Consider the following 71,552-nt stretch of genomic DNA (forward strand, 5'->3'; position numbering starts at 1 on the left):
TTCTGTGACTTCCCACCTCTGCTGAGCCTGGCCTGCAAGGACACATCCACTAATGTCCTTGTGGACTTTGCTATCAATGCCGTCATCATCCTTATCACCTTCCTCTTTATTATGGTTTCTTATGGAAGAATCATCAGTGCTGTACTGAAGATAAAAACAGCAGAAGGAAGAAAGAAGGCCTTCTCTACCTGTGCATCACATCTCACTGTGGTGCTTGTCTTTTTTGGGAGTATCATTTTCATGTATGTGCGCCTGAAGAAGAGCTATTCCCTGACCCTTGACCGGACACTTGCTGTAGTCTACTCTGTACTAACACCACTCGTCAACCCAATTATCTACAGTCTTCGTAACAAGGAACTCATTAAGGCCATCAAGAGGACCATCTGCCAGAAGTCAGGAAGGGCTCACCATTGACTCTCTACCAAGGTCCTTCTTCCATTTTAGGGTTGGCCTCAGAAACGTTCTATGTACCTTGGTCCTGGCCTTGAATAATCTTCCCATTATCACACATGCTATGGATCCCATCTCCTCTTGCCTTCTCAAAGTACGTTTTTCTTTTATTTCCTACGTCTTTATGTTTTCCATTTTTCACTTGATCAGTGCTTTCAGCATTTAAGAATACTTTAGAATCTTCCTTCTTAGAAACAAGCACACATATTTCCCTGGGCATACATTCCCAGCCAGCTACAGGTCTATTTCTTAAGCTCTCATTTCTAATTAAACTTCTCAACGTGATTAATGACACAGTCTACCTCCTCGTCTTCACTCCCTACACATTTTGCAACCCACTGCCATCTGGCTTTGGCTCAGAGCTTTCAAAAAATATTGTGTCAAGCTCATTAATGACTTCCATGCTGCCTTATCTGTTAGACTCGTCTTGTCTTTCCTCTTATATATTTTTATTTATTTATTTTAAATTTCAATCCAAATTAGTTAGCATATAGTGTGATAATGATTTCAGGAATAGAATTTAGTGACTCATCACTTACATATAACACCCAGTGCTCATCCCAACAAGGGCCGGCCCATTTAACCCATCCCACCACCCAACGCCCCTCCAGCAACCCTTGGTTTGTTCTCTGTATTTAGGAGCCTCTTGTGGTTTGTCTCCCTCTCTGTTATCTTATTTTTGCTTCCCTTCCCCTATGTTCATCTGTTTTGTCTCATAAATTCCATATATAAGTGAAATCGTATGATATTCATCTTTCTTGAACTCTTGATATACATGACCAATTCTTTTTTAAAAAGTGGTCTCTTCGCTTTGATTGCATCATTATCTCTTGATTTTCTCCTTCTTCATTGACTCCATCTTTCTGTCTTTTTTGTCCTATCTTACTTGATGCTTGAGGTGTCCTTATGGCTTTTAATTTCGTACCTATGACAGAACTCTTTGAATTCTTCAAATGCATTAAGACTTGAATGGATCCGAGAATTCGCACCGATTTCCCACCAGACCTTCATTTGGTTCAATCCTTCTCATTGTGTGAGTTTCTGTTCAAATGTCACTTTCAAGTGACATTAACTTCTAGAGGACTTCTTGAACGCCCACCTAATGTATGTTACTCATTTTTTTTCTCTTTTGAATTATGTTTGCTTTCTTCAAAATGTGTTCTACAACTTATATATGTATACGTAGGTAGATAGGTATAGATATTGGTATTATATAGATATTATATGTCATTCTTTCCTACAAGTCCATAAACTGCATTTGGTCTGAAATCATGTCAGTTTTGTTATTCACTGTATGTCCAGAATTTAACGAGTGTTTAAACGTGCTGAGTATCAATAAAAATGCCAAGAATGAAAAATGTAATCAATCTTACCTACTCCTATCACTCACACATTTTGATCCCTACTTTGATCACTACTGGAACCCACTCTTTCCTAGAATGCTTTGATCCACACCAGTTGAACTCACCCGTGTTTCCTACACAACCAGCCTCAACTTGTCCGTAACCATGTAACACTTTGCCATTTAACACTTTTTGGCTAATAACTGACAACTAACCCTTATTAACCACTAACTGTGTGCTGCTCTCAGTGATTTTTCTGGATCTCTATTTCTTTATTCACAAACGGTGGTGGACGAGTAAGCGAGCGTTAGGTGACGTTCCCTGCTAACATGATACAGTTCTAAGACCCCATTTAACCCTTTACTTTCTTAGATGTTCTTTGGGGGGCCTGGAATTCCAAGGCTAGTAATTTATCACAAACATAAGAGTTTTTTTCTGAGTCACAAATTTCCCAGAATCTTTTAAGATTCCTCATACATTTATTACATTTTCTAGGTGTTCAAACAATTACCTCAAATATAAGACCTTTCTTAGCCATGCAGATTAATTGAACATTGAAACTATTTTTCTTATGTATAGCATATGGATATGAAGTTATAAAAACTGTGTGTGTGTGTGTGTGTGTGTGTGTGTGTGTATATATATATATATAGTATGCAAACATATAAACACACATATATGTAACTTTCAAAACTCCTTGGAACAAAGAGGGAAGAAATCATGATCCTCATTTATAGATGAGACTGCTTTAGTATTTCTTTGCCTATATTTTAATGCCTCACCTTTCTTATTTCTGTATCCATTTTTCTCTCTATATTATTGTGTATTGCAACTATTACTTCTCTATATGGTCCTTAGACATGTATGGGGAGCAGGAAGCTTTCACACTATCCCTTCCTACTTCCTACTTCTGAGAAAGCCATCATCTTCCTTTCTCATCCAGCCCCCCCATGCTTACGTTAAATATAGCAGAACCAAAATTTCCATGGAAAACAGAAAGCAAAGCATTCAGAAGTGATAGAAGAGAACACTCTCCTTTCTTCTGGCCTGTTTCCTAGTTTGTTTTACACCCACTCTGATTTTGTTTTTGTTCTGCTACACTCGAGTAAATTATGACCCACGTGCAGCCACTGTTTGTGGAACCACAACCCTTGCATTACACGGAATCTACAACTTGGCAAAGAAATGAAAACGTGCAAGCTGGATGGGGGACCACCGATATTCAAAGGCATTGAAATTTACATACAGAGAACCGTGCAGGACATAAGTGTGCTACTCCGTGAACTTCCACAGGTTAATAAACTTTTATGTAAGGGACATTCAGAACAGAACTTCGGAGACATCTCCAAAATTTCCCCCACGCTCCTTCACATCCGACACAACTCCTCTCCTGCCCCAGGACATCTAACCCGGCGTCTAACCCTGAAGGTGGATTTTACATGTTCTGGTATTTTATAGAAATCGGTTCCGATAATTTACAGGCTTCTGTTTCTGCTTTCTTTCACTCAGCATCATGTTTACGAGATTCACCTCTACTGTCTTATTTTGCTGTAGATCTTTTACTTTCTCGGCTGCTATGGAATACACCGCAATTTGATGCTAGGTATTTGCCTTACGCTTTTTGTTGTGGTCTTACATTTCCTTGTGTGGTTTGAAATTTCTATCTAGTATTGTTTTCCTTCTGCTTGAAGAGTTTTCTTTACTATTTCGTGCAATGCATGTCTACGGACAGTAATCTCTTTCACTCTTTTCCTGAAAATGTCTTTATTTCACCTCTTTAAAAATGTTTATTTTCTTTATTGTGCTACAGCTTGCATGCCATACAGTTCACCTATTACACTGTGCAACTCAGTGATGTTTAGTGTATTTTCAGACTTGTGCAACAATCATAGCAATCTAATTGTAGAATATTTGCCTCACCCTATCCTCCCCCGGCCCCCTACCCCAGGCATTTGCCTCTTCTGGCCATTGCATAGCAATGGAATCATAGGATATGTGTTCTTATTTCAACCAGCTTCTGTCACTTAGCGTAATGTTTTCAGAGTTCATCCATGCTGTAACATAGATTTTAATCCAGCCACATCAATACTTAAGTTAAATGCTAACATACATTTAATGCTAAATAATCTTCCATTGTGTGGATATACCATATTCTATCTGTCCATCCATCATTTGATGGACATTTAGATCATTCCCACTTTTTGACTGTTGTGGACAGTGCCTCTGTGTACGAGTTCTACTTCCGTTCTCTTGGGTAGACATACCTAGAAGTGGAATGACCGGGTCATATGGTGGCGGCAGGTTTAAATTTTTTGGAAACGGTTCAACTGCTTTCCAAGGTGACAGCGCCATTTTACATTCTCACAGCGGTACCGAGGGTCCTAATTTTTATATCCTCACCCCCACTTGTTACTGTCTGTCTTTTGCTCATGGTCATCTCAGTGAGTGTCATATGAGGCAAGTTGTGGCCTCTCCCTATGAAATACAGGAAATCAAACCCTCCTTTGGGCAGCCAATGTCACATAAATAGCCGGAAGAACAACTGAGATTTAAATCCAAAATTCCGAAGCAAGGCTCTTTTCCGGGCAAGATAACAGGAGAGTAGAGGGGTGGCTCCCATGTGCAAGCGAAGATAAGACCACTGTAGGTAGGAACAAAGGGCAGAATCAAGGGTCTGCTTCGAGTGTTGTGTCCTCAGCCCATCCCTGCCCTCACTCAGGGTCCAAGAAGCCAGTCACATTTTAGAAAGACCCTGTTATGATTGGAAGGTATGTGCTTTCTCGCAGGTCCCACAAGAGAAAGAGGTTCTCGCAGGACCCTGTTTGCCGCCCAAACCCCCACCCCAATGACTGTATTGTGTCGAAGAAAATCATCTCCCTGAGAGATGTTCTATCTCAAGCCGGGCGGGTAGTTCCTATTACTGAGGTGAACTCACAGGTGATGAAGGACCACTGGTTAGTGAACTTCCTGTGTCTCAGTTCCCTCTCTGAGAGAGCACTTTGAAAACCCCAGGAGGGCTGCTCCGAAGGCCCAGGGGCTTCTGTCTCTATGAGGACCTATCAAGGACACAGTCACGAGAGAGGAGTCCCTCATGCTGGGACGGACTCCCACGGGCCCCATCAAAGTGCTTCAATCCCTTCCAGCTCCGGGGGTGCCCCATGTGACCATAAATGAGAGGGGAAGAAGTGAGCAGAGAGCTTTCTCCCAGCTCCAGACTCTGAGCCATGACTGGACTGCCCGTGGCAAGACGTGCAGAGTGCTCCCCACCATTGGGCTCTGGGTAAGGATGCTGTCGCTCAGGCACATTTGCCCCCAGGTCCTTCTCTGGTTGGGGCACTGGGAAGAAACTGAGGGAATTCAGAACTAAGGAGAAGTATCAGATAATTAGGGTCCACAGACATATCATTCAGAACATGAAACCTATTTAAAATAAAACATACACAGATATTCTGCCTTCCTAATGCTATCATACAGTCTGCGTGCAGAATGAGCAAATAGGGCTCTTTTAAAACTAGTATGATCCTGCGCAAGCCATGTCCCTTGTCTGGGTCCCAGTTTCCTCTCTTGCGCCATGAAGACACAGAATGAGATCATCTAAAATGGAATCCCCTCCTGACCCAGCGCTTTGGCCCTATGCCTAAATAATTAGATACTATGGAGAATGCAATGGTGAGAACTAGAGCATAGAATGAAAAAGATTTGTTCTAAAAGCATTTTGGAGTAAGAGGAACACAGTACGTTTGAAAAGGACCCGCGTAAGATAACTGCTAATTCATACATGAGATGCACGTGTTAGGTTTCATGAGAGATCTAATTCCAATATCAGGAGACCGAAGGGAGGAGACGAGTAGTTGTGAGATAAGGGTCTGGACAAATCATCCTGGCTGCCATCGATTCTTTCATTTCCTACCACAACTGGGACATCGGTCGCTGTGCCAAATCCTCCGGGAGGCGGGACGTAAAGTGAGACATCTTTAATTTCAAAATCCTCACAGAAAGTTGCTTTGGAATAAAATAATGAATGGAAAACACTGCAGCACTTGACAGGGTATAGTTGGAGGCAAATTGAGGAAGGACTACTGGGAATTCAGCAGGGGAGATTGGTGGGGGAGACTGGTGTTCACTGTAGACGCTCAAGGAAAGACAGTGGTGGACTTGAACCCCCAAATGGTTAGATGTCTACAGACTGACTCGGGAAGAAGTGTCTTGGGGGATGCATTGCAAACAAAAAGATTAAAACGAAGTACAGGGACCCATTTGGCAAACGGTGAAATTTCTATGATGATGGTGAAAACCGTGTCTAAAGCACGAATCTGGACCAGAATGACAGGGATTTTCTGTAAGCAGAAGTAGGGATAATGGGTGGATCTCAGTGACCCAGTTTACAGACTGAAGTTCTTTGACAACAGACAGAATTGTCTTATGGGGCAAGAAACTTCAGCCTCCTTATTATTCTTTTTTTGTGGTAGTGTTAAAAGATCTTTTATTTTTATGAATTCATGGGAATGTCTGATACAGTTAAGATATTTTTCATGATCCACAATTTCTGACAACTGATGAATGGATAAAGAAATTGGGGTTGATATATACAATGGAATACTACTTGGCAATGAGAAAGAATGAAATCTGGCCTTTTGTAGCAACATGGATGGAACTGGAGAGTGTGATGCTAAGTGAAATAAGTCAGACAGAGAAAGACAGATACCATATGTTTTCACTCTTATGTGGCTCCTGAGAAACTTAACAGAAGACCATGGGGGAGGGGAAGGAAAAAAAAAGTTAGAGAGGCAGAGAGCCAAACCATAAGAGACTCTTAAAAATGGAGAATAAACTGAGGGTTGATGGCGGGTGGGAGGGAAGGGAAAGTGGGTGATGGGCACTGAGGAGGGCACCCGTTGGGATGACCACTGGGTGTTGTATGGAAACCAATTGGACAACAAATTTCATATTAAAAAAAGATATTTTTCATGATCCAATGAAACCCAAGATTATGGGAGCTCCAAAGAGAATTGGTATTTCCTCAAGTTTCTTCCAACACTGACTCAACATCTCTCAGTTTTGGAAACTGAATTAAAACAGTAATTAGAAATATCAAAAGAAAATTAAATAATAATTTTAAAAAGACAACGTAAGGGGAAACCATCAGGTTTTTTTTTTGTTTGTTTGTTTTTTGTTTTTTTGCTATATTGGGTGGGGTGTGAGGGAGAGAGATGAGTAGCCAGAATCTCTGTGAATCGTGACCTGGGGATTGAAGCAGGTATGGGGAACTAGTTTCAGGGAGAAATAATGCTTGACCTGGTTATGCTGACTTCGATTTCCCAGGTGGAGTATCCAGGGAGTGAATGTCAGCAGGACATCAGCGAGCAGAGAAACAAGGTCCTTTATCTCTAGGGGATACGTTCCAAGACCCCGAGTGATGCCTGAAACCACAAATAGTCCTAAATCCTATATATGCTATGTTTTTTTCCAATACATACATACCTATGATAAAGTTTAATTTATAAATAGAATTAAATTTGTAATTAACAAACAATAAGAGTTACCAACAGTAATAAAACAATTATGACAATATACGGTAATAACAGTGATGTGCATGTGGCTTTTCTCTCTCTCAAAATATCTTACCGTACTGTACTCACCCTTCTTGTGATGATGTGAGATGACAAAATGCCTAGGTGATGAGATGGAGGAGGTGAATGACGTAAGCGTTGTGACACAGCATTAGTCTACTAGTGGCCTTCTGATGATAGGTCAGAAGGAGGACCGTCTGCTTTCAGACGGCAGTTGACCACAGGTAACTGAAACTGTGGAAAGACAAACCGTGGATAAGGGGGACTATTCTGTAGCTTGAGACTAAGTCTTTGGAGTCATGTGGAAACCTTACCCTCTGAGGAAGGAAAGGGCAAGACGTTGCCTTCCATTATTCAACCTTGAGGCCAGCCCCCATATATCTGGAAGTTTAGCTAAGGTCACTAAACAATTCATCTTGAGTGTGGTTGGGAGGCCAGAGATGGAGCAGAAACTTTATATTTGTACTTGAAGGGGAAGGAATGTAAAAAGCCTAGAATAAATATGATCTGAGTTGGATAGAAATGTTGGGATGATGTTTTATAGGAGGCACATCTGCACCTAAGATTTGAAGGAGGTAAAGGCAGAATTGGACAATGGGCAGGTATGGATTTGAAGCAAAGAAAACTAAGGCAAAGGGGAAATCTCTAATATTAAGATGGTTATTAAGGCTTTGCTGAAGCAAGATCACTCAGAAGGATCCTGCCCGGAAATGGTCTTCTGACATCTTAGTAGAGAAACATCCTATCTTTGGAATGAGAAAGTTTCGGCACAAGAAGATGGCATGTTGCCTGGGTTTAGAAGACGGTGCAGCCAGGAGCAAGCAGGGTAAATAACGTAGGTTTGGATGGGATGAGAGGGAGAAGTGAAAAGCAGCTTGGAGAACAGAGGAGGAGACTGGATGCGTTTGTAACACTTTGCCTTTGAGCAAGTGTTCCTTTCTGCCTAGAATACCTTTCTTGTGTTTTTTTCCACCTGGCAGTTCTGACCCTTTACTTCAAATAAAAATGATGTCTTCTGATGTGCCTTGGTGGCTCTGTTGCTTGGGCATCCAACTCTTAATTTTGGCTCAGGTCGTGATCTCATGGTGGATGAGATTGAGCCCTGCATCAGCATGGAGCCTGTTTAAGTTTCTCTCTCCCCTCCCCACCTCAATAAATAAATAAACTTAAAAAAAATGATGTCTTCTGTGAGGTGGTCCTGATCTCCACTTCCAGCCCAGGGCTCATTCATGGCTCCTCTTGCATATGCAAATAAGCAGTTAGCTACCTTACCCAATTTGCTTTTTCATGTGACAAATATTTCTTGATTCATTCATTATCGTGGTCCAGACCCAACTGTAGGCACCTGAGATTCATCAGGGAGCAAAACAGAAAATCTCCCTGCCTTGGTGGAGCTTGCGTTGTCATAGGGGAGAGAAACCACAAATAGTTGAGATGACAAGTAAGCTCATTTGTATCGTTAGGACATGTAAGTACCGTGGAAAGGATTAAATGGGGAGTACAGAAAGGTGGTGCTAGGACAGGAACTGGGCGTGGGGAAGGAGGCAGACTCCAGTTCTATTTAGGGCAGCTCAGGCAGGGCTGCTGGGGAGGGCAGATCTGTACCAAGGCTTGGAACAAATGAAAAAGCTACCCAAGGGGAGATTTGGCAGAAGACGGCTCGAGGAAGAGAAAGCTACAACAAAGACTATAAGCTGTCAGGTCACTGAAGAGGTTTGAGCAGGGAAGGCAGGGCCTGACTTGAAATGGAAAGGACAGATGTGGCTGCAGTGTCGAGGACAGGCTACAGACGGACCAACACAAGTAGGATCTGTTAGGAGTCCATTACAGTGATGGAGGTGAGCGAGGTCATGGCTCGAACCCAGTGAAAACCAGCTCCCGGATTTGGCAGAAATACAGAAGCAATGACAACTGTGAGAATTTGGGTCCATGAGCCGCAAGACTGTGACGGTCCATGTGGGAGAGGCGAGGCCTAGTCGGGGAGACCGTGTTGGCTGGGGAGTCTATTTAGAAAGCTGTCTAAACATCTGTGGTGCTTTCAGTCATGACATTGGATGGCATCGACCAAGGAGTGAGTTTACAGAGAAAGGAAAAAAGGAGAACTGACACTGACTGCTGTGAATTAGGAAGGTAGGTCAGGGAGAAAGAACTAGCAAAGGAGGTAAGGGGGGACCAGTCAAGTAGGAAGAAGCTGAATGATGGCACTCTGATAGGAAGATGTAGCCCTGAGAACCAATGAGACGAGTGTGTCAAAGGGCAGGACAGGGACCTCTGTCAGGGCTGGAGGATAGCCTGGGCAAGCTAAGGAACAGGAACTGGATGTGGTAAATGTGAGATAACTTGTGTGTGTGAAGAGGGGTGGTCTGATGGAGTGGTAGGTGGTGAAGGTCTGAATGGAAAGGTTTAAGAGAAAACCAACCATTAGGAATGAGAGTGGAGGCAGCTCTTTGGGGAGGGGGGGGTGTTGTTGCAGGAACAGGGGAGGAAACGGACCAGCGGCTCTGGGATAAGTGAGTCAAGAGAAGGAATTTGGGGGGCTTGTCTTTTACTTGTTTAACAAGTGACAACAGGAGCACGTTTCTGTGATGATGCTGTGTTCCAAAACAGAGCTGGTTGGCAATGAGTGGCCTTCTCTATTTTCTCTAGTAGAATATTAGTTGCCTAGCTTCACTTACTGTTTTAGCTCCCGTTCTAGGAACAATACCTCCAATACAGAAAATGTTCAATAAATTTTTGTCACATGGACCTCTCAGTACAAGTTAAATATTTGCCATCTAAAAAGCAGTAAACCAGAAGAACACACTCCAGGTTGGTGGAGGAGGAAAGCGGAAGGAAGGACCAACAAAGTGGCCACAGCTGGGAATAGAAATGCAAAGACATAGATTTGCCCCCTTGTTTTCTGTGGCTCTTATATTAACTCAAACCCCCTTGCCTTGACTGAGATTCACCCCTGAGTCCGAGACCGGTGAAACCCTGACCTACCAGCTCCTGGAGGATGCTGCCAGACCCGAGTCTCCATGAGGAAATGAGAGGGAGCCGAGGGTGAAAGGGCTGATGCTTTGGTATCCAGAAAGTTGAGGAAGAAAATAAACTGAAATTACAAATCAAAATATATAACTGAAATGATGTAATCTTGGTCCAGTATACTACGATATTTTATCAGTATAAATGACAAGGAATATAGGTAAATAATAAGATAAACCTTGGATGAGGAATACTGAAGTTTCCAAAACCTGTATAGTTTCCATTAAGCAAGATAACCGGGTTACACAATGGATTATGGAGGCCAAAGAATGGGCTGTGACACCAGAGACGGACTTAGAGTCTGATTACAAGAGCAGATACTCTGAAGGAAGCTGCTGACAATGGTAAGGGCTAGAAAGGGATCCAAACTCTGGCCTCTTAACGTATCTGCTGGGAGCCCTTTACTCTGGAGGTGGCAGAGGGGAGGTAAAGTCCTTTGAGGGATCTTGTCCTTAGGATTTCTGTGGTTCAACTTTCTTCTTCATCCCTCCATGCCCCACAGTCTAGGAATATGAATGGTGAGCCATGGATGCTGGGAATTGGAGCCAGGTAACAGAGTTCGTCATCTTGGGCTTTCCCCACCTCCAGGGTGTCCAGGTTTACCTCTTCGTCTTGTTACTTCTAATTTATGTCACCACCGTACTGGGAAACCTGCTGGTCTTCCTAGTGGTCCGCCTGGACTCCCAGCTCCACACACCCATGTACCACTTTGTCAGCATCCTCTCCCTGCTGGAGCTTGGCTACACGGCTGCCACGGTCCCCAAGATGCTGTCGAACCTGCTCAGGGAGGAGAAGACCATTTCTTTCTCCGGATGCCTCCTGCAAATCTACGTCTTTCACTCTCTCGGGGCCACTGAGTGCTATCTCCTCACAGCTATGGCTTATGACAGGTATTTAGCCATCTGCCGGCCCCTCCACTACTCCACCCTCATGACCCCAGCACGCTGCGCCAAGATCGCCGTTGGCTGTTGGTTGGGAGGTCTGGCTGGGCCGGTGGCTGAGATTTCCCTGGTGTCGCGTCTCCCTTTCTGTGGCCCCAATCGCATTCAGCACATCTTTTGTGATTTCCCGCCCGTGCTGAGCTTGGCTTGTACTGACACATCTATCAACGTCCTAGTGGACTTTGCTATCAACTCCTGCAAGATCCTGGCCACCTTCCTGTTGATCCTCAGCTCCTACGTCCAGATCGTCCGCACGGTGCTCAGGATTCCTTCAGTTGCAGGCAAGACCAAGGCCTTCTCCACCTGTGCCTCCCACCTGACCGTGGTTCTCATCTTCTACGGGAGCATCCTCTTTATGTACGTGCGGCTGAAGAGTAGCTACTCACTGGACTGTGACCGCACCCTGGCTGTGATCTACTCGGTGCTCACACCTTTCCTCAACCCCTTCGTCTATAGCTTGCGCAACAAGGATATTAAGGAGGCCGTGAGGAGGCAGTTGAAGAGGTCAGGGATACTTATTGAAGTGAAGGTGGGGAAGGCAGGCCAAGGGAGAAGATGAGGTACGGTGACCCAGGGGGTCGCCAGTCACCGCAGATGAGAAGTCAAGCGTTGAGTGCTTTTCTACGTGGGATACAGAACTGGGGCAAGTGCTGCCTGGCTCTCAGCGTCCACATAACCGCCACACTGGAGCCACACGCGGCCAGAGACCAGAGATTGGAATGTGGTTTTCAAATCTCAGATGTTTGTATACCATACATAGGAATTTCGTCACATCTGGGCCTTACCTACTATATGTCAATATACAGTAAATTTGATGAATATTTAATGTAAATACATTTACTCGTATTCTAAATAATAATATTGAGATACATTTTAGAACAAAAAATAACTGTTTTTTTTTCGTGTACCATTTACACTTAAATGGTATTGCATGTATACCATTTGTTTGTGTATTGAAATGGAAAACACCGGTATAGTAGAGGACAGCGTGTTTTTGACTGTATACATGCGGGTTTAAATCCTAATTCATTCAGTTACTTTGATGACACGATCTTTAGTGAGTAACTCAAACTCTCTGAGTCTTAATTTCACCATTTGTTAAAAACATTTTTTGAAGGTTATTTTGCGAGTTAGTGATAAGGTCTGTATACCACAGGTAAAGTGTCTGGGATACAACTGATAACTATATATATATATATATATATATATATATATATATATATATGGACACCTGAGTGGCTCAGTTGGTTGAGAGTCCAACTTCGGCTCAGGTCATGATCTCACAGTTTGTGAGTTCAAGCCCCACATCAGGTTTGCTGCTGTCAGGGCAGAGCCTGCTTTGGATCCTCTCTCCCCCTCTCTCTGCCCCTTCCCCACTCATGCTCTCTCTCTTTCAAAAAGAATATATATATATATATATATATATATATATATATATATATACATGTATGTGTATGTATATATGTGTGTATACATAAAAATGTGTGTGTGTGTGTGCGTGTGCGTGTGTGTATCTGCCCCAAACCTCTCATTACTCTGAGCCTTAGAACAATACCCAGGAAGATGTCATTAAGCAAAAGTACTTCCCGGATACTTTTCCCCAAAGGACAGGAATCAGGGAGCCAGAGGACTTACTTGAGAAGTCAGCTAGCTGACTGCACTTGGGTTCTGCCTGGTTGTGCATGTCAGTCTTGGTGGCCTTGACATCCATTCACAGGGAGAGTGTAGGAGTCTAACCACTAGCAAGAAATACGATTACTTTTTACATTGGACATCTTCTTTATTCTGTTTCAAGCTACTTATTTCCTTAAACATATGAGAATATGTGAAAAATAATCCTATAGCTTAATGTATGATGTATATGGTGATTGAATTATTAGCTGGTGTTAGAGGTTATCATGCATCTGAATGTCTACTGTGAATAGAAAGTCAAGTATTGACTATTAGAAAACTTGCAGTTTTATAGAACTTTCTATGAAAATCCCAAAGTTGATATTTGTACTATCTTAAAGGTACCCATCCAACCACCCATCTTTTCCATTCAGCTCTTTATTTAGCTCTGACTACATACATCACGTGTCTGTTAAGGCCACAGAAGGATGAACAAAACGGGTACTGTCCAGTTCCTGCACTTAGGCTGGTTGGAAAGAGTTGAGAATATAAATATTAAAATTACAACTGATTTATACTTAGTTACTGTTAGTTAATTAAAATTGTGGTAATTAGTGATAAATACCCCTACACCCTCTTCTCGAGGAGGTTACAATGAAGATGCAAACTGAGAGATAGACCCGAATCAGCCATTTCATCAAAGCAATGATTGTATCTGTATTGAGACCCAGGTGGAGGGAACACCTTGCCGACCCTACAGAGAAAATCAGTCAGGGATTCTGATTAAGAAAACAAATCCTCAGCCTCCCGGCTTGGTGCCTCTAGTGTTTAAAAGGCCCAGGATAGGACAGGACAAGGAGAAAAGATGAAAGTGACAGTTGAATGAGTTGATAACTGGGTTCTGGGTCTGGAAACAAGCAGACGGTGGCAGCCCCAGGACATTGGCACCCGAGGACTTGTAGGGGCAGTTGTGAAAGGGGGTCTCACCTTCAAGAAAGCGAAGGACAACTCATAGAATAGGAAAAATTATTTGCAAACCATGTGTCTGATAAGGGACTTGTTTTTAGCATGTATGAAGCACTCTTGCAGCTCAATAACAGAAAGGCAAATAACACAATTGAAAAATGAACAAAGGGTCTGAGTAGCAGTACCCTCACACACGGCTTGTGGGAACAGAAAGTGACATAAGCACTTTGGAAAACAGCCTGGGATTTCCTCCAAAGATGAAACAGAGAGTTGTCACAGGACCCAGCAATTCCAATCCTGGGTGTTTATCCAAAAGAAACGACAATATACGTCCACACAGAAATTTGTACATGAATATTTACGGCAGTATTATTTCTAGTGGCCAAAACAAAAAGACCATCCAGATGTCTATCGATGGAGAAGTGAATGAACTAAACGTGTACATATCTAAGCAACGGAATATCTTCATACATAACAAACAATGAAGTCTCCATACACACCGCGGCCTGGAGGAATCTTGCGAGTTTTATTCTACGTGAAAGAATCCAGACACAACAAAGGCCGCATACTCTGTGATATCATTCATGTAAAATACCCAGAATAGAGAAATCTAGAAAACCCCAACTAGATTAGTGGCAGAAATGTGTGCTGGGGGGCAACTGGCCAGGGAGCGGTGATAGTTAGAAAATACAGAGTTTCTTTTTGAGGTGTTGAAACCTTCCTGAAGTTTATTGTAGTGATGGTTTTGCAACATCTGTGAATATGTTAAAAGCCATTCAGTTTTACACCAAAATGAGTGAATTGTCTGGTTTGTAAATTGTATCTCAGTAAACCTGTTTTAAAAAATGGGGCTGAAGTTAAGCTCACCTGATGAATATTTGCTTTAAAACCGACTGTGGTACACTGTTTGGAGTTTTCTGGGATGCTCTGGGCTTAACAGGTGAATGAACACAGTCTCACCAGAACACAGCCAACCTGTCCAGCAGCTTGTTGACAGGATGGGCTTCATTCTAGATGTCTCCACAGGGCAGAAGCCTTTAAACATGATCTTTAGACTTAGGGAGACAGACAGAGAGAGAGAGAGATGACGTGTGGAAAGGGGAAGGGGTAGAGGGTGAGTGAACATGAGAGAACTATTCTAAATTGAAAGAGACAACAACCAAAGTAACGTGAATCTTGGTTCAAATAAACCAAACGTGAAAGGATGTTTATGGGGCAGGTGAAGACACTTGACTATGGACTAGATATCAGGTGATACTGAGAAATTGTTGAATTTTTAGAATGAGGCAATGGTACGGTGATTAGTGACGAAAATGTGTTTAGGGGGAAATGTAAACATCTTTGGAATTTATTTTATTTTTTAAATTTTATTTTTTATTTTTTATTTTTCAAAATTTACATCCAAATTAGTTAGCATATAGTGAAACAATGATTTCAGGAGTAGATTCCTTAATGCCCTTGACCCATTTAGCCCACCCCCCCTCCCACAACCTCTCCAGCAACACTGTTTGTTCTCCATATTCAAGAGTCTCTTCTGTTTTGTCCCCCTCCCTGTTTTTATATTATTTTTGTTTCCCTTCCCTTATGTCCATCTATTTCGTCTCTTAAAGTCCTCATATGAGTGAAGTCATATGATTTTTTTCTTTCTCTGACTGACTAATTTCAATTAGCATAATACCCTCCAGTTCCATCCACATAGTTGCAAATGGCAAGATTTCATTCTTTTTGATTGCCGAGTAATACTCCATTGTGTGTGTGTGTGTGTGTGTGTGTGTGTGTGTGTGTGTGTGTATCACATATTCTTTATCCATTCATCCATCCATGGACATTTGGGCTCTTTCCGTCCTTTGGCTATTGTCGATAGGGATGCTATAAACATGGGGGTGCATGTGTCCCTTCGAAACAGCACACCTGTATCCCATGGATAAATGCCTAGCAGTACAATTGCTGGGTCCTAGGAAAGTTCTACTTTTAGTTTTCTGAGGAACCTCCATACTGTTTTCCAGAGTGGCTGCACCAGCTTGCATTTCCACCAGCAGTGCAAAGGAGATCTTTCTCCGCATCCTCACCAACATCTGTTGTTGCCTGAGTTGTTAATGTTAGCCATTCTGACAGGTGTAAGGTGGTATCTGTTTGTGGTTTTGATTTGTATTTTCCTGATGATGAGTGATGTTGAGCATTTTTTCATGTGTCAGTTGGCTATCTGGATGTCTTCCTTGGAGAAGTGTCTATTCATGTCTTTCGCCCATTTCTTCACTGGATTATTTGTTTTTTTGGGTGTTGAGTTTGATAAGTTCTTGATAGATTTTGGCTACTAACCCTTTATCTGATGTGTCATTTGCAAGTATCTTCTCCCATTCTGTCGGTTGCCTTTTAGTTTTGCTGATTGTTTCCTTCACTGTGGAGAAGCTTTTTATCTTGATGAGGTCCCAGTAGTTCATTTTTGCTTTTGTTTCCCTTGCCTCCAGAGACGTGTTGAATAAGAAATTGCTGTGGCCGAAGTCAGAGAGGTTTTTGCCTGCTTCCTCCTCTAGTATTTTGATGGCTTCCTGTCTTACATTGAGGTCTTTCATCCATTTTGAGTTTTTGTGACTGGTGTAAGAAAGTGGTCCAGGTTCATTCTTCTGCATGTTGCTGTCCAGTTTTCCCAGCACCACTTGCTGAAGAGACTGTCTTTCTTCCATTGGATATTCTTTCCTGCTTTGTCAAAGATTAGTTGGCCATACGTTTGTGGGTGTATTTCTGGGTTCTCTATTCTGTTCCATTGATCTGAGTGTCTGTTCTTGTGCCAGTACCATATGGTCTTGATGATTACAGCTTTGTAGTATAGCTTGAAGTCGGGGATTGTGATGTCTCCTGCTTTGCTTTTCTTTTTCAAGATTGCTTTGGCTATTCAGGGTCTTTTCTGGTTCCATACAAATTTTAGGATTATTTGTTCTAGCTCTGTGAAGAATGCTGGTGTTACTTTGGTAGGGATTGCTTTGAATATGTAGATTGCTTTGGGTAGTATTGACATTTTAACAATATTTGTTCTTCCTATCCAGGAGCATGGAATCTTTTTCCATTTTTTTGTGTCTTCTTCAATTTCTTTCATAAGCTGTCTATAGATTTCAGTGTATAGATTTGTCACCTCTTCGGTTAGATTTATTCCTAGATATTTTATGGTTTTTTGTGCAACTGTACATGGGATCGATTCTTTGATTTCTCTTTCTGTTGCTTCATTGTTGGTGCATAGGAATGCAACCGATTTCTGTGCATTGATTTTATATCCTGCAACTTTGCTGAATTCATGAGTCAATTCTAGCAGTTTTTTGGTGGAATCTTTTGGGTTTTCCATATAGAGTATCATGTCATCTGCGAAGAGTGAAAGTTTGACTTCCTCCTGGCTGATTTGGATGCCTTTTATTTCTTTGTGCTGTCTGATTGCAGAGGCTAAGACTTCCAATACTATGTTGAATAACAGTGGCAAGAGTTCTTCATCCCTGTCTTGTTCCTGACCTTGGGGGGAAAGCTCTCAGTTTTTCTCCGTTGTAGATGATATTAGCATTGGGTTGTTCATATATGGCTTTTATGATCTCGAGGTAGGCTCCTTCTTTCCCTACTTTCTTGAGGGTTTTTATCAACACAGGATGCTGTATTTTGTCAAATGCTTTCTCTGCATCTATCGAGAGGATCATATGGTTCTTGTCCTTTCTTTTATTGATGTGATGAATCATGTTAATTGTTTTGCAGACATTGAATGAGCCCTCGATCCCAGGTATAAATCCCACTTGGTCGTGGTGAATAATTTTTTTAATGTATTGTTGGATCCGGTTGGCTAATATCTTGTTGAGGATTTTTGCCTCAAAAAAGGATTTTTTTTTTTTTGAGGATTTTTTTGAGGATTTTGCATGTCCATCAGGGAAACTGGTCTATGGTTCTTTTTAGTGGGGTCTCTGTCTGGTTTTGGAATCAAGGTAATGCTGGCTTCAAGAAAGAGTTTGGAAGTTTTCCTTCCATTTCTATTTTTTGAAGCAGCTTCAAGAGAATAGGTGTTAAACATTCCTTAAATGTTTGGTAGAATTCCCCTGGAAAGCCATCTGGCCCTGGACTCTTGTCTCCCCTGGAATTTATTTTAAAATATTTTTTAAAAGGGGCGCCTGGGTGGCTCAGTCAGTTAAGCGGCCGGCTCTTGAATGTGGCTCAGGTCATGATCTTGTGGTTCGTGGGGTTAAGCCCTGCATTGGGCTCTGCGCTGACAGCTTAGAGCCTGCTTGGGATTCTCTGTCTCCCTCTCTCTCTGCCCCTCCCACTCATGTGTGCTCTCTCTTTCTCAAAATAAAGAAATAAACACTGGTGCACCTGTTGGCTCAGTCGGTTAAGCGTCTGACTTCAGCTCAGGTCATGATCTTGTGGTTTGTGAGTTTGTGCCCCGCTTTGGGCTCTGTTCTGACAGCTCTCAGAGCCTGGAGCCTGCTTTGGATTATGTGTCTCCCTCGCTCTCTGCCTCTCCCCTGCTCACGGTCTGTCTCTCAATAATAAATAAACGTTAAAAAAATAAAAATTAAAAAAGAAATAAACATTTAAAAATATAATAAAATAAATTATTAAAAAAATAGACGAAGTGGAAATGACAAAATATTTTGTATGATTCAACTTTGAAATCTATGGGTTTAATATTTTCTACACTTTCATGAATGTTTACAAATATTGCGTAATAAAACTTTAAAAAACAAAGAAATAGAATAATCATTAAAAGAAGACTATCCGTGTTTTCAAACTAGCAGAGAAAAAAGTTTGTAGGGAAAAATATAGAAAATTTTATCCATCTAATTAGAAAAGGAAAGGAAGAAAAACAAATTGGAAAGGAATGAAAAAAAACAGGAAGCACAAGTATTTTGGGAGAAACACTTTCAAGCCTATTTAAATCACAAAACATGTAAATGGCTAAGCGTACTTATTATAATACAAAGACTCTCATAAGAGGTCTTTTTAATTAAGCTATTTGCTGCTTATAAGAGATCTGTCTAAACATACAGACATGCAAAGTATGGAAAGAAAGAGAAAATGTTTGGCGTAGCAGTATAATAACAAAATAGAATCTATGAGAAAAAAGTGTTAGCAGCAATATAGAGAGAAACTCTAAAATATTATCAGGAAAATTTCATTCCAGACATAACATTCTTACCCGGTTGCATTTAACAACATAGCTTCGGAGCATGTAAAAAGCTGACAAAAATAGGGGAAGCCACTAACACTTGCTGAGATTTCTCTGAAAGAATTAAAAATAATTGTGTCAAGCAAATAATAAGTGAGGATATGGAAAAATCAAACTTACACTTAAATATGCGTATTATATCATATAAATATATACCATATTATATGTAATTAAGCTTTAGTTGCATATTACATAAATTTCATACATAAAAATAATATACAAGTTATGTACATGTTACATATAAAGTTATATACATATATATATGTTCCATGTGTATGTGTGTATATAGATAGATAGCTAGATCGTATATATCAAACTTAAAGAGGAAACATACATATGAAGTATTTATCAAGTTCATGCAACTCATAAAGAAATTCTCTGTTGAAATATAGATGCCTTCATGACTACTTTCTCTGAACATACGATTTTAGGTGGACGAAGGGGAGGGGAAGAGACTAAGGGAGAGAAAAACAACAAAATAACTGTTTCCATGATTATTTTACTTTTTACTTTACCCAACATGGGAGTTGATTAGTCCAAAGATATAAGACACATGGAAGGCAGTCTAGTGTAGCAAAAGAAACAATTAAAAACATTTATTTTTAAAAAGGAAAAATATACATGAATGGAGGGATATCACTGGTTAAACTGACCCAAACCAAGGGTTTGCAAGGCCAGCACATGTGTCTTAGACAGGCTTGCTGCTCTGTTCCCTGGTGTTTTCAGTCCCTGTTTGAGGGAAGGAAATTTCAACTGGGATGAGAATCTCCTGTCCTAGACCCAGAGGAGCAGTGTTTCAGCCCATGCCCTGAGAACGTCTGACTCTTGTGTGAAGGGATTTAGTTATAAGACTGATCATTTTCCAGTTCCAAAATAAAAAGAACCATGGCTTATGTGAGATAATAAATTTCCAACGCGGGGAAGCATCACACATCCTAAACAGGACTCTGTCATCTGCACGTGCAAGGTGCTCTTTTGTTCTGTGCCAAAAATCATACAGCCATTTTAATTCTGGGCCCTGTGACACCTACTTTGTGAAATAGAGGTGATCCAGCCTCTGCTACCGAGATCCCGGAAAGCAAAAAGGAAAGACTGGATGGCATCCCCTGGAGTGATACAACACGAGGGCCCTGGAAGTGATTTTCAGCTCAGGACGATAGTAAGAGGAACAAAAGCATTAAATAATAAGCAATATTTGACGAATATTATAGCCACTGTGCTCAGCATGTTATACACCTCGTGGCCTTTGATCTTTAAAGTCCTCAAAGCTCCTAAATGACAGATAGGGACACCGAGGCTCAGGACACCTTTGCTAGTTCTCCAAGTTGTACTGTTGGAAAAAGTACAAAATCCAGATTCATGTTTAGACAGTATGACCTCAGAGCCCTCCATCTTGGTGACCACGTTCAATTCAGTCCAGTAAGGAGGGGTTATCTGATAACTACCTAACTTGGTAGGAGACCGTCTTGACAGAGTGTTCAAATGGAGCCTAGATTACCTTTTTTTCAGATATGTTGAGGAGGAGTTCCTGCTCCTCTATCCAGAGATAGCTGGATGTCTCCCAAGGCAGCTTCAAGTTCAGAACAAGTGGGGAAAATAGACATTCTCTAAAACTGATGAACTTAAGCAAAAAGCAAGGCTGTAATTATGCGTAAGAGATGCTCCCGTACTGGACCGGGGCTGGGACTAGGAAGTGGTCAAGGAAACAAAGCAATTGAGGACATGGAATTATTAGCTTAGCCTGGATCCTTTGGCTCCTGCCTCCCCACAGATGATAGACCCTCCCTCCCGTATTTCTTCTCCTTTTGCTGCCTTGGGCAGATGTGGGGACCGTCTGTCATCACCATCAAGGCTCTTCTCTTTGTTGCCTTTGCCCTTACATCTACCTCTTACATCTACCTTTGCATCCGTCTGGCTGTCCTGTCAGCCAGCCCGGCATGTCGATCAGTGGGTCCACAAGTCAAGAACAAAGTTCGGCTAGTAGACAGGCAGTCGGCAGAACCCTGTGCTGACGTGTGGTGTTCAGAAGGAAATCTTCTCCTTGTGGTCTGTGGGCCTTTCATCCAAACATCTTGTTTGTGTGGGGCGAACAGGAAACCACAGAAAAGCAGAAAGACAGAAAGCGAGTCATGTCAAAACCAGGGCCCACAGTGGTCCTGAAACCAGTGGTAGCAACAGCAGCGTGAGGAATCTTTCTTGAACATTCCAGCAAGTTGGAGTAACGTGGAGAAATAGGGAACAACAGTGGCATAAAAAAGAATCACTCCCGAGCCTTGATCGCAAAGGTTGGGATGTTCTTGTGAAAAGAAAAAAATCAAGGCACAGAGTCGAGAGAGGGAAGGACCAAAAGGGGCGCGCATTCAAAGAGAGTTGGGACACAAATAGCACATTTTGGAAGGTCTGAAGGAAATAAAATAAAATGGCTGGGAGCAATGAAGGCACAGGGACCACCGCATCTCATGCCAAGAAAGCTGGCAAATTGGATGGCTGGTGGCATTCTTAGTAAGAGCAGCTAATGAATTATTAGGCTCTGAGGCCTCCAAGGCCAAGCTGCGGGTGTGACGGTCACTAAGTGAATCCACTGCCCCCGACACAGTCCCTGAAATAGAATTACCAGGCAAATAGTTGTTAAGAAATCAATCTTGAAATCTGGAGAAGCAAACCCTCTAGCACGTCCTGTATACTAATTAGTGATCCCACTGCCTCACCGAAAGGCCACATTTCCTCCGGATTTCTTCCTGGGTTTAGCGATCTGTCTTGGGAGGCAAGCTGTATGAAAGGGACCCAGAGCACGGCGATCGGCCCTCGCTGCGGGCGCTCGAGTCATTGGGTTTCTGTCCTGATTTCCTCATCATTAACCCGGGGCACCCAGACCAGTTACTGAAATTCTGTGCTTCACTTTTCTCCTTTGGAAAACTCAGGGTTGATATTGTTTCTACAGGATTGTCGTGCGGATAAAAGGGATAGTACATGTAAGGTACTTACCGCAAGCCCAGATGTTATTAAAACATGTTAGCTCTTCTAAATACCAAAGGGCCCCAGGGCTGGAGGCGATCTTAGCGGTCATCTCATGCAGCTGCTTTCCACCCCAACCCGCCCTCAGAATTTTCGGGTCAGCTCTTCAGAAATGCAGATGCATGGGCTTCACTTTCAGATTTGCTAAATCCTAAGTTCCAATGATCCATTGGTTTGGGGAACCGCTGATCTGATCCAACCAAAGGCTTTACAGACACAGTACTGTTTAGTGGCAGAACAAGGTGTAAAATCTGGTCAGAACGATAGTGTTTCTGGGAGGCCACTGTGACCAGAGTGAGGGCTGGACGCTCATGGAGGGCAGAGTCAATGACTCCTATGACTCATCAGAGACTGGTAGGTTTCCTGAAACTTTGGGGGAAAGTAATTTCATTTCTTGAACACCAAATGGATCAAACGGATCAAAACCAAGCATTTACTAAGGACGTAGCACCAAGTAGAGCCCTGAGGTCAAGACCCGCTCTGTCACTAAGTACCTACGTGACGTCAGGCAAGTCAGTACATTTCTCTAGGCTTCCGTTCCAACATGTAAATAATGGTGATTTCTGACCTAATTGCTTTAGGACATTTTAAATTTAAAGAGGATTCATACATGTGAAGGTATTTCAAATGGGAAATTGCTAGAGAAGTAGACTATTGCCACAATTCATTAAAAAGAAAATTTTAACATTTATTTGTTGCTGAGGGACAGAGAGAGTCAGAGCACGAGCAGCGGAGGGGCAGGGAGAGAGGGAGACACAGAATCCGAAGCAGGCTCCAGCTCCAAGCTGTCAGCACAGAGCCCGATGAGGGGCTCGAACCTGAGATCATGACCTGAGCTGAAGTCGATGCTTAACCCACTGAGCCACCCAGGGGTCCCACCCCTATTCATTTTTATGTCACTCCAACGAGCCTCGAATTCCATCGTGCCTGGTGTATGTGATCAGTGCACGGATGTCGAATCGAGTTTGTGGGTTAAATAAGCTGAAAATGGAGACGATTTTAGTGTCGGGAAATGGTTTATCAATGTGGGGTGCTGAGCATCAGAGGGATTCACGAATGGAGAGAGGGCTGGGGGCGAGTTGATGGTGGCAATTTTCAGAACCACAGTGTCTTTCATGTCTCTTCTGTCCTGCTGTCTGGCCTTTTCTGCATGTGGGGCCACAGAGGAGAAGGCCAGGAGCCCAGCTGGAGGGGCGAAGAGGAAGCTAGCCTGTGCCGTGCTGCCGCAAAGTCTATTTGGTCTGCCTCGGAGACCACAAACACGGCAGGGGCACGGATGCGAACAGGCTGTGACATCGCCACCAATGCCCTAGACACAGCAGTTTTCTGTTCTTGTTTGTAATAACAGAGTGAGTGGTTGTGCCAATAGAAACAGAGCATACTCACGAACAAGTCAAGAAACGGTGGATCCAGCCCCTGGATCTATCCCCGACCCCACTCGCCCTCCTCCAACGGCAGAAAAGCCTTCCAAGAGCATCTTTCATGTCCTTGTTTCTGAGGCTGTAGATAATGGGGTTCAGGAAGGGGGCAAGGATGACAAAGGTGATAGCAATTGCTGTGTCCCAAAATACGGAGTAGGTGGCTGAGAATCGCAGGTACATGACAGCGACACTGCCGAAAAACAGCAAGAACACAGCCAGGTGGGCAGCGCAGGTAGAAAAGGCCTTGCGGCGGCCCTCGGCTGAGGGCATCCCCAGAATCACCACGATGATCCGGATGTAGGATAGGGCGATGGCCAGGAAGGAGGCCACAATCTCCCCTGCATGGATGGCGTCCACAATGACCGCCAGGGACGTGTCCGTGCAGGCCAAGCTCAGCACGGGCGTAAAGTCGCAGAATATCTGCCGGATCTGGTTGGAGCCACAGAAAGGCAGGGTGGCAATCCACACGATCTCGGGAAGCACAAGGAGGAAGCCACAGACGCAGGACCCAGTAGCCAGCTGGGTGCACAGCCTGGGAGTCATGATGGTCGCGTACCGGAGAGGCCTGCAGATAGCGACGTACCTGTCAATGGCCATGGCCGTCAGGACGCAGCCTTCGGTGATGCCCAGGGAGTGGAAGAAATACATCTGTAGGAGGCAGCCAGCCACAGAGATGGTCTTGTGCTCACTGATCAGGCTGGAGAGCATCTTGGGGATGGTGGTCGTGGTGTACCAGATCTCCAGGAAAGAGAGGACGCTGATGAAGAAATACATGGGGGTGTGCAGGGCCCTGTCCAGCTGGACGACGATGAATATCATTAGGTTCCCAGTTACGATAAATCCGTAGGTGAGAAGCAGAAGAATGAAGAAGAGGACGCCACCTTCAGGCAGATGTGGGAACACAGAGAAGAGGAACTCAGTCACCGTAGTCAAATTCCCACTGGTCACCAACTCCATCATCTGCCAGCGGAAGAAAAGAGACAGAGAAACTCCTGAAATTGGCGTGGCGATCACACACCGGAAACAGCTCCGCTCCTTTCCGTGATCAAGTTACCTAAGTTGACTCTGGGACCCTAGACAGGATAGTTAGAAATATCTCTCAGCTGTAGAGATCTCTAACCTGCTAGAAATATCGTAATCTTGGCTTTGGGACCCCTCAGTGCATCTTTTAAAAAATTTTTTGCAACGTTTCTTTATTTTTGAGGGAGAGATGGACAAAGTGCGAGTCGGGGAGGGGCAGAAAGAGGGAGACACGGAATCCGAAGCAGGTTCCAGGCTCCGAGCTGTCGGCACAGAGCCCGACGCGGGGCTCGAACTCACGAACCGCGAGATCATGACCTGAGCCGAAGTCGGACGCTCAACCAATTGAGCCACCGAGGTGCCCCTCAACACATCTTTTGTAAACATCTTCAGCGGATGCAAAGAAAACACAAAGCGACACACAAATGAATTCTCCAGAAATACTTGCTGGGGGCTCACTTTTTTAATTCCTTGGTTCTCCCCCTCACTCTCTGCCTCTGTGTGTTTAGCTTTAAAATGTGTACCTTTCTTTCCAACTATTCTCCACTCCTGTTCTTCATAGCGAGTTAAAAAAAATACAAAGACACTGTCAGGAGCCCTTGTTTCAATAATTCATCACGCTGCTCTCCCATTTTTTCTGACCCTGATCCCTAACGTGAGGTTGGCGGGCTGGTCATCTCCACTTCTGCTTTGTTTCTGTTTTGTTTCACGGTGACATCTGTTTCTCATTAGATGCCAAGTGCCCAGATGCCAGGAAATACCCCTGCTCACATCCCTCTCCTTCTCCCCCTTCTCTGCCTCTCTCAGCGCTTGATCCTGACAGTTCCTCAGACCAAGAGTCTCTCCAAAACCACCTTGCGCCTGACTATTTGTCACTGAATTTTGGGCAGGCATATAACTCCACTCCACACACCGCACACCTCCTAAGCCACATCAAAGAGCCAACAGGAAGGAAATCATTCCAAATAAAAAATCACTTCTAACGTAACTACGCCTGCCACAAAACCCAGCTGCAATAGAAATCAGGCCAGCATGTACCTGTTAGGGAGAAGGGCCAACTAGACTTTTTGTAAGGCTATTTAATGTTCGTGAGAGCAGGGTGCATTACCTCTCGCCTGGACTATTTGATTTTGTTTATTTTTTTTTAAAAATTTTTAATGTTTATTCCTTTTTGAGAGACAGAGCATGAGCAGGGGCGGGACAGAGAGAGAGAGAGAGAGAAAGAGAGAATCTGAAGCAGGCTCCAGGCTCTGAGCTGTCAGCACAGAGCCTGATGTGGGGCTTGAACCCAGGAATCGTGAGATCATGACCTGAGCTGAAGTCGGACGCTCAACCGACTGAGCCACCCAGGTGCCCCTACATTATTTCATTTCATTTATTTCTACCTGTGACAGAGAGATTATTATTGTTTTATAAGTAGAAAAGCTGAGAACTGAGAGGGGAGAAATAACTTGTTCAAATACTCTTTTCGGGGATCCCAAACAGTTGCTAGGAGCCTGGTCTGTAGGCCTTAAAATTCCACGATTATTTTTTTGTTCCACAGTGGGGGATTTAGGTCCGGAGTCACCAGTCGTTCATTCTGTCTGCTTCGTACCCTGAGTACCTCTCTATCCTCAGGACTGTCCTGAGTGTGAGATGAGAGCGTTGTTGGGTTTTGTTCTTTCAGGCCAAAAGCAGATGAAAATAAATGCATTGCAGGTTAGGAAAAGCAATTTATATAAAAATGCCTCTCGCCTTCAGCCTCAAGCCTCGAAGAAGGCTTTGGAAGGGAGGAAGCTTCAGTGCTTAGCAGAAGGGCGGAGCCTGCATTGGGAGAGCTGTGAGGTCTGAATGCTCTCTGACTGAAGCAGCCGCTTACTTCTCTGTCCTTTCTCAGCCAGAAGCAGCCAGACAATGGCCATGCTGAGTGGTCTTTATGGAGAACGTAGATGGACACAGCGGGAGGCTACGGTGTTAGGAGAAAAGGGAAGCAAGTTCAGCACTAAGTGGCTCATAGCGGGCAAATAGAGTGGCCGCTTTGCGGCCCTGAGTGAGGCCCTTCTCACTAGGAAGGCTGCACCATTGGTCACCGTTCAAACATTTATTCAGTTAACACTCACGTATTGACTGACCTTCCGCTAAGTGCCGGTCACTGCCGTCGGTTCGAGAGCTAGCTGCGGGTGAATAAAACCGCTCTCCTAGATTCCGCGCTTCATTCTTTTGACCGTTTCGCTCATGTAATACAGTTCTAAAAATATGAAGTTTTACCCCAGACATCGAGGAAACTTTACCTTGGAAAACGAGGGCAAATCCGAGTCCGGAGGAGTTAAGGATACGAAGAAAGCAGTAGGCAGGTGCGGAAGGAGTGGAGGCGGGTTAGCAGTTAGATTGGAAAACTTGCTTTCAACAGTCTGTTGCACTCACCTTGCCTGAGACCACAATGACGTTCTTCAGAGTCTCTGCAGCTACCAGCCCCTGACGATTGTCAGCAGGGGTATTGATGTCTTAGAAGGCCCTTCGGGGAATTCCTAGAGAAAAAATCCTTTCCTGGGACTTTCTGTTTAGATGATGCAAGATCCGAAGGCAAGTGGTGTATTTGACTCTCCCCCTCTGAGGGATAAATTAAGGGGAAAGTGTCACATAATAATTAGAGATTCCCCAGGGTCGGGTCTCAAAGGCCTCCTTGTGGCCAAATCACCTTGTGTCGCACAGGGGAGTACAGAGCTGGGCCCTGGGGCTGGAGTAGTGGTGGGCGTCAGAACTGACCAGTCGGGGCCCTGCTTCTCTGGAAACGCTCTCTCAGCTTTCACCATGCTGTCCATTCCCTCTGCTGTTCTCAGAACAATGATGATAATACTAATGATAAATCACTTGGGACATCAACAAAAATAAGGACCTGTAAAGAATGTGTCACACAAAGATGCAGTGCTTTATAAAACTATGTTGGAAGATATCAAACACCCAAATAAATGGATTGATATGATGTATTAATGAATAGAACGTCTTGATTACAGAAGCACGGCAATTCTACACAAATGAGTCCATTCCTTCAATGCAATTTCCACCAAAATTCCATTTGGGTAGGTGGAGTGGGGAACGTCAGGAGGAGGGACAAGACTAAGATATTTCAAAGGAGAAGATTAAAATGGTAAGGCCTGTCCTACTATGGATCAAAGGTTATAACAGCGACATAACAAGCAAATGGAAGCCAGGGAATAGACCGACGCAGTGTGGAGCTTTGACATATGGCGGAACAGAAACCACAGAGCAGAGTACGGGGGGGAGGATGGGCAGAGACGCACAGTGGGTCTACAGAGTAAGGGCTGATTATTACTAAGTGGTGCGGGAATCTCGATTTAAACATATGAGAGACATAAAATAAAACTTGTCCTGACATTACATTCCCATACAGCTACAGATAGAATGAAGGTCTAATATGAGAAATCAACTTTAATGCTTTTTTTTTAAAGATTTTATTTTTAAGTAATCTCTATACCCAACATGGGGCTTGAACTCACAACCTTGCGATCAAGAGTCACATGCTCTACTGACTGAGCCAGCCAGGTGCTTCCCTTTGAAAAAAAATTTTTTTTTAGTTTTAAAACTTTAATACTTAAAATAAAATTTGAGAGACTATTTTATCACTTCACATAGGGAAAATATCTTAAGTCAATAGAAATATAAATTACAAAGGAAAAGATCATTAAATTCAGGTATATTAGTATTTCCATTTACCAAATGGTACCATTGAGAAAATAAAAAGACAAAGTACCCGTTAGGAAGCTGTATTTGTAAATGATATAACTGACAAAAGTATTTGTAAATAGCTCCTGCAAATTAAAAAGAAAATGATGTTTTTTTAAGTTTTTTTAATGTTTATTTGTTTTTGAGAGGGAGAGAGAGACATAGTGTAAGCCAGGGAGGGGCAGAGAGAGAGGGAGACACAGAATCCGAAGCAGGATCCAGGCTCCAAGCTGTCAGCACAGAGCTGGTCGCAGGGCTGGAACCCAAGAATGGCAAGATCATGACCCGACCCAGAGTCAGGTCGCTCAACCGACTGAGCCACCCAGGCGCCCCTAAAAAGAAAACGATTTTAAAAACCAGGTGAATACATGCATATAATATACACACAGATGCACACATATACACTCAGCCTCACTGATAAGCAGGGAAATGCAAATCGAAAAAATAGTGCATTATTTATACGTACAACTGAACAGCAACAAATGTGACCACACACAATGATGAACAGTAGTAGAAATTCATGCTTCGTTGATGGAATACAGACGTTGAAAAACAATTTGGTCGTCTCTCACAGAGCTGAAGGCGTGAATGCTCGACAACACAAAATGTTCACGCCTAGCGAATGATTAATTTGTGTCCCATTAACACGAGATGGAAGTATGTATTTAGAGCTGCAGCCACGTAGGTTGATATGAATGACTCTCAAAAATATGCTGAGTGAATAAGCAAGTTGCGCAACAACACCTAAACTATCATTCAATTTACACAGAGTTAAATAGACAAAACTAAACACTGTGTTTCTTTGACTGAATATCCACACGCTTACAGGGTAATGAACACAACATCCAGGTTAACGGTGATATGCAGCATTTGAGGGTTTGGGGGCAAGGATCGGATTGAGGAGGAGCGTTTAGTGGACTTCAAAGTTTTAATAATGTTCTTTCTTACCTGGGGTCATGGGTTCGTGTGAATGAGAGGTAAAAATGTAAAGCAAGATGGACATAAAAAGGTAATCTACTCTCTAAAGAAAAGCAAGAAGGGGGAAATGAAGGCCGTGTGGTAGCCCAAAAGCAACTATAAATAGAGAGTGAGTATGTATTTTAAGATGAATGCATTTGAACAGATTTATAAGTGGAAGGAGCAGACAACATAGAGAGGGAGCAGTGAGAAGTTTCTTAAAATTAGTGAATTCACTCATTCATCCAATTACTTATTTTTTTTTAACAATGTATCCATTCATCAAGTGCTTATCAGGGGTCTGTTTTAAAATACCACCTTCTGGGGCGCCTGGGTGGCGCAGTCGGTTAAGCGTCCGACTTCAGCCAGGTCACGATCTCGCGGTCCGTGAGTTCGAGCCCCGCGTCAGGCTCTGTGCTGACAGCTCGGAGCCTGGAGCCTGTTTCCGATTCTGTGTCTCCCTCTCTCTCTGCCCCTCCCCTGTTCATGCTCTGTCTCTCTCTGTCCCAAAAATAAATAAAAAAACGTTGAAAAAAAAATTTAAAAATAAAAAAAATAAAATACCACCTTCTTACATGCAAATATTTGTTGAATGAATAAATAATTTTGCTATAATTGATGGATGCCACCTTAATAAGGTGATTCTTTAAAATTATCTTAATGTTTATTTTATTTGTAAGAGAAAGAAAGAGAGACAGAGTGCGAGCAAGGGAGGGGCAGAGAAAGAGGGAGACGCAGAATCTGAAACAGATTCTCGAACCCACGAACCATGAGACCATGACCTGAGTTGAAGTTGGATGCTTAACCAATTGAGCCACCCAGGCGCCACCTTCATAAGGTGATTTATATCGCAAACAGCATGTACTACAAATGTTTAATTAAAGCTCCATTGTATGAAATGAAATGAAATGAAATGAAATGAAATGAAATGAAATGAAATGAAATGACATGGAATGAAGTGAAGTGAAGTGAAGTGAAGTGAAGTGAAATGAAATAAGATAAAATAAAATAAAATAAAATAAAATAAAATAAAGTAAAGTAAAATAAAATACTACCTTTTTAAAAACTAGTCACTGAGTCAACAGTGTCACCCTTACTCTACCATGTATATTCCTTTCATTATCAGGGTTGCTGTTGTTTTTGCTTTTGTTTTTGTTTTTAACTCAAATCCATTTTCAAATTCTATTTCCTTTCTATATGTACTGCTGCCAGTCCATTAGTTTTTTAACACTTCATGCCTGTTTTCTATGTCTTTTTGTAAAAGAATAAAAATCATCTTGTGGTGTACGTTTTTTCTTCCTCTGGCTTTGCTCACCTGGAGGTAAATGTTAGACTCACGTTTTAGTTTAAAAAAAGAGAAAAAGAAAGAATGAAAGTATCCTTCTGGTTGTATTCCCCACTCATTATGTGGGGGAACTTGTCGAACCCCAGGTCTCTCCAAGGGCTAGCTCGTCAATACCTCTTTCCAGTGGCAGGAAAGGCACCTGCCACTGAGACCATCGAGGCATGCCACATACCCTCCGTGGGACCCCCTCGTTCTCACTCCTGCCGCTACTGCTAATGGCTCTGTGATCCCCGGGATGCCTCTGAAAAGTTCTGCTGAGCCTCGCTGGGCAGCTGCTGGCAGAATCTTCTATGTTGTTCTACAGGGTTGCTGTGTGTCGCTGAACTACTCTGAAGCTTCTTCGGTGCAAAGTGGAGAAAACCTTCTGCCTTTGAACCACATTTTGTTAGCTTCACTCCTCTTGTTCCTCATCCTTCTTCTGTCTCGGCAGATAATTTCTATATAAACTGTCCTCTCACCCTTTGGACAAGAAAGAAAACCAAGTATCCCTTGCCATGTGGCGTCTAGCCAGACTCAAAGACCTGGCTTCCCAAAGGTGTGGTAACTTCACGAAAGGGGAGCATGGCAGCCAGCGTTCTCCTAATTAACCACAGGGGACATGGAGTTGCTTTCTCTGGGACCAGAGAGAACCTTTCTGAAGAGAGCCCTTCTCCCACTGGACGATCCCCTGAGACGCCCGGGGCTGTGCTTGGAGTCATAACTCTCCTGTTTGTAGACTGCACAACCATGGAGATGAGGACATTCGTCAGACAGAGGTGGCCCCTGGGTTCTGGAAGAGGTGGCTTTGGGATGAGGGGTGGGCTCTGTACTTTGGTGTGTGCATGGGTGGCATTTGGGGCTGTGTATTGGGGAATTTTATTTTTTCTGTTCGTTTTCAGTGCAGACCTGTGGAAGCTTGGTCTAGGCTTAGCAGCATGAGTGAGGTAGGGGGAAAGGCCCATAGCTCAGGGATGAAGGGGTTGGTGGATTTCCCAGGACAACCAATGGTCATAACAAACGTCATTGAATTTTGTCTGGGCCACTAGCTGTATGACTCTCCTAGCCTCCATGATTTCCGGGTTAACTTCTGATGCAGGAAGCTTGCGTTTTATTTAGTGGAATCAGAAAATGCCCTCAAGATAAAGCAATGCCGTGGCAGCCAGAGGAGACTAGTCATTGAGATTCTAAAAGGGAGCTCCACTCTTCCAGAAAATACACAAGTCCAATTAGATATGATTGGAAGGCCCAATATTGCCTTCCTATATGCATCTCCTTTCCTAAAGACTCAAGTTTCTGAAGACCTGCCAATTTTCCTCTTTTCCACGTTTCGATTTCCTAATTCCAAAATGTATTGGCCACAGAGCAAAATGTTAGTTTCCCTATTGATCTCCCCGCTGCCTCTGAAAGAAGAATCCAGAACATTATAACAGTGTTAACTTCTGTCATGAGGAATTTATACAGGGAATAATAGAACTGAGAGATCTTGGGATGTCAAAATGATTTAAAAGCCTCATGTACATTCACATTATTTATCATGCTAAGAAGTTTAGGCTTTATTCGGCAGCCTCTACGATTCACCTCCACGTCTGTTTTCAGACACAGTATTGACAGCTTTGCATTTAAGAAAGATTATTCCAGAATCTGAGTGGACGGTAAACTGGGACAAATCAAGTCTGAAAACAATGAGTCTAGATAAGAGTAATTAAGGCAAGAGACCATCAGAGCCTACACTGCTTTTGCTTGTGAACTTCTGTTTTTTCTTAAGTAGACGTTTTCTTAAAGAAAAACAAAGGGAAGTTTTGCCTTTCGTATTTCTCCTGTTTCAACATAGGTTTAATATTCTGCTGTATTTACAAAAAGGAAGAACGAAAACAATTAAAAATATTTGGCTGCCATACACCATGCTGACTCTCCGTTTGTTTAAATCCTCTGGAATTCTGCTTTCAGAATAACTTTATCTATTTTTTGTATCTATTGTCAGCTCACAATTGCCTTGACTCTTTGGGATTGATATCAGTTGTTTTCTCCTTCGAGGTATTTATTTTAATTTAAAAGTTTTGAGATATGACTGGCACTTAACATCGTGTAAGTTCAAGGTGTGCGTGGCAGCGTGATGCATTTGTAGACTGCGGTGTGATTCCCGCCGCAGCTCGATTAACATCGCTCCCCTGTCATGCGACTGTGAAGTCCCCATCTCTGACAATTTCACCCCGAGGTGGTTTAATACAGCGAAGGCACGTCTCAGAGTTCCGCCACACATACAAGCATTTAAGGGCAAACAGGCACATTATCACACCTGTTCTTCGAAGTTCATGGAAGTCCCAACTTTCTTCTTTTTTTTTCTTTTTTATTACTGAAATATAATCGACATCCGGTCTTAGGTTAGTTCGGGGTGTGCGACATCGTGATCTGACACCTGTATGCATCACGCAGTGTTCACCGAGGTATCTGCAGCCACCTCCTGTCGCCATACACTGTCATTATGACACTGATTGTATTCCCTATGCTCTACTTGTCTTTCCCATGACTTATTTGATAACTACGTCTTAGTGCCTCTTAATGCCCTTCATCCAAATCTCTGTTCTTCAGGCTCTCTGATTATGAGAAGAAAGAAAAAATCAAAGACAAAATTAATCAGACAAATTAAAGACAAAATTATCAGAATTCTCTCTGGCAGAAAAGCTAACCTGGTGAGATCAGGTGATGGACCGTCTGTTAAGGCAGGGGCACAGAAATGTATGTGTCACGGTCCTATTGCTATCCCCTCCCCTCCAGCCTCAGAGGCTGCTTGGCTTGCTGTGTTATTTTATCATTTCAGATGAGGGGGCAGGTATATTTCCAGCCAATCTACATATCCTGGTCACCTGGTTTTTTTGCTACCCCCCCCCCCCCCAATTCTAGCATTCCGTATGCCACGGATTCTCAACTGGGACAATTTTACTCCCTCTTTTCCCCTGTAGGGACACTTGGCAATGTCTAGAGACATCTTGGTGATCATGACTGGGGGAGGGGTCCATGCCACGGACACCCAGGAGGTAGAGGTCAGCGTTGCTGCCAATCGTCCTACAATGGTCAGGGAAGCTTCCAGCCTTTCACCTCCAGCAAAGAACTATCTGGTCCGAAATGTCAGTTGAGGAGATCTGCTCTATGCTAATTAATGAACCCTATGGTGTGGATACAGACGTGGATATTTGACGCTCTTACAAAACCTGTTCAGTGTGGACTGCCGATTAGTCTTCTTTTAAAAACATTTTTTTAATGTTTATTTTTCAGAAAGAGAGAGAGAGAGTGAGGGGCGGGGGGGGGGGGGAGGGGTGGGAGGCAGAGAGAGAGAGGGAGGCACAGAATCTGAAGCAGGCTCCAGGCTCTGAGCTGTCAGCACAGAGCCCAACATGGGGCTCAAACCCACAACCCCTGAGATCGTGACATGAGCTGAAGTCAGATGCTCAACTGACTGAGCCACCCAGGTGCCCCTAAGCTACCCACTTTAAATGATCTTATTCTTACCCACAGAGGGGATCATTCTGTCACAACTCATTTTGTGTCTCCAACATTTCATCTCCAAACAATAAAGATGTCTACCGACTTAAGTTGTTTCTAATTTACTAGTATAACAAATACTCCAATGAGTCTTCGTATACAATATTTTACTCTTCAGAATATTTTTCTCGTGCTATTTTGGTGAAACGGAGGCTCAAAACAGTCTCAAGAGTCTCAATAAAAATTGCCAAAATGCCATTGAGAAGAGTCTGTACCAACTTAAGTGTCCGAACAGCAAAATCACTTGCCTAGTTAACAGAATAGTTGGTCACATATGGTGTCATAATTACTGTTAAGTATTTGCAAGTTAGACAGGATCACCTTATAGCTTGAAGAGCCACTCACAGACACATGTCGGCACTGACTTTGTGACGTCTCTGTCATCTTGTCATCATCAACCCCATTGTGCTTATGGTTCACATTGTCTGAAAAATTCCAGAGTAGGTAGGTCCTCTTGGAAGCTTGAAGGTTAAGTAGGTGACCTACATAGGTTTGGGACCAAAACAAAAAATGTACACATCATGTAAACACATGTATGTGTCCATTTTTAAAATTAACAGCACTATATTAAAATGTTCTGTGTTGTGTCAGGCTGTATTAATATTTCACACCAGTCTCACCTCAGTGTCTTTTTTCCTTACTGTTTATTTGCCCCGGATTGTTTCTCCCTGCCTCTCTGTCTGCTGTGGAATTTATACTCACCATTACAAAGGCCACACACATTTTGTCCCCTGGGATAAAGGTCTCTGCCTTCTCCCCAAACGACACCAGGAATTTTAGGGACTGAGGTAAATGTCTCTAGAAAAGTAAGTGTTGGCCCAGCTGCTGTGGGAAACAGACCAAGGACACAGGGCAATTGTCAGGGGTTTCGTGAAGAGAAGGAAGGCAGCCAGCAGCTGGGGGAAGAAGAGAGACGTGTCAAGAATGGAAATGTCAGGGGCGCCTGGGTGGCTCAGTCGGTTGAGCGCCGACTTCGGCTCAGGTCACGATCTCGCGGTCCGTGAGTTCGAGCCCCGCATCAGGCCCCTGTGCTGACAGCTCAGAGCCCGGAGCCTGTTTCGGATTCTGTGTCTCCCTCTCTCTGACCCTCCCCCATTCATGCTCTGTCTCTCTCTGTCTCAAAAATAAATAAACGTTAAAAAAAAAAATTAAAAAAAAGAATGGAAATGTCAGTAGCATAGGACACAAGAAGCAGATCTCAGTCACCTCCATCCAGGTAGCTGGATAAACTCTCAGGCCCATTTGGGGGTGCCGACCTGGAAGAAGAAGAGCTTACCTTAACCCCTCAACCCTTGGAAATGTAAATCCTTTCCTATATTATTGTGAGCTTTTTGAAACTCAAGAAAAAAGTTTTCTGTGTGAAGAAAATTGTACAGAAGTTTCTCTGGTTATAAAATCAAACTACATTTATTTGAAGTAAATATTTAAGAATCTAGTTCTTTGATATTTGAATTACTGCTTAAAAATCTTAGTATTCCAGGAGCGCCTGGGTGGCTCAGTCAGCTAAGCGTCCGACTTCGGCTCAGGTCATGATCTCTTGGTTTGTGGGTTCAGGCCCCGTGTCAGGCTCTGTGCTGAGAGCTCAGAGCCTGGAGCCTGCTTCAGATCTGTGTCTCCCTTTCACTCTGCACTCCCCCCACCCCCACTTGCTCTCTGTCTCTCTCTCTCAAAAATAAACATTAAAAAACATTTTTAAAAATCTTAGCATTCTATTTATAAATCTAATAGATTTTATCCCTCACTATTAAAGATGTTTGACAACTATTTCATCTGATTGATAAGCTTGGCGATTAAATCCTTTTAAACATTTCAATGATATACATTATTTTGTTTTTAAGAACCTCAATATTCTAACTTAAATAACAAAGCCTCTACAGTTTCTAAAAATAACCTTTATAATAAAGAAATAAAAAATACGGCTACTGCGATATCCTTTTTTAAAAATGTTTATTTACTTTCGAGAGAGACCAGAGAGAGAGAGCATGAAGGGGGGATGGGGGGGATAGAGAAAGAGGAAGACACAGAATCCTAAGCAGACTCCAGGCTCTGAGCTGTCAGCACAGAGCCGGACGCGGGGCTCAAACCTGTGAACCAGGAGCTTAACCGACTGAACCACCCAGGCACCCCTAATCCTAAATTCTTTTGAGTGTTTCCATCCTGTGATCAACATGGTGAGATCCCAATTTTAAATAACAAGCGTAATATTTTGAATTTTATTAACTATAAATTTTACCTCAATAGAGTTGATTTTTAAAAAGTATAAATTACTGGCTCTATTACAAATTTAAAATTCGAATTAGAAGTTCGATTTGGTATTCTAATAGGTCAAACTGTTAAATAATTAAATTATTTAATTAAATTAAATTAAATTATAAATTAAATTAAATAATGCAAATACACAAAATACTAAATGCATAGACTTTTCTTAGGGCAAAAGAGAAATGATAGGTTTTGATTCTATTACCTGTTTCTACAGTTGGCTCTAAAATCTTTCTGGGCTTAAAAGATGCTAACCCACTACAGAAATTATTATATGACCCATTTCTTTATTCCTGCAACAATTATTTACTGAGGCTACTATGCCAAGAACTGTTTCAGGTGCTTGGGATACAGTTGAGAACAATTTCCTGCCTTTACATAGCTAACACTGTGGTGAGGGGAGATGTTTTTTAAAATACATATTAATAGGGGCGCCTGGGTGGCGCAGTCGGTTAAGCGTCCGACTTCAGCCAGGTCACGATCTCGCGGTCCGTGAGTTCGAGCCCCGCGTCAGGCTCTGGGCTGATGGCTCGGAGCCTGGAGCCTGTTTCCGATTCTGTGTCTCCCTCTCTCTCTGCCCCTCCCCCGTTCATGCTCTGTCTCTCTCTCCCAAAAATAAATAAAAAACGTTGAAAAAAAAATTTAAAAGACATATTAATAGTAAACCAGAAAATTGGCAAATTATATGAAACTATGTCCTGTGGGAAAAAGAAAAGAAAATGTTGCAGGACAAGAGGGTCTGGTATGGGTAAGGAGATCATAATTTTAAGCAGAGTGGTCACGTTGGACCTCATTTAGTAGGTCACATTTGGACAAGGATTTGGACAAGAAGTTAGTCGTATGGTTATGTGGAGGGAGAATAATCCAGGCAGCAGGTAAACCTGGTGAGAGAGCCCCAAGGTGGGCAAGCACTGGCCTGTTCAAGGATTCAAGGAGACCACTGTGGTTGGAATGGAGTAGAGGTGGAGGGAGACCACTGCAGGGCGAGTGCAGGGAAATAAAAAAGATGGAACCTCGAGGGCCTCAAAGGCTATTGTACGTATTTATAGTTTCCTAATTTATTCTGAGAATGGGGGCCAGTGAGAGTTTGGAACACAGGAGAGTTATCCTGATTTAGAATTAAAAAAACAAACAAAAAAAAACAACAAAAAACAAACATGGCTGCTTCCTGTTGAGAAGACAATGAAGGGAGATACGGAGAAAGCTGGAGTCCTGGGGAGGATATTGCTACAATCCTGTGAGAGACGATGGTGGCCTAGGTCAAGATGGCAGCAATGGAGGTGAAGAAATGTGGCTGAATTCTAGATATAATTTGACAACAGAGCTAACAGGTTTTCTGATGGATTGAAAATGAAGTGGGAAAGGGAAGAGTCAAGGATGACCAACTGGGATAGCAGAGATGCCATTAACTGAAACCAGAAGGGGATGTTGGGAGGAGAGAAATCATTAGTTTAAGCATAAGTGGACTTTTGAAAATCTACTAAAAACACTGGGTAGGTGGGCCTTCACACTTGGGAGTGAAGGCCAGGATGAAGACATATGTGGCAATCATTAGTGTATATCATGTATCTAACGCCGTGAGACTGAAGGAAACCACCCAAGGTATGAGTTTTGGGGCACTCCACTGTTACAGATTTGGGGGAACAGGGAGAATCAGAAAATGTGACTCAGAAAGAGTGCCCAATAGGAAGAAAAAAACAAGTGTCCCCAAGGCCAAATGAACAAAATAAAGGAGGAAGAGGTGATTGACTTTGCCAAATCCTGCAATAGTCAAGTAAAATGAAGACTGAAAATTGGCCATGGACGTAGTCACCTGGAGGCCACTCTTGAACTCAATGAGAGAAGCGTGCATGAAATGTTGCAGGGAAAAACCCGAATTGAGTAATGCCATAGAAAAGAATCAAAGAGAAATTGGAAACTTCAAGTACAGATCATTCTTTCATGGAGTTTAACTGCTGATGGAAGCAGAGAAGTAAGGTATTAAGGAACAAGTGGGATCACTGAAATATTTTAACTGTGATTCACAATAAAGAACATATTTTAAATCACAATATAAGATCCACATACATACATATTCATTTCCATATTTGTAACAAAAACACTTTATAAAACAGTACTTACACTTACTCCATTCAGTGTTTCTTGTCTTTTGTATTCTTTTTTTTCTCCTTATTCTATTCCATTAACATTGGAACTGATTTCACCACCTATTAACGGGTCACAACCCTTAGTATGAAAACAAGAAGAACTTTAACGTAAGGAGTCTTTAACTCTAATTACACTTGTTTATGTGTGTGTTTCTGTTTATTTGTTTTAATTTTATTTGGTTAACATAGAGTGCAATACTGGTTTCAGGAGTAGAATTGAATGATTCATCACTTACATACAACACTCAGTGCTCATCACAAGTGCCCTCCTTCATGCCCACCACCCATCTAGCCCATCCCCCCTCTTTCCTCTATCAACCCTCCGTTTGTTCCCTATCGTTAAGAGTCTCTTGTGGTATGCTTCCTTCTCTCCTCTTCCCCCCCTTTCCCATATGTTCATCTGTTTTGTTTCTTAAATTCCATATATTGATGAAATCATATGGTATTTGTCTTTCTCTGATTTACTTACTTCACTTAGCATAATACATTCTAGCTCCATCCACATCATTGCAAATGGCAAGATTTCATTATTTTTGATGGTTTAGTAATATTCCTTTGTGTATACACCACATCTTCTTTACTCATTCACCAGTGGATGGATATTTGGACTCTCTCCATAATTTGGCTACTGTTGATAATGCTGCTATACACACTGGGGTGCACCTGCCCCTTCAAATATGTATTTTTGTATCCTTTGGGTAAATACCTAATAGTTCAATTGCTGGGTCATAGGGTAGTTCTTTTTTTAGTTTTTTGAGGAACCTGCATACTGTTCTCCGGAGTGGCTGCACCAGTTTGCATTCCCACCAACAGTGCAAGAGGGTTCCCCTTTCTCTGCATTTTCATCAACACCTGCAAAGCACATTTAATCTACACAGTTAATGCAATCCCTAGCAAAATACCACCGGCATTTCACAGAGCTAGAACAAACAATCCTAAAACTGATATAGAGCCACAAAAGACCCCGAATAGCCAAAGCAATCCTGAAAAGGAAAAACAAAACTGGAGAAATCATGATTGTGGAGTTCAAGCTATATCACAAAGCTGCAGTCATCAAGACAGTATGGTATTGGCACAAAAACAGACACATAGATCAATGGAACAGAATAGAAAACCCAGCAATGGACCCACAACTATATGGTCAACTGATCTTTGAAAAATCAGGGAAGAGTATCTAATGGGAAAAAAGATAGTCTTTTCAGCAAATGGTATTGGGCAAACTGGACAGCAACATGCAGAAGAATGGAAGTGGGCCACTTTCTTTTACCATAAACACAAGTAAATTCAAAATGGATGAAAGACTAAATGTGAGACAGGAAACCATCAAAATCTGAGAGGAGAACTCAGGCAACTCTAATTACCTTTGTATACATATTTCACAGGTTGTTTCTATGTTCACTTTTGTATTTAATTATAGTTTCTAATTTATTTATAAGAGAGTATTGCACGTTATTAAAAGCCACGTTTTACCTTAAAAATGATAGTTTAAATGTGATGAAGAAAATATACACTCTCCAACAGTACTGATGAGATGTCAAAATGGCACAATCTTTTCTAGAGTGATTTAACAAAATGTGTCGAAAGAATTAATAAACATCGACATCTATTCGGAAGTAATGCCAGAGAAGGCTTCTTTGATGAAGTACCATGTAAGTTGACACTTGAAGACTGAGAAGGAATCAGCCAGGAAAGTGCATAAGGGAAATCATTTGTGCAAATGCCCTGAGGTGATTAAACAGCTGAGTGCACTATAGGAACCAAATGCAGATGTGCAGATGGGACAGAGGAAGAGTCACGAAGTGAAGGCTAGAGGCAAAATATGCAGAACCTTGGAGGTCATGTTGTAAGATACTGGAATGTATCTCAATTGCCAAGTGAGGACCCTGGAAGGATTTAAGTAAGCAATTACATTCTTAGAATCACATTTCTATTGTATCGATAGTCAATCAGAATGGAGCCGAGGTACAGGTGGAAAGGTTGGTTTAAGAAACCGTATCCATTGTCTTTCACTACAGAAAGGAAACGTCCCCAAAATTAGTGACTTAAGACAGAAACTATTTGTCTGTTAATTTATGGGTTGACAATTTGGCCTGGAATCAAATAGGTGGTTCTTCTTGTCCTGGTTCACTCATGTAATCCAGGGTCAGCGGCTGGCCAGGAACCCCGGGCTGAACAGGCTGGCATTAGCTAAGACAGTTGTACTCTTTTCCCTGTGTTCTTTCACCTTCCACAGGCTAGTGTGTGTTGTTCACGCAGCGGCTGCTAAAAAACTTCTTATGACATTGCCTATCACATAGTCAACAATGCTATTGCCATGGAAATTGTGTGCTGGGGAAACGCAACAGACCTTGGAAAATGCTACTACTCTTTCAGAGAGTAAAGAGGGGGAAAAAATCCCTAATCCAGTTGAAAGCAATTCTTCATTAAAATGTGGCTTCAGGAGTGACATCACCAAGATGATGACATAGGTTGTCCCTGACTTCACTCCTCTACACAAGAACAAATAACAACTATTCAAAAATAGGACATCCCTGAGAGAACCCTAGAGTTCAGGGGTGGGTCTGAAGCAGCCCTTCACCACAAAGACCGTGACAGACTGCGGTCGAAGGGGAAGAGAAGTGTCTATAAATTGACCCATCACCCTTCCTTGCAGGCCAGCACATGGAGCAGTTTCCCTGAGACTTAGGTTCCTCTAGTGGGAAAGGAGAACCAGAAGGGGGTGGCACACAACCATCAAAAGAAGCTATCAACAAAGTGAAAAGACAACCTATAGAATGAGAAAAAAACATTCGCAAACCATGTATCTGTTAAGGTGTTAATATCCAAAATCTATAAAGAATTCATTCAACTAAAAAGCAAAAACTCAACCCAATTAAAAAATGGATAAAGGACCAAATAGATATTTCTCCAAAGAAGATAAGTGGAAGGGCAACAGGTACATGAAAGGGGGCTCAACATCACTAGTCATTGGGAAAATGCAAACTAAAACCAATGAGATATCACCTCACACCTGGTAGAATGATCATCTCCAGAAAGACCAGAGATACCAAGTGCGGGTGAAGATGTGGAGAAGAGGGAACCCCCCGCACTGCTGAACCGTTGGTGGGAACGCAAACTGGTGCAGCCACTCTGGAAAACAATATGGAGGGTCCTCAAAAAATTAAAAATGCAACTACCATATGTTGCAGCAACTCCATTTCTGAGAATATACCCAAAGGAAATGAAAACACCAACTCGAAAAGATATTCGCACTCTCATGATCATGGAAACATTGTTTACAGTAACCAAGACATGGAAACAACTTAAGTATTCATCAATGGATGAGTGGATAAAGAAAACGTGATATATATATATATATATATATATAGATATATATATATATATATGTATATCACAACCTATGTCATATATATATCACATTTATAATATATATACACACATATATATAAATATATATATAAGAAATGTGATATATATATGCATATATATATATAGTGGAATATTACTTAGTCATGAAAAAGAGGAAATCCTATCATTTGCCACACATGGATGTAACTTAAGGACATTATGCTAAATGATATAAGCCAAACCTAGAAAGACAAGTACCATATGATCTCACTTATATGTGGAATCTTAAAAAAAAAAAAAATCTCAGAAAAGAGATCAGACTCTGGTAGAGGGGGAGGGGAAGGGAGAGGTAAGGTGGTCAAAAGGTACAAACTTCCAGTTATGACATAGATAAATCCTAGGCATATAATGTACAGCATGATGACTAGAGCTAACACTGCTCTATGGTATATAGAAAAGTTCTTAAGAGAGGAAATTCTAAGACCTCTCATCACAAGGAGAAAATTTTCTTCCTTTTTTTCTTCTTTTCTTTGCATTGTATCTACATGGGAAGATGGATGTTAGCTGGACATTTCACAGCAGATTTAAATCAAACTGTCATGCTGTGCCTGAAACTTATACAACAATGGATGTCAATTTTTTTCAATAAAACTGGAAAAAATATGTATTTATATAATCTATTAATTCTGAGCAAATCTATCAAAGAAGGCTCATATTTTAAAAAGACTCTTGGAGTTCCTCTTACTCAGGAGAACTGATGAGAAAAGATCAGAGGAGGAGGTCTCACTAATTAATCTGTGGGGAAATGGGGTGGATGTTTTTTCTCTGGTTATCGGGGGAAATCTCCGGTAGAGAAATCTTCCCAAGAGTATTTTAGAAACAGGTTACAACAGTCCACCTGATGAACTGAAGGGACTTCAGCTGCATAAACCCAGGAAAGGACCTCCTTCGTCTCTGCCAGGGGGTAAGAGAAAAAGGCATGCGGGTCCAAGGTGCGGGTTTGTCCTGAGTCAAGGAGAAAGTGAATTGCCTAGTGGGTAGAAGAAAAGGACACTTAGCCTGTGCTCCTTATGTTGACTTCACTAGCAAAATCTGGGGACATATCTGAGATTGCATGAATGGCAGAAAGCAATTGGGCTCAGGCAGGAGGAGATATATTTATAGGATTTAAAATTGGTGGTGATGGGGGTGCCAGGGTGTTTCAGTCAGTTAAACTTTGGACGTTGGATTCCACTCAGGTCATGATCTCATGATTTTTGAGTTTGAGCCCCACATCGGGCTCTGCACTTACAGTGTGGATCCTGATTGGGATTCTCTCGCTCTCCCTCTCTCTCTTCCCCTTCCCCCTCTCTGCCCCTCCCCTGCTCATATTTGCTCTCTCTCTTGCTCTCTGTCCCTCAAAAAAGAAAAAAATAGAGATGATGTCATATGTCTGGGGCATGATGGCTGAATAAGACTTTTCCCCTAATAATGATATTGTTCCTCTCTTAGCACACCCTCAGATTTTTTCAAAATTAATTCTGATCCAGGAGGACACCATTTTACATACTGGTCTCTGTTCCCAGTCAGAGGACTATAAACCAAATAAGGTCATGAATAAAGAGTGCAGACATACCTGAGTTTCAGATTCCTGAAAATCTTGTATCAGGGAAGTGAGTCAGACTGAACACAGTCTGGACCCCCCCCACCCCCTGACTAATGTTTTCTACCCACCTTCCTTTCGCCTGGTAGGATTAGGTGAGCTCATTTTGTCTCCTTCCAGTCTCCAACAGATAAACTTCGAATTGGCACATTGATTTCTGTAGAGTAGAACATTGCTTTTGCCAAAACATAAGGACCCAGATTCTATTAAAGAGGTGATCATCACTCACTTCGGAGAAATAAATTGAGATGCCAGAAACACAGTGAGACAATAACTGTGTCTGCTTGGGAGGGTCCAAGATGTCTCGGTTCGAAGACGGTGGTCGTGCTCACCTTTGTACTGATTTGCCAATGGAGAGAAGTATGAACCTTCTTTGCCTCTTCACGGACAATCTACATGTGTGCCAGGGGTTCAGCTGAGCTAAGAGAGAGCAGCAGATTGAAACAACATTGAGGCCGGATGAAAGTAACCGCCAAGCTCTTGATCCCTTACCGTGTTAGTCACTTACTATGATAGCATGAGCAGAAGGCTGAAGACAAAGAAAGCACTTTCCTGCAGCCCATTTCTTATCCCCTGTGAAACTGAGCACTGATCAGGGGTCAGAAGCAGTGGCGCAAGCCCGAGGGTCATTTCAGTGTTGTGGGAGCCCCGAACAAAAGGATCCAGCAGTTTTAGGGACCCTGAGATGGAGAAGATACAGCGTGGACTAAGTCAGCTAAGTCCACTCCTCTCCCTTGTCCCCTGCAGAGGCATCAGTAGAGGTGCCTGAAGAGGACCTTGGTCCAAGGCTACAGATACAGACGTAAGAGTACGCTTGCTGAGCTGACTGAAACACACAAAGGGCATGACCGGCCAGAGGAGCCACAGTCCTTGCTGCCATCCCCTTAGAGTCTGTGGTGCACAGGCCAGGACCAAGTCTGGTGTCAATGGGGCGGCTTGCCCTGGGCGTCCTGCCTGGGAAAGCCTTTGCAATCGCCTGCAGTTACGGCTGGAAATCATACAGGTTTTCTGCCAGGGGCCAGACTCCTCAGTGCATATGTAATTTTGAGGCGGAGACGAGAGTGGGAGAGATCTGTTTCCTTATTCTTATCCCTATGCCTTGGACTTTTAAGCCCTTTATTTGAAACATTTGCATAACTTAAATCTTTTCCCTTTCTCAAGCAAAGCTGATTCCATCCGCTTGGGTCTTGGGCCAGCCTAACCTTTCTGGGACTTTCAGTTCAGCCCTGTTCTTCCAACCTTTCTGGGTTTCTCCAAGCCCCTCCACTTACCTCTTTTAAGCTTCTCAGAGTCCAGAGGACCGAGAAGGGCAAGTCTGTTCCAATGGACTTCCCCAGGCTCATACCATTCTTCTTCTCTATTTGACCTTGGCTTTATCAAGAGTGACGAGTCAAAGTTACTGCTGATGATTTCCCTACAGATGTGGGTCACTGCACCAGTCCATCCCCCCGGAACTGAGATTTTCTTAGGCAAAAAATACATTCTTGTAAACTCTTCTGGCCTCTGCCTGTTGGCCAGCTCCCAGGCTAGTTCCATATTTTCAGGTATTCATTAGAGGACCATCCCTATTTCTCAGTATCAGTTTCTGTCTTAGTTCATCCAGCCTGCTGTGACAGACGTGTCACAGACTGGAAGGCTTAAACAACACACATTTCTATCGAGCACCTCTGCAGCCTGGAAGACTGAGGCCCAGGTCAGGAAGATCTGGGGTCTGGTTTGTAGATGACTGCTCCTCTCTGAATCTTCACATGGCAGCTGACACAGAGAAGCTACTTTTCTCGAGACTCTTAGAAGGGTACTAATGCCTCTCGTGCTCATGACCTCATCTAATCCTTATTACGTCCCCAAAGTCCCTCTCCTAACACCATCACATTGGGAGGTAGTTCCAACGTGTGAATCTGAGCGGCAGAGAGCAAAAACATTCGTCCCACAATCGTCCTAGCAGTGGAATCATACAACGTGTAGCCTTTGACCTCTTTCCTTTAACACAGTGCATTTGAGATGAATCCACATTGTGTGTCTGTCATTCATTTTCATGGCTGAATAGTATTATACGGGTACCAAGTTCGTTTATCCCTTTGCCAGTTGGAGGTCATTTGGGTTGTTTACAGTTTTATAAATAAAGCCACTATGAATATTTGTTTACAGGTTTTGGTGTGGCCATAGACTTTCTTTGGGCTAAGTACTTAGGAGTGGGGATGCTAGGTGATAGACATCCGTGTCTGATTTTACAAGATACTGCTAAACTCTCTTCCACAGTGGCTGCAGCATTCTGTGTTCCCAGCAGCACCTGCAGGAAAGATAATTACTCCACACCCTCCCAGCACTTGGCATCACCAGCTGTTTTGTTAAAACAAAAAATAGGTTAATTGTTCTTATAAATGTGTGACGGTGATGTATCTCGTTGCGGTTTTAAGAGTTTTGAGTTTTCCTGTTTTCTGGAAATGTCTTTAGGCAGATGCATGCCTCACAAATACTTTCTCCCAGGGTGGCTTTTTTTTTTTTTTTCATTCCTGAGGGCCATCAGTTTTGATGAGGTTCAGTTTGTCAGTTTCTTCTTTTACATATTGAGCTTTTGATGTTAGAGCATCCACACTTTTGTTGTGCCAAAGGTCATAAGGATGTTCTCTTCCGTTTTCTGGGAGACACTTTATGGTTTTGGTTTTACATTTAGATCTGTGACCCATGTTGTGTTCATTCTTGGGTGTGATGCAAGATTTATTTTAGCACACGTATGCCCAGTTTTCCCAGTGCCATTTGCCAAAAATACCTTCTTTCCTCTGTTGAATTCTTGACCATATATGTGAGTGTCTATTTTTGTACTCTCCTTGGCTCCATTGATCTGGGTGTCTGTTCTCCTGACAATATTACATTGTCTTGATTTCTTTAGCATTACAGTGAGTCTGGAAATGTATATCAGCAGTTCTGGGTCCTCCAAATCTGTTCTCTTTTATCAAGATGTTTTGCTTTGTCCCTCGATTTTTCATTTATAGTTTAGAATCGGCTTCTTGATATCTATTTTAAAAACCCACCTGAGTTTTAACGGAGGTTACATTGAATGAATGTATACATTATATTACATATACAATCATTGTATGTGTGTATACATTCTATATGCATATTCATATGCCAGATGTCCTATAATGGCATATGTTCTATAAATGGCAGAAAATGAATGGCAATTAATATCTTTAGAATATTTATAATCCTCTTATTTTATGAAAATGTGAGGGATTTGCATGTATAAGAATAATAAACATTTCCTAATTCTCTGTGGGCACTTGATTTTCCAGAAGTTGCCGAAGTGATATTTGTCAGATTTAGTCTATATAAATAACGCAGTTCTTAAAAGAACATTTTCAAGATATATACTTAGTTTTGTAATGAGATCTCTGAAAAATCTCAGAATGAGCCAAATATTTTCCATTGGCTCCATCTATGTTTCAAATGCTTCATTTTAATTTGGAATTTCAAATGGTATTTTTTAATAAAGTTGTAAGCTTTACATTGATTCTGCTTATAAGTAATTTTTCAAGTAGTGTTAATTCAGGGGAAATATCCCTGCCTTCCTAGGGAATATTGGCATACAGCATAATCAAGTGTCCTAATTTCATTGTATGAGGAGTTTGTTTGTTTAATTTATTATTTTTGTGTGAGAGAGAGAGCAGAGGAGAAGGGTAGGGGGAGAAAGAGATAGAATCTTAAAGCACCCTCCATGCTCAGCACAGAGGCTGGATCGGGGTTTGATCCCACAAGCCTGGGATAATGACCCAAGTTGAAATCAAGAGTCAGACGCTCAACTGACTGAGCCACTCAGGCACCCCGTGAGGAGTTCATTTTTAAAAGGTTCTACACGATCTCAAAAGAGAACTTATCTTTCAAATTCCTTTGTGTTCTCAATATTTCTCTTTGGCTCATTTTCGATTCAGGTTTCTGAATTGCTGGGGAATAGTACCCAGTACACTTGATGAGATTCCTTGAACTACTTTTAGAGATCTCTTCATACTTCATGCAATTTCAAGGGACCCAAATTGTGCTGGAATGTCACATTTTGGCTCTCACCTTCTAATTCCTTGATGGTCTTTGTCAGACTATAAACAATCCATGCAGGGAGACTTAGCTAGCTCAGAAACACTCTCTGCTTCTTTTTAATATCTCTGGTGGACTGACATTTAGAAGTGTGATGGAAAGATTTCAAGAACAGGTTTCTCAAGAGAGAACTCCCTGTTCACAGACTGGGCCCTCTTTGTTCTTCCAGAACCCTCTAAAGCTCAGTTTCTGGAATTTCTCTTCCCTCTGTGCTGGCCAGTTTCCACTAGCTTTATCTCTTCCGCTGCTGGGAATAGGTTCCTACCATAGCTTCACCTTGAAATATTTCCCTAAAAACCTCACCCTTTCTCTAACTACACTCAGAATTCCTCTGTGGTCTGATAAAGGAACTGAATACCGAAAACTGGGGATTTTCCAGAAAATGCAGAATACAACTTGACAATAACTGTGTAGACAGGAAAATAAGTAAAAGTCTTGATCGTCTAATCTATAGCCAAGAAACATTAGAGAATGTATCCGGTATGTGATTCAAAATGATTTTGGGAATTCGTATAAAAAGTGATTATTAGTAGTCCCCCTAATATCTTACTTTGCTTTAGTTAGCATAGCTTATAAAGATGACCTTATACAATCTTACTTATTTTTATTTGTCTCCTTCATTGGAATATAAGCTCCATGAAAATGGAGTGTTTTCTTCACTACTGAATTCAACAAGCCTACAGTTGTGTTTGGCACATAGTAGATACTAAATGGACATGTTTCATTAACCCAAGAATGATAGGGATAAATCATCTAACTAAAGCATTTCTTCCTTTGAATCTTATTTGAACCAAGAGATCTAACTCTTTATATTTCATCTAGGGAGTGAGCTGTGTCTTTCTACCCAAAACACTTAAGGCTGTTGAGCCCATGGTAAGAAATAACCGAACTTCGACAGTGACGGAGTTTCTCTTCTCCGGATTCCCCCAGTTTGAAGATGGCAGCCTCCTCTTCTTCATTCCTTTGTTCATCATCTACATCTTCATTGTGATTGGAAATCTCATTGTATTTTTTGCAGTCAGGATGGACACCCGTCTCCACAACCCCATGTACAATTTCATCAGCATCTTCTCCTTCCTGGAGATCTGGTACACGACAGCCACCATCCCCAAGATGCTCTCCAACCTCATCTGCGAGAAGAAGACCATCTCCATTACTGGCTGCCTCCTGCAGATGTACTTCTTCCATTCACTGGGAAATTCCGAGGGGCTTTTGTTGACCACCATGGCCATTGACAGGTACATTGCCATCTGCAACCCTCTCCGCTACCCGACGATTATGACCCCCCAGCTGTGTGCTCAGCTCTCTGCAGGCTCCTGCATCTTTGGCTTTCTTGTGTTGCTCCCAGAGATTGTTTGGATTTCCACACTGCCTTTCTGCGGGCCCAACCAAATCCATCAGATATTTTGTGACTTTGAACCTGTACTGCGCTTGGCTTGTACAGACACGTCCATGATCCTGCTTGAGGATGTGATCCATGCTGCGGCCATCATCTTCTCTGTCCTGGTTATCGCTGTCTCTTATGTCAGAATCATCACCGTGACCCTGAGGATCCCGTCTGCCGAAGGCCGCCGGAAGGCCTTCTCTACCTGCGCGTCTCATCTTGGTGTCTTTTTGATGTTCTATGGCAGCGTGTCCCTCATGTACCTGCGCTTCTCCACCACTTTCCCACCAACTTTGGACACAGTCATTGCACTGATGTTTGCCGTTCTTGCTCCCTTTTTCAACCCTATCATCTATAGCTTGAGAAACAAGGACATGAAGATTGCGATTAAGAAGCTTCTCCGCCTTCAGAAGGTGTTTAATGCACCTGCAAGTTGATGTTACCCCATAGGCGCCTCTCACTTTGGATGTTACTCTAAGATACTAAACCACAAAACGAGCATATAGCTCATTCGTTGTCACACTGATAGTTTCTACTTATTCCATTTCTTCCCATGTTTGTTCTATTTATACATGTCTAATGTATCACAGACTACCTGTTCAGACATGCGTAGGTGGATAGATAATAGGGAGGAAATATGACGTTTAAGCCATTAAAATATATGCTGTAAACATTAATTTTATTTCTATTACGTAAGTATTATTCTTATTATTCCATAAACATTAGTAATAACTGCAGATTATAAGATACAGTGGTTAAAAGCATAAGATCTGTAGAAGAGAGGCTCATATTTTACTGGACTACATACAAGCTTTGTGACCTTAAACATGAAGTAGGTCTGAGAGGTGTTGGATACATCTGTTGCCTTGACTGTGGTGCTTATATGTGGTGTTTGCATATGTTCACACTCATCTATTGCACATGTTAAATATTTTCTTTGTATACAAAGTATACCTCAATAAAGTTGTTAAAAATAAAATAGACCATTTCATGCCACGGTAAACCATTAGAAAGGACATTTTTTCCCATTAACATTTTTTCCAGATCTTCTCATGTGATTTTTTTCTTTAGTTTGCGTATAGTTGACCCATAATGCTAATTAGTCCCAGGTGTACAACATAGTGATTCAACACCTCTATACTGTACGTCATGCTCCCCACGACTGTAGTCACCATCTGTCATCATGCAGTGCTATGTTCCCTATGCTGGACCTTTTATTCCAATGGCTTACTATTATTTTGGAATTTCAAGAAAAAATATTATAAGACGTTAGACAAGGAAACTACGTCCCTATGTCACAGGAAGAAATGTTAGACAAAACTCAAGAGAGAAAGAAAGCACATCTTCCCATCCAAAATTTGACACATAATTCCAAAGGGGATTACATGATAAAAGCAACTAGATTTGAAGAAGAAGAAGAAGAAGAAGAAGAAGAAGAAGAAGAAGAAGAAGAAGAAGAAGAAGGGGCGCCTGGGTGGCTCAGTCAGTTGGGCGTCTGACTTCAGCTCAGGTCACGATCTTGCGGTCCATGAGTTCGAGCCCCGCGTCGGGCTCTGGGCTGACGGCTCAGAGCCTGGAGCCTGCTTCGATTCTGTGTCTCCCTCTCTCTCTGTCCCTCCCCTGTTCATGCTCTGTCTCTCTCTGTCTCAAAAATAAATAAACGTTAAAAAAAATTAAATAAAAAAAAAAAGAAGAAGAAGAAGGAGGAGGAAGAGGAGGAGAAGGGGAAGGAGGAGAAGGAGAAGGAGAAGGAGAAGGAGAAGGAGAAGGAGAAGGAGAAGGAAGAGAAGGAGAAGGAGAGGAGGAGGAGGAAGAGGAAAATAACAACAACAACTCTGAGTTTTCAACAGAGCAGTGGAATACAGAATAATCCTGTGAAAAGTGGTGAGACACTGACTGTCACTAGAGAGGTCAGCAGGACCCACGTGGATTGTTTAGGGGAAGAGAGATTCACATGCATTTGTGGCATGAGAAAAAAAAATAACATTGCCCCCTCACTTCACTATTGGCACAAAATCCCAATGACATGTCTGTTGTGAAATGGTCTTATTTTCTATTAACTATTTTTCAAGTTTTTCTTTCAAGTATGTTTCCTTCAAGACTTTCCACACATGTGTGTTCATGTAAGAAGAGGAGGACCAACACAAAGCGCTCTTTGCAGGGCACAGGGTAGACTTACGAACACCTGGGGCGATAACCACAGTGGTGGGGAAAGTAGTTTGCCATGTCCAGAGATATGAGTTCAATCAGGAAAAAATACTTCATGACGACTTTGATCCCGAAATCTAACGAGCGTACAATGGGGACCTTTCTGCTAGTTAACCCCGTGAGGGAAAGTGATGTTCTGCGCTGGGGGGCAGGGACGGAATCCCCAATGGAGCCCACTTACCCTTCTTGCTATTCCCTGGGATGCCTGTGAAAATAACTGTAAGATGCCTTTTGGAGGGGCCGGAGGAGTGTCAAGGATGCAGAGATCCACACAGACAGGGGAGCCCCTGCAGTCTTGGGTAGAGGTGAGTGCAGGAGGCTAAGGCTTGAGAAAGAATTCACTCACCATGCACAAGAAAGTCATAGGGGTTCCTGGGTGGATCAGTGGGTTAGTGTCTAACTCTTGATTTCCTCTCAGATCATGATCTCATGGTTCGTGTGTCCAAGCCCCGTATCGGGCTCTTTGTTAACAGAGTGGAGCCTTCTTGGGATTCTCTCTCCCTCTCTCTCTCTCTCTAAATAAATAAACAAACATTAAAAAAAAAGCCTGAGGACTCAGAAACTTCAAATGTTGGTAGCGCATAAAGGCAAGTATAGCGGGAAAGTTACTGGGCACAGGCATAAATAAAACAGGATACTCCATTATGATGGATCCTTTGAGAGGCCATTTTTTCCAGACTTGCTTAGGACTCTCATTAAAAGTGAATTGTCGGGGAAAAAAAAAGTTAGAGGGGGAGGGAGCCAAACCATAAGAGAGTCTTAAAAACTGAGAACAAACTGAGGTTGATGGGGGGTGGGAGGGAGGGGAGGGTGGGTGATGGGCATTGAGGAGGGCACCTGTTGGGATGAGCACTGGGTGTTGTATGGAAACCAATTTGACAATAAACTTCATATATATATATATATATATATATACGTATATATATATATATACATATACACATATATACATGTGTGTGTGAATTGTCATACTTCCCTTTCCAAACAGTCTCCAATTTTCTTTTCTCACTTGTCCATGGCTGTCTTGTGGGTTTAATTCTAATTGCATCAAGAGTATGGCTTCCAAGTTAATTTATTTGACACCAACCATTTTTTTTTTTACAGGCCAATCCTGTTCTAGGTTACTTCCCTGAAGGAAGAGCCCAGTCTAAAGAAGGAAAAACAGGGGCACCTGAGTGGCTCAATTGGTTAAGAGTCCAACCCTTGGTTTGGGCTCAGGTCATGATCTCAAGGTCATGAGATTGAGCCCTGAGTTGGGCTTGGCGTTGACAGTGTGAACCCTGTTCAGGATTCTCTTTCTCTCTCTCTCTGTCTCTCTGTCTCTCTCTCTGACTCCCTCCCCACTCACTCTTGCTCTCTCTCTCCCAAAATAAACGAATAAACATTTAAAAAAATAAGGAAGGAAAAGCTAGTAGTGGATGATGAAACATGATAAATATAATCCAGAAACCCCAGTGTAACAGTGCCCAATATTCTGGAGTGTTGACTATCTTCCTGACGCTGCTCTAAGCCCTGAAAGTGTGTTTACACATACGGGCAGGGGCAGTGGGTTCGAGCGCGTCCTTAGAGATACAGTGCACGGATTTACATTCTGACTTCAGGCGAGAATCCCTCGGAAAAGGGTTTCACCTGTCTGTGTCTAAGTGTTCTCCTCTGTAAAAAGAGGATGATCTTGCCTCCCTAGAGCATCTGGAGCATTAGGGAAAAAAATACAGCCTGTGCTTGGGGCGGTGCTTGCCACAGTGACTGACTCCATACCCAGCACACTATGCAATGCGGTTCTTGCTATTGTAAAGTGTTTGGCCATTCTCAAAGCCTTCCATGCTAGTATTAATATTTCCTCCCGTCCGCCTTCGGCTCGGGTCATGATCTCACTCACGGTTTCATGGGTCTGAGCCCCCCATCGGGCTCTTCCCTGACAGCGCGGAGCCTGCTTGAGATTCTCCCTTTCTCTCTGCCCCGCCCCTGCTCCCACTCTCTCCGTCTTTCTCAAAAATAAATAATAAAGAAAACACTTAAAAACATTTGGGGACCGCTGTTTCTGTGATCGTACCTCTGAAGGAGCGGGGAGAAAAAGTCAAATACTAGTCAATGTGCACAAGAGTGTGAAATTAGGAAAGAAGAAAACTTGCAAGTTATTTCCTGTTATTCATCCAAGTTACTTAGCTGTTCACCACCCGTTCTTCTCCGCCTCCTTGTGAGCTGGTGTGTGCCCTCTCCTTCATTCGCAGGGAGCTCTGCTGTGCATATGGAGAGGGGAAACCTGTCAGCCGTGACTGAATTCATCTTCACTGGCTTCCCGCAGCTCCAAGATGGCGGCCTCCTGTACTTCTTCCCCCTACTTTTCGTCTACACCTTTATTGTCATCGGGAACCTGATGGTCTTCTTTGCTGTCCAGCTGGACACCCATCCTCACAACCCCATGTACAATTTCATCAGCATCTTCCCCTTCCTGGGGATCCGGTACATGACAGCCACCATCCCCAAGATGCTCTCCAACCTCATCTGCGAGAAGAAGACCATCTCCATTACTGGCTGCCTCCTGCAGATGTACTTCTTGCATTCACTGGGAAATTCCGAGGGGCTTTTGTTGACCACCATGGCCATTGACAGGTACATTGCCATCTGCAACCCTCTCCGCTACCCGACGATTATGACCCCCCGGCTGTGTGCTCGGTTCTCTGCAGGCTCCTGCATCTTGGGTCTCCTCATCCTGCTTCCTGAGATTGTGATGATTTCCACACCGCCTCTCTGTGGGCCCGACCAAATCTGTCAAATCTTCTGTGACTCGGTCCTCGTGCTGAGCCTGGCCTGTACAGACACGTCCACGACTCTGGTTGGAGATGTGATCCATGCTGTGGCCATCACCGCTACCGTCCTAATCATTGCCCTGTTCTCTATCAGGATGGTCACTGTGGTCCTGAGGATCCCCTCTGCTGAGGCTCGGCAAAAGGCCTTTTCTACCTGTGCAGGCCATCTCGCTGTGTCCCTGATTTTCTTCGGCCACGTGTCCCTCATGTACTCACGATTCAATGCCACCTACCTCCCAGTCCTGGACACCACAACTGCACTGATGTTTACTATCCTTGCCCCCTTCTTCAATCCCGTCATCTATAGTCTGAGAAACAAGGACATGAAGAACGCGATTAGAACACTGTTCACCTTCGGAAAACGTTCGACACGTTTGGAGGTTGATTCTGAGCCACAAATCTCCTCCCCCCGTCTTACTGTTTTCTGTAACAGATTTAAAAAAAAAATGAAACCACTCTATACATAGTTCTTTATCACACTGAACTTTCTGTCTGTTCTCCTCATTATTTTCCCTGATATCTAGGAAAACACATTTATACTCTAGGTCATAGCTATTAACAATGATGTACATACGGTCAAGAACCTTATTATGGGGTTGATTTGCTTGCTTTCTTCTGAACGGTTGTAATTAAAGGAAAGCTCGCTCATCACTCCAGAAGCTGGCCATGTGCTTCAGGCAATAGATCTTGGGAAAGTTCTCTATTTCATTATGGATCATGGATTACCTGATTAGGTTTGCTGGGAGTAGATATCTTTTTTTTTTAAGTTTTTGAAATTAATTTATGTATTTTGAGAGAGAAAGAGAGCACAAGCAGGGGGGAGGCACAGAGAGAGAGAGAGACTGTATCCCAAGCACTCCCTGCACTGTTAGCATGGAGCTTGATATGGAGCTCAAACTCACGAATGGTGAGATCATGACCTGAGCCAAAACCAAGAGTCAGATGCTTAACTGAGTGAACCATCCGGGAGCGCCGGGAAGCAGATATCTTAAAATAATGATAATAATAATAATAATAATAATACTTAAGGAAGTCAAGTATACTTTCCTTTTTAGTTGTGTAATTAGTTCTTCATTAGAATAATAAGCGTATACATTTAGTAAGACTAAATGATTCCTGTTGCCAGACATGTTCATAAGAAACCTACCGTGTAGGATACTGTTGACACATGTACACTTCAGTACACACAGATACACACAGAGAGGAACGTTAGTTATTGCTGGTCTTCCCGGGGCTAAGCATCTTCATTTTCTTCAACACAAAAGTCTACTTTGCATCTATGGAATGGCCGCTTCAAATAACATGATTCCTTTGACTTTCTAACCGAACAGCTCTAAAGAAACTTTCCTCTCCTTGCCATATCCAGTGCTGTTGCCTGAAGTTTCTATCATAATTCATGCACAGCTCTTATAATTATCTTCATAAAACACATGTACAAAAGTTTTGGTATAAAAATAGCAATTTTATCCTGTGTACTGAAATTTCCTTCCCCGACAGTCCAATAAAACAGCCCAAACCACGTGGATATTAATTTCTTTAGAGACCCAAAAGGCGCACAAAACACGAAGCAACCCCACCTAGCTTACATCACAAGCATCCTTCCAGAGGGGGGGGAAAGAAAAAAACCTCTGTAAGTCCTGAAAAACAAAGAAAGGTGAAGTCAATAGACAAAATGTAAATAATCTCTTAAAGTCATAGTATATACGACACAAAATTTAAGGGAATTCAGTACAGGCAAGAGAAGGCCCTATCTGGGAAATATTTTGCAGGAATCTTTTTTGATAAAAGTGTTGGAAATTCCAGGGGCGCCTGGGTGGCTCAGTTGGCTAAGCGTCCAGCTTCAGCTCAGGTCATGATCTCATGGTTTGTGAGTTCAAGCCCCGCGTCAGGCTCTGTGCTGACAGCTCAGGAACCTGGAGCCCGCTTCGGAATCTGTGTCTCCCTCTCTCTCTGCCCCTCCCCTGCTCACGTTCTGTCTCTCTCTGTCTCTCAAAAAATAAACATTAAAAAAAATGTTTTCAAGTGTTGAAAATTCCAAACAGAAGTTGGATTTTGATAGATATGCATTGGGATGGGGGCTCATGAATGAGTATCTGGCATATTTCTGTTTATCAAGTGGGGACTTTACCTCTTCAACTCCTGGGTTTCCTTTGGTGGATGGCACATGAAGTGAAGTTGGGACATCTTTGCCTCAAAAGTCTGAGTTTAGGATTCCACAACCAACAGAGAAGAGGCACAGTAGTGGCCGTGTGTCATCCACTTGGTTCGAGTCCCATCGAGGAAACCATTTAAATTAAAGGGCCGCTGACAAAAGCAGCTGGAAATGGAGAGGAGGCCTGGGATGCAGTCACATACAAACTTCAGTCCTACTCGGCCTCCGAAGCCAAACCCCGTGATTTTGAACTTGGGCCACGCTAATCGTAAATAACGGACGCAAACAAAAGCAGATAAGGAAACAAGAAATTATCCAACAACACCTGTTCTCGACTTAGGATCGCACTTCACGGCTTCACCGTAGCCTCGCCAGAAAATTTGCATTCCTGTTCCGTGGGCAGCCAGAATTCAAACGGTCACATTCGCATTCCTGAGTTTGCAGGAACAGGCATTGGAAAGACAAATGCACCACGAGGGCAGGAGGACCCACAGAAGTGGAGGACGTGTGACGCATCCCAGTGGCACTCCCACATACAAAAGCTTGCTATTGTCAATTAAGTATCGGATAACTTTCCATCCTGAAGGAAAATAAATATAAAGGTTTAAAAATGCCTCTGCCAATCTAAAAGTGAACTTATTCCTCTAAGTGTCACAAAGGGCTTCATATACCCAACTGTTTATATTTTTCATGTGGTACATTTGAAAAAGAGCAGGGAGAAGAATTTTATTTTATTTATTTATTTATTTATTTATTTATTTATTTATTTATTCAGAAAGCAACAAATCAGAGAATCAGAGAATAAAGAGACTGTGCAAGTGTGTTTCTGCACGTTGCTACCATCGGTGCCCGTTTGCCAACTGGACGTTCACTTGGGTTGCAGTGGGGCAACTCTTGACAATTCAAGTCCACGGTGAAGGCTGGTCTGTTAGGTTAAAAAGGGGGCACTATGGTCATTCAACTATTTCCATTTCCAGATTTCCTAACACCTGGATAAGGGCAAATACAGACAAATTAAACATTTCTTTTCTCTTTATTTAGAAGTTTTATTTATTTATTCTGAGAGAGAGAGAGAGAGACAGAGAGAGAGAGATGGAGAGCATAAGAGGAGATAGGGAGAGAGAGAGAGAATCCCAAGCAGGCTCTGTGCTATCAGCACAGAGACCAACGCGGGGCTCAAACTCACAAACTGTGAGATCATGACCTGAGCTGAAACCGAGAGTAAGACTCTTAACCAATTGAGCCACCCAGGCATCCCAACATTTCTTTTTCTTAAAGTAAAGTAAGTCACTTTCCGTTCTTGTTAATTTATGCATTTTCTCATAAAAATAATTTTATTTCTAGAAACAGATGAACCACAGATTATATCTGTAAAGCAAACTTGCCAAATGTTGCTGATACTAAAAATCAGGTTAGTTTTCATGGGCGGGGGGTGGATAGACAATCTAGATAAAATTGCATATTCAAGGGAGCATATAAATATTTCTTAGCGATAAGGTTTTGGTACTACACTTGAGAGAAACATGAAGGGAAAAAAATCTTCCCTGATAATTTTCAGTGGTTAAAAATAAACATATCTTACACAGTCGTCATTAATATGAATTTATTTTTATAAAGTATTCTAAGTCACCAAATTCCATGATTAGAGATGAGAAGTCCTTCTTCCTAACATTGTGTATTCTTGAGCCAGGCTCCGTAACCACATTCACATGAAAGACGTGACCCCATCGCTTTGCTACCATATCAGGAAACTTCTAAGATATTTTCTGTAAGAATGGTGAATAGAAAACGAGTTAATATATGTGTCGTTGCATTTGGCGATGTTTGCAACACACTGTGAACGAAGTGGTATACAAGACCAATCTTTCATATATTTGTGGGGAAAAATAGAAAATTTAAGGAATTCATCAGACTCCATAGGAATAATTTGAAGGAGAGCCCCGTATATGTTGCTGGAAGGAAAAAGGTGGGGGGGTTTCCATTGTCTTCCTTAGTACTGGCTCACTTTTCCAAACGACATGTTTTCCCAGAAATTGTTTTCTTTTTTCTTCACTACTTTATCCATGATACTTAACATGCCAGTAAATCACCTTCAATGCTGTTCCTTAATTTTTTAAAAATGTTTTTATTTATTTTTGAGAGGGAGAGAGATGGAGCATGAGCAGGGAGGAGCAGAGAGAGAGGAAGACACAGAATCCAAAGCAGGCTCCAGGCTCTGAGCTGTCAGCACAGAGCCCGATGTGGGGCTCGAACTCGTGACCCACAAGATCATGACGTGAGCCAAATTTGGATGCTTAACTGACTGAGCCACCGAGGCACTCTAACACTGTTTTATTTCTTGTGTGTTTTTGTGAGGGTAGAATCCTATCAAAGCTGTTCTTTGTATGAAACCCTCTCAATTCCATACCGAGATGGGAACTGACTGGTTAAATCGTAACCAGTAACAAGAAAATGGTGGTAACAATGGTCACCAGGATCTGTGAGTCTTCCTTGGGACACTGATTCTCCTCTGACCTGAAGATTTAATGAGAAGACAGGGCAGGGATGTCTGATAATTGACCCCATGAGGGGATAGATTGCTTTCTACTTATTACCGAGGGATAAAACCTCAGTGGAGTTCATTTTCCCTTTGGTGTCTTTTGTAGGATGGCTATAACAACACTTCCAGAGACAGTGAAAGAACATTCGGCAATGCAGAGACCCAGGGAAAAGGAAGAGCCCTCTGGTATTTTGCAGAGGTGAGTTTAGGGTCACTGAGAGCTGGGGAGAAATTATCCATTTTCTTTGCTAAGGATGAAACACATTCTAAAGACTCAGTGAAGATCTGGGGAGGCTTGAATTTGGGCATTGGACTAGGGCTTCTGAGGAAGTTCCATCTTTGGAATTCTGGGCTCTACATATTTTCAATCAGAAATTATACCCAGTTATTCAGACCATGTGATGGTCCAAGACATGAATGCTCATCCTCTCTTCTCTACCTGCCTTGCTTCTGGATTTTTCTGGCTTTAATGATGTTTGCAAGTCAGATCCAAACCTAGTCATTACAAAAGAAGCTACTTTCAAGTGCTTAATATATACTAGGGGTCGTGAAAGACAAAGGCTCATCCTGCCCAAATGGAAGCTCACAGTCTAGTGAAGTTAAGCAGAGAACAAGAATTGCAGTGAAACTTAATCAAGTTAATGGTAGAGGCCCTGCTGAAGACACAGAGATGAGAATAAGGTGTATGTGTACATGTGTGTGTGTGTGTATGTGAATGTGGGGAAGGACATGAGCGCACTTCTGACAGGAGGCAGAGGCTGAGCTGAAACCCAAAGGGAGCCAGAAGCATCCTGGTGAAGAAAAGTGAGTCTGAATGCCTTCCCAAAAGAGTGTTGGCCTTCACAAGGCAATGATCTCGGGGAATTGGAGGTAGACCCTGAAATCTGCCATCGCGCAGGAGGAGGGAGTGGCAGGTGGGGATATGCTGGGTGTGCGGATCTGAAGTCTGGAAACACACCTGTGCTGGAGACAGAGGCTTGATGCCTATGTATTGTTCATCCACAGACAGTGAGGAAAGACAGGACTTCAGGGGCCACAGCAGAAACATGCCATACACAGCCATGTACCGAGAGGGTAAAGAAGATGGGTCCATAACACATAGAAGGAAACAATGATATAGCGAACACACGAGAAGAAGCCTCCATATAGGAACAGGGCAAACCTGGAGTGGGGTTGCATGAGAGCCAAGGGAGAAAAATCTTCAAGTAGCGGTAATCAGGAGTTTCTGGCGCAAAAGGGTAGTCATAATATAATAACTGAAACATTTATGTTGCTTTGCGGTTATCATGTCACTGACACATAGGACAAAATGTCTTCTGTAAGTGGCAGTAAAGAAAGAATTCACATAGCAAATGGTGGAGAAGTGAACAAGATCTGAATGAGATACTGTTAATATTACTGTTTCAGAAAGCCGATCTTGGAAAGAAATGAGAACAGATATTGATCATGAATGTCAGGAGCGTTGATACATTAACTCATGTAATACAACTCCGATTGGACAAATAGGTTTTCACCTACAGAAGAAGATGCTGAATCTCAGAGAGATTGTGGGACTTGCCCATTATCACCCAACTAATAAGCAGCAGGATGAGAATTCAGGCTCAGTATGTTCGATATGTTCGATTTGAACCCTGGCTGTACTAATCATTAGCTATACTGTCTCCCAAATAAAGATTCCAGATACAGGCAAGCCACTGGTCATTTTGAACTGAGGAAGTGTCAAAACACATGCAAAAAAACCGCCACGTAACCAAAATACTGTTTATGTTTACACTGCGTCGATTTCCTTCTCTGTTACTTGGGTGTAACCTCTCCCTTATTCACAGGAAGCTCTTCTGGGGATAATGGAGAGTGAAAATCTATCAGCCGTGACTGAATTCATCTTCACTGGCTTCCCGCAGCTCCAAGATGGCGGCCTCCTGTACTTCTTCCCCCTACTTTTCGTCTACACCTTTATTGTCGTCGGGAACCTGATGGTCTTCTTTGCTGTCCGGCTGGACACCCGTCTCCACAACCCCATGTACAATTTCATCAGTATCTTCTCATTTCTGGAGATCTGGTACACCACGGCCACCATCCCCAAGATGCTCTCCAATCTGATCAGCAGCCAAAAGACCATCTCCTTTACTGGCTGCCTCTTGCAGATGTACTTCTTCCATTCACTCGGAAACACTGAAGGAGCCTTGCTGACCATCATGGCCATCGACAGGTACGTTGCCATCTGCAACCCTCTTCACTACCTGACCATCATGACCCCCCGACTATGCGCTCAGCTTTCTGCAGGCTCTTGTGTCTTTGGTTTCCTCATCCTTCTACCTGAGGTCGTGTGGATTTCTACCCTACCTTTCTGTGGCCCCAACCAAATCCATCAGATCTTCTGTGATTTCGGTCCATTATTAAATTTAGCCTGTACGGATGCCTCTGTGATCCTAGTGCAAGACGTGATTCATGCTTCGGCCATTCTGATAACGAGTCTGATTATTTCCCTTTCGTACATCAGAATTGTGGTTGTTATCCTGGGCATCCCTTCAGCGGAGGGTCGTAAAAAGGCCTTCTCCACCTGCGTCGCCCACATTGCCGTCTTCCTGATGTTTTTTGGCAGCGTGGCCCTCATGTACCTCAGATTCTCTGCCATGTATACGCCGTTCTGGGACACAGCCATTGCTCTAACATTCTCTGTCCTTTCTCCCCTTTTCAATCCCATGATATACAGCCTGAGAAATAATGATATGAAAGATGCTATTAAGAAGCTCCTTTGCCCTCAAAAGGTGTTTCATGTACGTGGTAGGTAACTTAGGAAGCAGCCTTCTGCACGGATGGAACTTCTTCGCAAAATACCGACCCCGCAGACACGAGAACTGAAAAGAATTACGCAATTAGCCCGAATTTCTTCTCCATGAGTTGGTGAGAAGACTGACAGAGAAAGTCCTATGAGGACTTACAGAGACGGCAAAAACACCGTTTTCTTTTCTGTATCTCTCATTTTGTGCGTTTGATTTTAATTTGCTCTTTTACTTCAAGGCGGTTAATTGTATAAATATTAATAATACTCATAGGTATTACCTTTCTTTGGTATCGAATCTCTTTACAAAGCTCCCAGTGACCTGATGGAGACCATGGAGCCCACGACACTGAGGTGACGGGTCCAAGTTCTTTCTGGAAGCTACTGGACATTAAGCAGAGGCAAGAGCTTCTGGCACCCAGACCACAGACTGGATCCCCCATCTTTGCTTCCTTTCCAGTCAGCCTTGCCGGTATTTTTAAGATCTACATGCTGGGGTGCTCTGTATGTGACGCTGTCGTGAACAGGGGCGTCACGGATGATGTGCAGTTATGTTAACCCCGCAACTGTGAAAAGCAACTGAGTAGATCAGCCCCCTCCCCGTGGGAACTCAGCATCTCACGTAGGATCAGTGTGAGAAAATGTTGACATAATAAATGCATATGTTTACATCTACAGGCAATGAAATTTATTGATGGTTTACTCCACCCCTCTAAGAAATTGTCTCTTTTCCGATATCAGTGCTAAAATATATATTTCGTGTAGCAGTTTTCCTCTAATACCTATGTGACTTGGTAATAAAAAATGTTTAATTCAAAATTATATACTAAAACTTATTCATGTTTCTACAAAGTACTTAGGGCCATCAGTTTAATTATGGCAAAAATTGGATTGGATATGCAAATTATTATTTCTCTCTTTTGAACCTTTATATTGTTTCCTGGCTATCACCATTCTTTTTTTTTTTTTAATATTTATTTTACTTTTTAAGAGAGAGAGAGAGAGACAGAATGCGAGCAGGGGAGGGGCAGAGAGAGAGAGGGAGACACAGAATCCGAAGCAGGCTCAAGGCTCCCAGCTGTCAGCACCGAGCCTGACGTGGGGCTCAAACCCACGCACCCTGAGATCATGACCTGAGCCAAAGTCGGATGCTCAACCGACTGAGCCACCCAGGTGCCCCTGGCTATCACCATTCTTATAAATATGGCAATTATCTTTTTTTTTTTTTGCATAAAGTTCTTTCCATTTGCAAAAACTTCTGTCTCAAGATAAATTTCAAGAAGCTGACTCACTAAAGTAACATACGCTGATATGTTTATAGCTGTTGGTAAAAATATTGTTTTTGCAAATGGTTGCACTAGTGCATCGGTGGGCCACTTTCGGTACAACTTTGATTACATGGATTAAGTAAGAAGTCGAGCTGCTCTGCGAAGCTGCCAATTCTATCACGGACAAGGCGAAATTGTAGCACAACTGTCATAAAGGGTAGTGATAAGTTGCAGTGATAAACTGAGTTATCGGTCCCGATTCTTCACATCCCCATAACGGAATTACAAGTTCACAAATCTTCAGGGTGGGTGGTGTATACTTTTCTGCCCCATAACTTTGGATTGGCTTTTTTCTTTTTCTTTTCTTTTCTTTCTTTCTTTTTTTTTCTTTCTTTTTCTTTTCTTTTCTTTCTTTTTTTTTTTTTTTTTTTTTTTTGACTATTGGGATGTCAGTGGACATTACAGGGGTTGAATCCATGCCTTTGTGGTTGGGTTCGTTCTGGTGGCTGCTTTTCGGGCAGGATTGGACTCATGAGGCCGTGTGCCTGGGAGCCCCTGTTTCGGAGAATTAGAGACATCGGGGGGCTGATCTGCCCAAAGCCTGGTGCCTGGAGTCCAGAACCAGAACCCAAAGCCAGGAGTCCAGCCTAAGTCACCTTCTTGCAGCTGACGAGCAGACTCATCAGTAGGAGGCTAAATGATTATTGTTTTAATATCCACGTGTGAAACACTTCATAAGTTACTGCGTTCTGCTGTGCGTGGGCTTTGTCTGGCACCGTACCAGCCCGGAATTGTCGAAATTTAATAACTAGTCCTTACTGTCTGAATCTTAAGATTGTCTTTTGGGTTGTGAGTATTTTAGAATCGTATTGTTAATTATTTCTTAATAATTCTATAATTTTCAGAAACATTATCTGCATCAAATGTGTAATTATTTAACCATGCCACCTGGTTGTGTGTGTGCCTATGTGTGTGTGTGTGTGTGTGTGTGTGCATGTGTGGGAAAGATATTTTACACATTAAATGGATTTTTGCGGGGGACGCCTGGGTGGCTCAGTCAGTTAAGCGCCAGACTTCAGCTCAGGTCATGATCTCATAGCTCGTGAGTTCGAGCCCCGTGTCGGGCTCTGTGCTGACAGCTCAGAGCCTGGAGCCTGCTTCGGATTCTGTCTCTCTCTCTCTCTCTCTGTCCCTCCCCTGCTTGCGCTCTATCTCTCTCTTTCTCTCTCAAAAATAAATAAACATTAAAAAAATTAATAGATTTTTTTTTATCATTTAGAAACAGAGAAGGTGCTGGAGACCTGCAGTGGGGGGTTGGGGGGGGGGGATATGCAGGTGGGCCATTCTTTGGAAAGACCATTCTTTTTTCTCTACCATTTTCCTCACCGTTTTTGTGGTTTTTAGTCCTCTTGCACTTGATCAGTATTGGGAAATAATATTACAGCATTAAAGATTTTTTAAGGTGGAATAATAGTTAAATACAAAAGCTTTGAAAACAATGTGAAAATAAAAAAACATATGCACGACATATTGAAGAATTGTAGAGATTCTACTTTTGTATTCTTTTTTAAAAAAATATTTTAGGGGCGCCTGGGTGGCGCAGTCGGTTAAGCGTCCGACTTCAGCCAGGTCACGATCTCGCGGTCCGTGAGTTCGAGCCCCGTGTCAGGCTCTGGGCTGATGGCTCGGAGCCTGGAGCCTGTTTCCGATTCTGTGTCTCCCTCTCTCTCTGCCCCTCCCCCGTTCATGCTCTGTCTCTCTCTGTCCCAAAAATAAATAAAAAACGTTGAAAAAAAAATTTAAAAAAAAAATTAAAAAAAATAGTTTAAACTTTATTTTTGAGGGATAGAGCATGAGCAGGATAGGGGCAGAGAGAGAGAGGGAGACACAGAATCGGAAGCAGGCTGGAGGCTCCGAGCTGTCAGCACAGAGCCCGATGTGGGGCTTGAACTCATGAACCATGAGATCACGACCTGGGTTGAAGCTGGACGCTTAACCGACTGAGCCACCCAGGCACCCCCTACTTTTGTATTCTTATCGCTTGTTAAACGTACATAAGCAAAATGTTTTGTGTTTGTCCAAACATAGCATAAAGTTCGTATGAATTGTCTATAGTGGTCTCTAATTAGAAACTGCTGTGTTAGGTAAATTGGTGAGCGTGTCTTTTTCTGAAACCATAATACCATTTCTTGTTGCATATTTGTTTAGTTTATTTGGGGTGAGAAAAAAATCATTTTCCTTAAAGTAAACGATTTCTTTAAAAGAAGAACAAAGAAAAGAAACTTGGAAGAAAATCAGCAACAAATACAGACAAGTAATTTAAAATAAGATAAATGCAAAAGGCTCATAATCACATAAAGAGATGCTTAAACTCTGGGGCACCTGAAGCTCAGTCAGTTAAGTGCCCTAGTCTTTGATTTGGCTCGAGTCATTATGTCACAGTTCATGGGTTTGAGCCCCGCATCTGGCTCCATGCTGTCAGTGTGGATTCTCTCCCTCTTTCTGCCCCTCCCCTGCTCATGTGCGCTCTCTCTCTCTCTCTCTCTCTCTCTTTATCTCTCTCTCTCAAAAAAAAAAGAAAGAAAGAAAGAAGAAAGAAAGAAAGAGAAAGAAAGGGAAGAAAGAAAGAAAGAAAGAAAGAAAGAAAGAAAGAAAGAAAGAAAAAGACATGCCATTCTGGAGAAAATTCTGGTAGAACTTAAACTCGAGTGTATCCTCTCTCCTAGTAATCTTGCTCCTAGGAATGTGTCCCAAACATATTTTCACACGTGTTAATAAATCAACATGCGTGAAGATGTTAGTTGGGTGTGGGGAAGTTGGAAGCAATCCGTGACCTATGATGGGGAAGAGTTGCTTTAACTAAGATCAGTGAATATTTCAGGGGATCATATAGGGGCTAGATGGTGTGAACTCAATGAACACAAAGAAACCTAAATAACTAAAAAATAATGCTGAGTGAAAAAAAAAATCAACAATGCAACGAAATCAATCTGATACAATTGATGTGAACAAAAAGCACATGTACACAAAACACAAATGCTTGTTTCGCAAGGAAACATACCTGTGGAAGATATCTTACGATTACAGTTAAGTAATTTAAATAGCTGTCTATGGAGAAAATAGGAGGAAGTATGAAAATTAAGGAAAATAAATAAAAACATATTTCCATGTACATTTCTCTGTCTCTGTCTCTCTCTCTCTATTTTTTTTTTTTTTTTTTTTTACAAAAGCAGATCATTGACGCACCTGGTTGGCTCAGTTGGTTAAGTGTCCGACTCTTGATTGTGGCTCAAGCCATGATCTCACAGTTCGTGAGATCAAGCCTTGCATCAGGCTCTGCGCTGATGGCACGGAGCCCGCTTGGAATTTTCTCTCCCCTGTCTCTCCGCCCCTCCCCCACACTGTTTCACTCTCTAAATAAATAAATAAGTAAATAAACTCTAAAAACAAAAGCAGATCGATCGCATGCCATCAGAGTTAACAACACATTTGTTTATGTCTTTCCAAGTCACAGCACAGAGGTCTAGTATTTCCATATCAAACAACTGCAGCATAGTATGTTGTATTATGGTTGTACCCCTTATCCCTATGGCTGCAGATTGAAATTTATTTCAATCACATCTAAGCATAAACATGTCACAGTGAAATCATGTCACAGTGAAAAACGGCATGTACGTGTGTAGACTGCGATCTTGTCGCAAGATTAATTCCTAGAAATACAGCTGCAATATTCAATAATATTCAGGATTTAAAAATGAAATAGTGCCAAATCACGATTCCCAATATCCTAAAAACGTGTATAGTCAGCAACATTGAGAGTTTACATTTCAACACATTACCTCGTGTAGCATGTATCCCTTGGCATATTCTTCGTCAATCTGAGACAAAACAAAAGGAATGCAAACACGTTTATTTGAGAATCACTGGTATAATATCGCATATATTTAATAACCAGTGCAGATCTTTTCTGTTTTCCCTTTTAACTCTTAATTGTTATGTGTTGACAATTTTTCTTTTTCTTCTTTTTAAATATGCTTTTTTTTTTAAGTTTGGTGATTTATTTTGATGGGGCGCCTTGGTGGCTCAGTCACTTAAGCATCCGACTTCACTCAGGTCATGATCTCACAGTTCATGAGTTTGAGTCCTGTGTGAGGCTCTGTGCTGACAGCTCAGAGTCTGGAGGCTGCTTTGGATTCTACGTCTCCCTATCTGTTCCTCACCCACCCACCTGCGTTCACTCTCTCTCTCTCAAAATAAATAAGCATCTTAATTTAATTTTAAAGTTTATTTATTGGGGCACCCGGGTGGCTCGGTCGGTTAAGCGTCCGACTTCAGCTCAGGTCACTATCTCGTGGTCCATGAGTTCGAGCCCCGCATCAGGCTCTGGGCTGATGGCTCAGAGCCTGGAGCCTGCTTCTGATTCTGTGTCTCCCTCTCTCTCTCTGTCCCTCCCCCATTCATGCTCTGTCTCTCTCTGTCTCAAAAATAAACAAACGTTAAAAAAAATAAAGTTTATTTATTTTTGAAAGAGAGAGAGAGAGAGAGAGAGAGAGAGAGAGAGAGAATCCCAAGCAGGCTCTACACTCAGTGCAGAGTCTGACACAGGCCTCAAACTCATGAACCGTGAGACTATGACCTGAGTCATGATACAAAAGTCGGAAACCAAGGGTCGGGTACTTAACTGACTGAGCCCCCCAGATGCCCCTACACGTTGACGACTTTAATACTGAGTCCTTTGTTTCATAAAATTTCATTCATTGAATAAATGGATACGTATTTCATTGTTTTTATCATGCTTCAAAACGTTAAAAAATAATTTATACTTTCATATTGTAATTTAATGTCATTTATGAAAATAGTGGATTGTTCCAGTAAGTCTAAAATGGCTGCAACTATATAAATTTCTTAGACATGACTTCATGTACTACTTGAAGGGAACCATTGCCTGAGTTTGGAATCGATGATACAGAATTAAATGTCATCACGGGTTGTCAAGTAAATTTGTTTCCATGTAAATAACCAATACCTTTTATAGAGTCTCCTAAAGCAAACACGATGCTTAAAATTATACAGAATTGTAAAATTTGATTTAATTTCCAAATTAGTATTTTAAGGTGAACAGGGATATAGCAGATCCTGTTGGCTCGGCTGTCTAATCCAGGACCCATACCTAAACTTAGTTTGCCCATGTCTCTGAAGGGGTTCCGAGTATGGAGATGTTGGCAACAATTTGTTAGGATTTCTGGGAGAGCTATTGCTGGTGGGGTCCCAGCCGCACAACTTTTTTTGCTGTGAGTGTGGAAACGATGCCTGGCACTTAGAGATCTATTTTGCAACCTTAAGGAAAAGTCCAAGAGAGTGACTCATCTATTTGGGATCAAATAAGCAAGGAGCAGTCCTAACTGATACAAGTATAAAGAGTAGTTTAATTATAGGGTAAGAATTAATAAGCAGTCATTTTTTGAAGTACCATGTTAGCATCCGGTTGAACTTGTCAATGAGAACACAAAATTTTGAGGAGAATGTGTTCTTGACTGTCAATTCCCATGTCAAATATACTAAAAGAAAAATGTCATTTCCTAAAATTCAGATTTGGGTTCCTAACAGCTGTTTTTAATAACGGAACCAGAACTTTTTACAGAGGAGTTTAGCCCATAACACAGAGAAGGAGAAATTCAAAGAGAGAATGGAATGTCTTATAGCTTAAAAGCAAATTTGCTTTTTCCTAAATTTGGCTTCATGGCTGGAAATAAGCAATCAGGATGGAAGTCTGGATCTCGCTTTTCATTGTTCCACCAATCCGCTCCTCTCTGCTGAATCAACTTCCTTCAAATCCAAGTGTTGGATTTTCAGTAGTTTGATTCATTTAAAAGCCAAGCCAACCAAAAGTACCACAGAAAAGGAAGTTTTTAAAAATACATTCATTCTGGGGCTCCTGCGTGGCTCAGTTGGTTGGGTGTCCAACTCTTGATATCGGCACGGGCTGTTACCTCAGGGTTGTGGGATCGAGCCCCAGGTCAGGTTCTGCGCTGAGTGTGGAACCTACTTGGGATTCTCCCTCACCCTCTCTCTCTCCCTTCCCTATTCTCTCTCTAGAACAAACAAACAAACAAACAAACAGACAGACAGACAAACTTAGAAAAGTACATTTATTCCAATGCTTCAGGCTTCCAGACTATCTCATTTGTCCTGGACTGGAGTTCTCTGGGAGTTCCCTGTGACTGGGTTCTCCTAATTACCAGGGTGAACTGTTTCACTTAATTGGAGCTATTATGGGAATGATTGTTTTCTTAGTTATCTTCATTAGCCTATGTAAAATCCCCAGGAGAGTCTGTCTTCCCATGCTGGTTATGCTCAGAAAAAGATACACACGTACATACATATGGGGCTGGGGCAGAGAGAGAGAGTTCTACAGGAAGCATCAGATCTATAAATCCCTACCTGGTGAAGGAAACGAAGGTCAGTTGGAAGACTCAGGGTAGAAACACAGCAGAAGGGCAAAGGCAGTTGATCTTAGTGACTCTATATGGCTGGCAACATCAGGGTAGAGAAAGATTGAGTCTTCTCAATGTTTGTCCAACTTTGGAGTCCAACAGCAGGAAGGTCAGTGACTTAACTAATTGGAATTGGAGCTACCTAGGAAAAGAATAACCCACCTGCATAAGAATAGATAACCTTAAAGTGCACGCAGATACTGTGAATATCTGTTGAGATTATTTGGAGCAAGGAGAAATTAGGAGAAAACGTTATAAGGCAAGTTCGTACAAAGCATAAAAGTTTCCCAGGATTAAATATCAAAATATTAAAATTTCCCAGGAAACGTGTGGGATGTAAATGGGGCCAAAGCTTACGTGATTTTTGCTTTAAAACAAGTGAGCATAGTGATTGATTTCTGAAATGTTTCAGGTATCAATGCTTCAGGAATCAAATGAGATTTCCAGTTAGCTGTTTGGCGTTACCATCATTAACATTTGCACTAGACTTAGGATTACTAACTTTTGGATGAAGATAGATGTGGGCTCAGTGGCTTCAACATCAGGAATTTATTTTCTTACAATTCTGAGAACTAGAAGTCTGAGATCCAGGTTTGGGCAGAGTTGCTTCCTCATGAGGTCTTTGTGGTTTGTAGATGGCTGTCTTCCCCCTGAGTCTTCCTGTGGTCCTCCCACTGAAACTGTCTGTGTCCACATCTACTCTTCTTGGATGTTCATCAGTCATATTGGATTAGGACCCACCCGAGTGACCTCATTTTGATTTAATTATCTCCTTAAAGACCCTTTCTCCAAATAGAGTCACATTCTGAGGTCCCAGGGGTTAGAACGTCAACATGTGAACTTTGGGATGACGGAATTCAACTTGTAACAGGTGGAGAGAGCAGGTTTGTGTCCACGTGAGACCTCTAAGTGGGAGGGTTCTGAAGAAAATGTGGATCACTGGAGAGAGACCTACAAATAAGGAATTCTGGAGCCACTGTAGTGAATGAGAGTAGAAGGCCAAAAGAAGTTGATAAGCAATCTTGAATAAATAAAGTCTCTGTGTGAGAAAAAATATGGAGTAAGAAATAATAAACAAAGATAGAAAAAATAAACAAAGATAGAAATCTGGGAGGTGGAAGACAGAATAGCCAATGAGGGAAATCAGGATAGCATGATGTCAAAAAGGCAAAAAAGGAAAGACTTTCAACGATCAGGTGATTCACCTTTGGACGTTAGTGGCAATGAGGAGATGGGGGGCCACTGAATTTTTAATCAGAAAGCCACTGATACACTTTAAGAAAAGAGATGTGGAGCATTGAGAGCAGATCATTGATTCAGAGGGTTTCAGGAGCGAATGAAGTCGATAAATACATATTAATGTATTAGGGAAAAATGATGTTGATACAAAGGAAATAAATAGTCTGTGTAGAGATAGCACTTTTTCCCAGGATAAGATTTGTGCCCATTTGATAGCAGAAAAGAGAGAATCAATGAAGAAAATAAAACAAATGTTTCCCAAAATGGAATAAATTAATAGGACCATATCCTGCAATGCCTTGAGTTTAAATTGCATTTCACAGAGCCTCCAGCCCCCCTGTCCACCTCCGCTCCCCATACAATCCCCCTGGAGCAGCTCTGCATTTATGGCTTCAATTAGCCACTTTCCATGAACTACATCATTTGACCAAAGCCTTCTGTCACAAAACACACTTGAGATCCACTTTTCTAGAAGAGGGGGAAGGGAAGGAATGGGAGATTGTAGAATGACCCATCGTTTCTTAAAAAAAAAGATGAACGGTGGTTTTTCTTTTCTGAATATTCTCTGAATAATTGTTAAATACATATTATGTATATTATGCATATATATACATGGAGGGATGAAGGGAGAGAGAGAGAAAGAGACAGAGGATGTCTTATTTAGAGGCAGAAAGGGAAGGAAGAGGGTGAAATTCACCAGTGATGGTTTGTCTTTGGCATTAGAATATTCAATGAAATCATATGCCAAGAATTAGATGAGGAATTGGGAGTTTGAGGAAAGAATTTTGAAACCATTTTGGGGAGATCGTTGGGGAACCAGTAAGACTTGAATACAGAAGAAACATCACCTAGCTGTTCCCTCACTGCCTTGTCTAATTCTTTCTTTGTCTAAACACACCTGACCAGTAGGATTAGCATCACCTAGAAATGTTAGGCATGCAAATTCTTTGGCCTTATCCCATATCGATTGAGTTAGTAACCTTCAGGATATGGACCAGCAATCTGTGTTTTAACAAGCCCTCCATATGGCTCTGATGCATGCTAAAATTTGAGAATCACTGGTCTAAAATGTTGACTCTGCTTTCTGCC

The 71,552-nt window shown here is 42.3% G+C and overlaps 6 protein-coding genes across 6 annotated transcripts in view; 5 read left to right on the forward strand and 1 right to left on the reverse strand.

The window, feature by feature from the left end:
- Positions 1-414, forward strand: part of LOC122211559 (olfactory receptor 6N2) — a 945-nt gene extending 531 nt beyond the window's left edge. Inside the window, exon 1 of the mRNA XM_042924792.1 lies at positions 1-414. This exon is cut by the window's left edge and continues 531 nt beyond it. Coding sequence (XP_042780726.1) covers positions 1-414 — 414 coding nt within the window.
- A 10,498-nt stretch (positions 415-10,912) lies between these two features.
- Positions 10,913-11,887, forward strand: LOC122212359 (olfactory receptor 6N1). The gene has a single exon (XM_042926227.1). The coding sequence runs from the start codon at positions 10,913-10,915 to the stop codon at positions 11,885-11,887; it is 975 nt and encodes a 324-aa protein (XP_042782161.1).
- An 11,612-nt stretch (positions 11,888-23,499) lies between these two features.
- Positions 23,500-24,498, reverse strand: LOC122211560 (olfactory receptor 6K6). The gene has a single exon (XM_042924793.1). It carries the CDS (start codon positions 24,496-24,498, stop codon positions 23,500-23,502), a length of 999 nt encoding a protein of 332 aa, XP_042780727.1.
- Positions 24,499-48,457: 23,959 nt separating this feature from the next.
- On the forward strand, positions 48,458-49,408 carry LOC122211561 (olfactory receptor 6K3-like). The gene has a single exon (XM_042924795.1). The coding sequence runs from the start codon at positions 48,458-48,460 to the stop codon at positions 49,406-49,408; it is 951 nt and encodes a 316-aa protein (XP_042780729.1).
- Positions 49,409-53,382: 3,974 nt separating this feature from the next.
- Positions 53,383-57,138, forward strand: LOC122211562 (olfactory receptor 6K3-like). The gene is made up of 2 exons (XM_042924796.1): positions 53,383-54,361; positions 57,119-57,138. The coding sequence occupies exons 1-2, from the start codon at positions 53,428-53,430 to the stop codon at positions 57,136-57,138; spliced, it is 954 nt and encodes a 317-aa protein (XP_042780730.1). The 5' UTR covers positions 53,383-53,427.
- A 3,386-nt stretch (positions 57,139-60,524) lies between these two features.
- On the forward strand, positions 60,525-61,472 carry LOC122212270 (olfactory receptor 6K3-like). The gene has a single exon (XM_042926051.1). The coding sequence runs from the start codon at positions 60,525-60,527 to the stop codon at positions 61,470-61,472; it is 948 nt and encodes a 315-aa protein (XP_042781985.1).
- The last annotated feature ends 10,080 nt before the right edge of the window (positions 61,473-71,552 follow it).

The sequence above is a fragment of the Panthera leo genome, chromosome F3 (assembly GCF_018350215.1).
Source record: "Panthera leo isolate Ple1 chromosome F3, P.leo_Ple1_pat1.1, whole genome shotgun sequence".
Lineage (NCBI taxonomy): Eukaryota > Metazoa > Chordata > Mammalia > Carnivora > Felidae > Panthera > Panthera leo.

Coding starts and splice junctions, on each gene's coding strand:
- LOC122211561 (XM_042924795.1), top strand. CDS start 48,458: ATGGTAAGAAATAACCGAACTTCGACAGTGACGGAGTTTCTCTTCTCC.
- LOC122212359 (XM_042926227.1), top strand. CDS start 10,913: ATGGATGCTGGGAATTGGAGCCAGGTAACAGAGTTCGTCATCTTGGGC.
- LOC122212270 (XM_042926051.1), top strand. CDS start 60,525: ATGGAGAGTGAAAATCTATCAGCCGTGACTGAATTCATCTTCACTGGC.
- LOC122211560 (XM_042924793.1), bottom strand. CDS start 24,498: ATGATGGAGTTGGTGACCAGTGGGAATTTGACTACGGTGACTGAGTTC.
- LOC122211562 (XM_042924796.1), top strand. CDS start 53,428: ATGGAGAGGGGAAACCTGTCAGCCGTGACTGAATTCATCTTCACTGGC. Junction 54,362..57,118: donor CTTCGGAAAACGTTCGACAC/GTTTGGAGGTTG, acceptor TTCCATTTCCAG/ATTTCCTAACACCTGGATAA.